A 72,089-nucleotide genomic window follows, 5' to 3' on the forward strand; every position below is an offset into this window, starting at 1 on the left:
AGAGATACTACTTGTGCTTCCAAACATCCCTTAAACCAGTATTGCCATGAGATTCCACCATACCTACCTATGGGATTGATTAAGATCCTTCAAGTAAGTTGTCATCGGTGCATGCAATAAAAATTGCTCTCTAAATATGTATGATATTTTAGTGTGGAGAAAATAAGCTTTATACGATCTTGTGATATGGAAGCAATAAAAGCGACGGGCTGCATAATAAAGGTCCCTATCACAAGTGGCAATATAAAGTGACGTTCCCTCGCATTAAGATTTTGTGCATCCAACTATAAAAGCGCATGGCAACCTCTGCTTCCCTCTGCGAAGGGCCTATCTTTTATTCTTGTCTTTTACCTTATGCAAGAGTCATGGTGATCTTCACCTTTTCCTTTTTACATTTATCCTTTGGCAAGCACATTGTGTTGGAAAGATTCTGATATATATATATATATATCCAATTGGATGTAAGGCATCATGAGCTATTATTGTTGACATTAACCTTGAGGTAAAAGGTTGGGAGGCGAATCTATAAGCCCCTATCTTTCTCTGTGTCTGATTAAAACTTTGAACCCATAAATATCGCGTGAGTGTTAGCAATTGTGAAAGACTAAATGATAGTTGAATATATGGAGTTTGCTAAATCAAAGCTCTGACATAGACTCTTCCTGAAAAATAAGATGAATTGTAATTGTTTGATGACCAATAACACGGTTTGTTAGTTTTCAAGAAAGTTTATGATCTATACTTTAACATGTGAATATCTTGTTACTTGATCATGAGAAGCTTTATGAGATGAGCTACTGTTATGATATATAATGATGCTAGAAAAGGTGATTGAAATTATCATTGATCAAACTTGTGCACCTGCTAGCATTCACACTTCATAAATTATTTCTTTTATCATTTACCTACTCGAGGGCGAGCAGGAATTAAGCTTGGGGATGCTGATACGTCTCCAACGTATCTATAATTTATGAAGTATTCATGCTATTATATTATCTGTTTTGGATGTTTATGGGCTTTACTAAACACTTCTATATTATTTTTGGGACTAACCTATTAACCGGAGGCCCAGCCCAAATTGTCGTTTTTGCCTATTTCAGTGTTTCGCAGAAAAGGAATATCAAATGGAGTCCAAACGGAAGGAAACCTTCAGGAGAGTTATTTTTGGAACGGAAGCAATCCAGGAGACTTAGAGTATACGTCAGGGAAGCAACGAGGAAGCCACGAGGCAGGGAGGCGCGCCCTACCCCCCTGGGCGCGCCCCCCACCCTCGTGGGCCCCTGACTGACTTCTTTCGCCTATATATATCCATATACCCTAAAAACATCGAGGAACAGAATAGATAGGGAGTTCCGCCGCCGCAAGCCTATGTAGCCATGAAAAACCAATCGGGACCCTGTTCCGGCACCCTGCCGGAGGGAGAATCCCTCACCAGTGGCCATCTTCATCCTCCCGGCGCTCTCCATGACGAGGAGGGAGTAGTTCACCCTCGGTGCTGAGGGTATGTACCAGTAGCTATGTGTTTGATCTCTCTATCTTGTGTTCTTGAGATGGTACAATCTTGATGTATCGCGAGCTTTGCTATTATAGTTGGATCTTATGATGTTTCTCCCCATCTACTCTCTTGTAATGGATTGAGTTTTCCCTTTGAAGTTATCTTATCGGATTGAGTCTTTAAGGATTTGAGAACACTTCATGTATGTCTTGCATGTGCTTATCTGTGGTGACAATGGGATATCATGCGATCTACTTGATGTATGTTTTGGTGATCAACTTGAGGGTTCCGTTTCTGAACTTATGCATAGGGGTTGGCACACATTTTCGTCTTGACTCTCCGGTAGAAACTTTGGGGCACTCTTTGATGTACTTTGTGTTGGTGTGAATAGATGAATATGAGATTGTGTGATGCATATCGTATAATCATACCCATGGATACTTGTGGTGACATTGGAGTATCTAGGTGACATTAGGGTTTTGGTTGATATGTGTCTTAAGGTGTTATTCTAGTACGAACTCTATGATAGATTGAACGGAAAGAATAGCTTCGTGTTATTTTACTACGGACTCTTGAATAGATCGATCCGAAAGAATAACTTTGATGTGGTTTCGTACCCTACAATAATCTCTTTGTTTGTTCTCCGCTATTAGTGACTTTGGAGTGACTCTTTGTTGCATGTTGAGGGATTGTTATATGATCCAATTATGCTATTATTGTTGAGAGAACTTGCACTAGTGAAAGTATGAACCCTAGGCCTTGTTTCCTAGCATTGCAATTCCGTTTACGCTCACTTTTACCACTTGTTACCTTGCTGTTTTTATATTTTCATATTACAACAACCTATATCTACCATCCATATTGCACTTGTATCACCATCTCTTCGCCGAACTAGTGCACCTATACAATTTACCATTGTATTGGGTGTGTTGGGGACACAAGAGACTCTTCGTTATTTGGTTGCAGGGTTGTTTGAGAGAGACCATCTTCATCCTACGCCTCCCACGGATTGATAAACCTTAGGTCATCCACTTGAGGGAAACTTGCTACTGTCCTACAAACCTCTGCACTTCGAGGCCCAACAACGTCTACAAGAAGAAGGTTGTGTAGTAGACATCACCCCGCATGATGGACCTGTAGTACACACCGGGAGAAAGCCCCAGCTCGTTCCCCGAACCAGGATGGGTAGGCAGAACGCCCGAGGCTGGGGTTTTCCACGAGCTGTCCAGAGGCTTCGCCGACCCCTTCAGCGATGACGACAGCAGGGTACATCAGATATCTCAGGAGCACGCTTACGCTTACCATGGGCTGCAGGTAAACCAGGCCGCAGTAGAGGCCGGAGACCCCAGGACGTTAGCTCCGCTCCTTGCGGGAGTGGTGCACTGGGGGCTGCGCGGGAGGGGCACGGAGCAGGGCCTCCCCCGCGCCGCACGGAGGTAGGTCCTCTGCCGAGGGAGGTGCCGGCGAGTGTCGGTGTCAAAACCGGCAGATCTCGGGCAGGTGGTCCCGAACTGTGCGTCTAAGGATCGATGGTAACAGGAGACAGGGGACACGATGTTTACCCAGGTTCGGGCCCTCTTGATGGAGGTAAAACGTACTTCCTGCTTGATTGACTTTGATGAGTATAGGGGTTACAAGAGTTGATGTACCTCGAGATCGTAATGGCTAAACCCTAGCTGTCTAGCCTGTATGATTTGTGTTAGACTCTACGGACTAACCCCTCCGGTTTATATAGACACCGGAGGGATCTAGGGTTGTACATAGTCGGTTTACAGAAGAAGGAATCTACAGATCCGGACGCCAATCTTGCCATCCACGGAAAGGAGAGTCCCATCCGGACATGGGGGAAGGCCGTCTATCATATATCTTCACGGCCCATCAGTCCGGCCCATATCACCTAGCCCGGACACCCAAGGACCCCATAATCAAGGACTCCCTCAGTAGCCCCTGAACCAGTCTTTCGATGACGATGTGTTCGGTACGCAGATTGTCTTCGGCATTGCAAGGTAGGTTCCTCCTCCGAATACTCCAAAGCAGTCTTCTGAATAAGAGAATCGTATCCGGCTCTGTATAACAGGTTCACCCTTCAACCATAAAGGCATAATACTTAAGATATACCCACTGACAGCTTTTCCGGCGAAACATTATGTTTAGCCTCTTTATCATTTCGAACCGTTTTTTCCGCCTCCCGCTTCGCATTTTGAGATGCAACTTCCATTGACAAGTCTTGTCAAAGAATAGATCGTGTCCCCTTATCACCGGATTCTCATCAATACGGGTTTGGGTAATCCAACCGTGCCATTCGCACAACCCCTCGGTAAGAGGCGAGTTTTAGGTTTGAGGGGGGGGGAGGGGGCGCTTGATATTCACAGCCTACATAAGTGGATAAAGATCCATCTTTCCATCCCATGCCTTCTTCTCTCCTCTGCCTCCCATCCTCGAGCTCCAGCGCCCAATTTCCAATCTTTCCCTCCGCCCCCAACTCCTCTGGCCATGGCTGGATCCGGCTCTTAAGGAAAGTGGATGGCCTCCTCCGTCACGGAGAAGGACATCAAGGAGCTACGAGAGGCGAGGTACTTGACGGCGGAGATTATCAGTGCCAAAACCGGCGGATCTCGGGTAGGGGGTCCCGAGCTGTGCGTCTAAGGATCGAAGGTAACAGGCGGTAGGGACACGATGTTTTACCCAGGTTCGGGCCCTCTTAATGGAGGTAATACCCTACTTCCTGCTCGATTGGCTTTGATGATTATAGGGGTTAGAAGAGTTGATCTACCTCGAGATCGTAATGGTTAAACCCTAGATGTCTAGCCTGTATGATTATGATTGCCTCTACGGACTAAACCCTCCGGTTTATATAGACACCGGAGGAGGCTAGGGTTGTGCAGAGTCGGTTTATAGAGAAAGGAATCTTCATATCCAGTTGCCAGGCTTGCCTTCCACGCCAAGGGGAGTCCCATCCGGACACGAGAGAAAGTCTTCTATCTTGTATCTTCGCGGCCCATTAGTCCAGCCCATGTTGCATAGCCCGGACGCCCGAGGACCCCCTAATCCAGGACTCCCTCAGTAGCCCCTGAACCAGGCTTCAATGACGATGTGTCCGGCGCACAGATGGTCTTCGGCATTGCAGGGCGGGTTCCTCCTCTGAATACTCCAAAGTAGTTGATCAATGAGAACTATATACGACTCTGTTTAACAATTACAACCCACTACCACAAGGGCATAATACTTTAAAAACATAATATGTCTTTACTGACAGTTTCGCTGGCAAGTCGTTACCTCTGGCCTCTTTATTATTTCGAATCGCTTTTCAATCCCCTGTTTCGCTTTTCGAAACGCGGCTTCCGGTGACACGTCTTGTCAAAACAGAGACCGTGTCCTCTTATCACGGGATTCTCATCAATGCGCGTTTGGATAATCCAACCATGCTATTCGCACGACCCCTTGGGAATAGGAAAGTTTTAACGCTCGTGGGGGGACGTTCCATATTCACCGCCTTTGTAAGGAGATAAGAACCCACATTTTTACCCCACGCCTTCTTCTTCCTCAGCCCATCCTCGAGCTCCAGCGCCCAATTTTCAAAGTTTTCTCCCCTCCGCAACTCTTCCAACCATGGCCGGTTCTCAAGGCAAGTGGACGGCCTCTTCCGTCACGGAGGAGAACATCAAGGAGCTGCGTGAGGCGTGGTATCTAACCGCGGAAATCAAACATAGGCTCCCCGATCCGGCACAGGTTATCCCCACTCCGGGGCCCGGCGAGAGGGTGGTGTTTATCCCCCACTTCCTCCATGGGCTCAGATTCACCCTCCACCCCTTTGTGAGGGGTCTCATGTCCTACTACGGGCTGGATTTTCACGATCTAGCCCCAAATCCGTTCCATCACATCTCGGCGTTCATGGTCGTGTGTGAGGCCTTCCTCCGCGTCCCTCCACACTTCGGCTTATGGCTCAAGATTTTCAACGTGAACCCAAAGGTGGTTGATGGGAAACACGCGGAATGCGGTGGCGCCATGGTGACCAAGCTCCCCAAAGTCAACTGGCCAAAGGGAGTGTTTGTGGACACCGTCAAGATATGGAAACAGGAATGGTTCTATATCACAGAACCCCGCGGCCCTAAGTGGGCAGCCGCTCTGGCCTTCAGATCCGGACGCCCGCTGAGGCTCACATCCTGGATCGACAAGGGTCCAGATTGGGGGTCGGTCAATGAGGTCCCATTGCTGCAGAAGCGCGTTCAAGGCATGATAGCGAAGGATATTACCCTTGCTGACGTGATCCAACTGATGCTAATCCGCCGAACACTTCCTGCCAGCGGTGGCCCCTCAAGATGTGGGAGTTCAATCCGGAAGGGCCGCGGACCCTACAACGGTTCTATGGCACAACGCATAAGGGGATCTGGAAGCTGCTTTTTAAGAAGCAGAAGTCGTGGCCAAAGTCATCATATGACACCGGCCTCGTGCAACCATCCGGCCTCCGAGGTAAATTCTAAAACCTCCAAACATCAATTGATTCATCCATCCAGAGTAGACGTATTTGAGTAGTCCATCCTCAAACAGGTCTGGATCAAGAAGGCGGAGCAGATCCGGTGTCCGGCTCCGCTCGCCGAAAACCCAGCCGATCCTCTACTAATGAGGATGTTGGTCCCGGCGCCATACCAGGCGCCAGTAAAGAAGGGCAAGAAGAAGAAGAGAGAGGAGGGCACTTCGGACGCAGTGTCCGGAGAAGCTGATGCCCAGTCCTCTCACGAGGGAGATGACGACGAGGAGTAGGAGGAAGAAGAAGATCCTCCCCGCAAGGGCAAGAAGAGGGCGGCCTCCGAAGACCTAGAGGTCGAAGCAACCAAGAGGGACAAGATTACCCTCTCCGACGACTCGGAGTTACATGTCGGAGCCGTCTTGAAGCGCCGTCGCCAGACCAAGCCCCAAGCCGACTCGTAAGCAGTCCGGGATCTTTCATATAAACACAATTCTATGAACTGTGATGATAACTCTAAGTTTATTTTGTAGTCCGGCCCACGAGCTCCCCCAGCTATCATCATCCTCAGGGGATCTGCCGCCGGAGATAATGGAGAGTGAGTCGCCTCCACTAGCTTCCCCGCCACCTAGGGCAGATGACGCTGAGGTGTCATCCCATAGGCCCTCCCCGGGCCTTGAAGAGGCACGGGGGGGGACTCAACAGCGCCGGAGGGCAATACCTCGGCTGGCATAGGACTGGGGGGCACGATTCCCTTGGAGACTGGCGACGGGAGCCCCAGTCAATCCTTCCCCCAGCCGCATACTACTCCGGAGACCCACGTGGCTCTGAAGTCTAGTGAGCTACCCCCTGCAGGAGAGAGAAGAGCGGCGACCTCCGCTAATCTGGAGGCGCAGAATTCCACGGCGGACGCACTGCAAAGCGCATCCATTCGGGATGAGCACCGCATCTTGATGGGCACGGTGGCTGAGAAGATCCAGTCTGCCAAGAGCAGGCTAGACGAAGCCTTGATAACCCACAAGTATAGGGGATCGCAACCGTTTTCGAGGGTAGAGTATTCAACCCAAATTTATTGATTCGACACAAGGGGAGCCAAAGAATAATCTCAAGTATTAGCAGTTGAGTTGTCAATTCAACCACACCTGAAAGACTTAATATTTGCAGCAAAGTATTTAGTAGCAAAGTAGTATGGAAGTAATGGTAACGGTGGCAAAAGTAAAAAGAGCAGTTTTTGTAGCAATAATAACAGTGGCAACGAAAAAGTAACTAAGCAAAGATCAATATGTGAAAAGCTCGTAGGCATGGATCAATGATGGATAATTATGTGAAAAGCTCGTAGGGTGACACAGAACTAGCTCCAGTTCATCAATGTAATGTAGGCATGTATTCCGAATATAGTCATAAGTGCTTATGGAAAAGAACTAGCATGACATCTTTTGTCCTACCCTCCCGTGGCAGTGGGGTCCTATTGTAAACTAAGGGATATTAAGGCCTCCTTTTAATAGAGTACCGGACCAAAGCATTAACACTTAGTGAATACATGAACTCCTCAAACTACGGTCATCACCGGGAGTGGTCCCGATTATTGTCACTTCGGGGTTGCTAGATCATAACACATAGTAGGTGACTATTGACTTGCAAGATAGGATCAAGAACTCACATATATTCATGAAAACATAATAGGTTCAGATCTGAAATCATGGCACTCGGGCCCTAGTGACAAGCATTAAGCATAGCAAAGTCATAGCAAGATAAATCTTAGAACATAATGGATACTAGTGATCAAACCCTAACAAAACTAACTCGATTACATGGTAAATCTCAACCAACCCATCACCGTCCAGAAAGCCTATGATGGGATTACTCATGCACGGCGGTGAGCATCATGAAATTGGTGATGGAGGATGGTTGATGATGACGATGTCGACGGATTCCCCTTTCCGGAGACCCGAACGGACTCCAGATCAGCCCTCCCGAGGAAGATTAGGGCTTGGCGGCGGCTCCGTATCGTAAAACGTGATGAATCCTTCTCTCTGAGTGTGGGCCCCCTGATGCTGATTCTTTCGTCAATATTTTTCATTAATTCCAAAACATATCTCCGTGGATTTTCAGGTCATTCCGACAACTTTTATTTCTGCACAAAAATAACACCATGGCAGTTCTGCTGAAAACATCATCAGTCCGGGTTAGTTCCATTCAAATCATGCAAGTTAGAGTCCAAAACAAGGGCAAAAGTGTTTGGAAAAGTAGATACATTGGAGACGTATCAACTCCCCCAAGCTTAAACCTTTGCTTGTCCTCAAGCAATTCAGTTGACAAACTCAAAGTGATAAAGAAAAACTTTTACAAACTCTGTTTGATTTTGTTGTTGCAAATATGTAAAGCCAGCATTCATGTTTTCAGCAAAGATTATGAACTAACCATATTCACAATAACATTTAGGTCTCATGTTTACTCGTATCAATGGCATAATCAACTAGCGAGCAATAATAATAAATCTCGGATGACAACACTTTCTCAAAACAATCATAACATGATATAACAAGATGGTATCTCTCTAGCCCTTTCTGAGACCGCAAAACATAAATGCAGAGCACCCCTGAAGATCAAGGACTTACTATACATTGTAATTCATGGTAAAAGAGATCTAGTCACAGTCATACTCAATGTAAATTAATAGCAATGCATGCGAATGACAGCGGTGCTCTCCAACTGGTGCTTTTTAATAAGAGGATGATGACTCAACATAAAAGTAAATAGATAGGCCCTTCGCAGAGGGAAGCAAGGATTTGCAGAGGTGCCAGAGCTCGAGTTTTGAAACAGAGATAAATAATATTTTGAGTGGCATACTTTCATTGTCAACATAACAACTAAGAGATCTCGATATCTTCCATGCTACACACATTATAGGCGTTTTCCCAAACAGAATGGTAAAGTTTATACTCCCCCACCACCAACAAACATCAATCCATGGCTTTTCCGAAACAACGGGTGCCGTCCAACTAACAACAATCCTGGGGGAGTTTTGTTTGCAATTATTTCGATTTGATTTGAGCATGGGACTGGGCATCCCGGTTACCGGCCATTTTCTCGTGGATGATGAGTGGAGTCCACTCATCGTGAGAATAACGCACCTAGCATGGAATATATAGACAGCCCTAGTTGATATATGAGCTATTCGAGCATACAAAACAGAATTTCATTTGAAGGTTTAGAGTTTGGCACATACAAATTTACTTGGAACGACAGGTAAATACCGCATATAGGAAGGTATGGTGGACTCATATGGAATAACTCTGGGGTTTATGGAAGTGGATGCACAAGGAGTATCCCCGCTTAGTACAAGTGAAGGCTAGAAAGAGACTGGAAGGCGACCAACTAGAGAGCGACAACAGTCATGAACATGCATTAAGATTAATCAACAATGAGTGCAAGCATGAGTAGGATATAAATCATCGTGAACATAAATATCATGGAGGCTATGTTGATTTTGTTTCAACTACATGCGTGAACATGTGCCAAGTCAAGCCAGTCAGCTCGTTCAAAGGAGGATACCACCCTATCATACCACATCACAACCATTTTAATAGCATGTTGGCACGCAAGGTAAACCATTATAAACTCCTAGCTAATTAAGCATGGCATGAGTAACTATAATCTCTAATTGTCATTGCAAACACGTTTCATTCATAATAGGCTGAATCAGGAACGATGAACTAATCATATTTACAAAACCAAGATAGGTCGAGTTCATACCAGCTTCTCTCATCTCACTCAGTCCATCATATATAGTCATTATTGCCTTTCACTCGCACGACCGAATGGTGTGGATAATAATAATAGTGCACGTGCATTGGACTAATCTGGAATCTGCAAGCATTTAATACAAGGGAGAAGACAAGATAATATGGTCTCTTGGTTAAATCAACAGTAATGCATATGGGAGCCACTCAACATTTTCATCATGGTCTTCTCTCGACCCCCAAAGAAAAGAAAAGAAATAAAACTATTTACACGGGAAAGCTCCCAACAAGCAAAAGAAGAACGAGAAATCTTTTTGGGTTTTCTTTTAATTACTACTACTACAGGCATGGAAGTAAACTAGCTAAAAGCTACAACTAAATTTTTTTGGTTTTTCTTAAGGTTTTTCAAACACACAAGAAGAAGGCTTAGAAAAGAAAATAAACTAGCATGGATAGTACAATGAAAAAGTATGAGCACCAAAAACTGGCATGAGTGTGTGAACATGAATGTAATGTCGGTGAGAAATACGTACTCCCCCAAGCTTAGGCTTTTGGCCTAAGTTGGTCTATGCCCACGGATCGAAGGTACTCTCTCCGGTGTACTGAGGAGGGTCCTCAGCGTTCCACTGGTTACCGATCTCCTCCGGATCCCACTGATAAACAGACTGTCGATAAGGGTCAAGTGGTGGCTAAGGCTCAGGCTCTGGGACTTGTGTCAGCCTCCAGTATGCATAAATGGCCTCGGGCAAGATGAGGTACGTGCCTGAAAGTATGTTAAACAAAGAGGGTGCAGGCAGGTAATAGTCTCACAGTGAGTTTTATCAAATATCAAATTATACTTAAGCATCTTCTTCTTATTTTTAACAAAAAATTCATGTGCTACCATACTCTTATAATCTAGAAAAATAGGGGGCAGCAACTTTTCCTCTTTCTCATAATGCCTAATAGGTATCTCTAAGTGTTTAGCAAGGCGTGAAGCAAAGATGCCTCCGAAGATGGGGCCCTTTGTACGGTTCAGACTTCATCGTTTAGCAACAATAGCGCCTAAGCTGAAAGTTGTATCACGAAACAAAGCATGGCGCAAAATGACAAGATCAGGAGCACTAAGATTTCCACTATTCCCGCGACCAATTAAGCATCTACTAGCAAATATCGCAAAGTAACATAGAACAGGAAAATGTATACTAGTAATTCTTGCATCGGAAACTTTCCTCGGTCCCCTACAGCAATTCTATCAATAAATCCATCCACATCACTACGATGTGGTTCCTCGATGCTGCCCACAAAGGGTATCTTTCAGACCCGACAAAAATCATGGAGTGACATCTCCTTAACCTCATCATATAAGTGAAACTCCATTGAAGGTGGTGATTTCTTAGCATGGAAATAAAAAATTTCACGAAAAAATTAGTGAGTAGGAGATACTGTTCGCATTGGTCGCGGAGGAAGTCGGTGCGGCCTGCATTCTCAGCCAAGTAATAAAAGTCCGTAAATTCCGGCGGCTCTCAAGAATGCATCACAAGGCCATTCGCACGGCCGAACCTCCGTAGTGCGAGGAAGATTTTATTTGGGCTTTTTATTCTCCTCATTCTGCTTATCCTTCGAGCTTCGGCTCGAAGATCTCCTCAACAATCTCTTCATCATTTCCTTTCTCTGAAAAATTTCTGAAATTTTTTAGTGACTCAAAATAAAAGTGAACCAAACTCAAGAAGATTGATAGCAACTACTCCCACAAGTGCCTAGAGGCTATATCATGCATTAAAACTACTTTGGACCATATAAATTTGACATGCAAGCTCAAGAACAGGGTCACCTTAGCAGCAAAAACTTGCAATAAATAAAGCACTAGAACAAAAACTAATCGGACCATTGGAGGAGTCACAAACCAAAGAACAATCCCCCAAAACAGTTTTGTGAATGGCGCTTTGAGCAAAGAGATTGAAAATGGCAGCAAGATGAGCTACAACACGGGTTTGAGCTATGGGTGGATTTTTTCTGGAGGAAGACGAAGTGAGTGGGTGCTGGAATAAGTGGAGGGGGTCCACATGGGGCCCACGAGGCAGGGGGCGCGCCCCAGGGTGGTGGGCGCGCCCTGTGCCCTCGTGGCCAAATGGTGGGCCCCCCTGGTGTGTTCTTAGTGCCAGAAATTCTTAAATATTCTACAAAAAAACATATTTCATCTTCAGGACGTTTGGAGAACTTTTATTTTCGGGGTATTTTTATTGCAAGGATAATTCAGAAAACAGACAGAAAATACTATTTTTGCTTTATTTAATCTAAATAACAGATTGTAAAAGGAGGGTACAGAGAGTTGTGCTTTCTAACTTCATCCATCTCGCGCTCCTCAAAAGGAATCCACTAACAAGGTTGATCAAGTCTTGTTAACAAACTCTTCCCGAATAACATGAAACTGGAGAATTTTTGAATAACACTAGGTTACCTCAATGGGGATATGCATGTCCCCAACAATAAGAATATCATATTTCTTCTTGACAGTAGGAAGAGGGAATTCAAAACCTCCAATAGTAATCGTTGAAATTTTTCTAATAGAATTGATACTGTGGACTTGAGGTTGTTTCCTCGGAAAGTCTACCATATGCGCATTACCATTAGCATGAAAAGTGACATTGCCTTTGTTGCAATCAATAACAGCCCCTGCAGTATTGAAAAAGGGCCTACCAAGGATAATCGACATACTATCGTCCTCGGGAATATCAAGAATAACAAAGTCCGTTAAAATAGTAACGTTTGCAACCACAACAGGCACATCCTCACAAATACCGACAGGTATAGCAGTTGATTTATCGTCCATTTGCAAAGATATTTCAGTAGGTGTCAACTTATTCAAATCAAGTCTACGATATAAAGAGAGAGGCATAACACTAACACCGGCTCCAAGATCAGATAAAGCAGTTTTAACATAGTTTCTTTTAATGGAGCATGGTATAGTTGGTACTCCTGGATCTCCTAGTTTCTTTGGTATTCCACATTTAAAAGTATAATTGGCAAGCATGGTGGAAATTTCAGCTTCCGGTATCTTTCTTTTATTTGTAACAATATCTTTCATATACTTAGCATAAGGATTCATTTTAGGCATATCAGTCAAACTCATACGCAAAAAGATAGGTCTAATCATTTCAGCAAAGCGCTCAAAATCCTCATCATCCTTTTTCTTGGATGGTTTAGGAGGAAAAGGCATGGGTTTCTGAACCCATGGTTCTCTTTCTTTACCGTGCTTCCTAGCAACAAAGTCTCTCTTATCATAACGTTTATTCTTTGATTGTGGGTTATCAAGATCAACAACAGGTTCAATCTCTACATCATTGTTATTGCTAGGTTGAGCATCAACATGAACATCATAATTATCAGTAGGTTCATGTTCATTACCAGATTGTGTTTCAGCATCAGAAATAGAAATATCATTGGGATTCTCAGGTGTGTCAACAACAGGTTCACTAGAAGCATGCAAAGTCCAATCATCTTTCTTTTTCTTCTTCTTAGAAGGACTAGGTGCATCAAGATTAGTTCTCTGAGAATCTTGCTCAACTCTCTTAGGGTGGCCCTCAGGATACAAAGGTTCCTGTGTCATTCTACCCCCTCTAGTCATAACTCTAGCAGCATTATCATTTTTCTTATTATGTAATTCATTGAGCAAATCATCTTGTGCTTTAAGCACTTGTTCTACCTGACTGGTAACCATAGAAGCATGTTTACTAATAAGTTTAAGGTCACCTTTAACTCTAGACATATAATCAATCAAGTGTTCAACCATATAAGCATCACGGTTCAATTGTCTACCAACATGAGCATTGAAGTTTCCTTGTTTAACAATAAAATTATCAAACTCATCCAAGCATTGGCTAGCAGACTTATTACGAGACACCTTCATCAAATCTATAGAGAGAATTTACCTTTACTACCTGTGTCGGGTTATTAAGACCATGTATTTCTTCAATAGGTGGTAAATTCTTAACATCTTCAGCTTTAATACCCTTTTCTTTCATAGATTTATTTGCCTCTTGCATATCTTCAGGGCTGAGAAATAGAATACCCCTTTTCTTCGGAGTTGGCTTAGGAGTTGGTTCAGGAAGTGTCCAATCATTATCATAACTCAATATATTATTCAATAGCAGCTTGCTCAACAGTTCTTTCCCTGAAAACACAACCAGCACAACTATCCAGGTGGTCTCTAGAAGCATCGGTTAGTCCATTATAAAAGATATCAAGTATTTCATTTTTCTTGAGAGGATGATCAGGCAAAGCATTAAGTAATTGGAGAAGCCTCCCCAAGCTTGTGGGAGACTATCTTCTTCAATTTGCACAAAATTATATATTTCCCTTAAGGCAGCTTGTTTCTTATGAGCGGGGAAATATTTAGCAGAGAAGTAATAAATCATATCCTAGGGACTACGCACACAACCAGGAGCAAGAGAATTAACCATGTTTTAGCATCACCCTTTAATGAGAACGGAAATAACTTAAGGATATAGTAGTAACGAATTTTTTCCTCACTAGTGAATAGGGTGGCTATATAATTCAATTTAGTAAGATGTGCCACAAAGTTTCAGATTCATAGCCATAAAAAGGATCAGATTCAACCAAAGTAATTAACTCAGGATCGACAGAGAAATCATAATCCTTATCAGAAATACTGATAGGTGAAGTAGCAAAACCAGGGTCATATTTCATTCTAGCATTCAAAGACTTTTCTTTCAGCTTAGCTAACAGTTTCTTAAGATAATATCTATATTTGCAAGCAAAAAGGTCTCTAGCAGTTTCTTCATCCATAACATAACCCTCAGGCACATCAGGCAATTCATATATAGGGTGAGTGTCGGTGTACAAAAGAAGGGGCGCACCTATGTACCCCTTTACCTGTGCACGGGCAGTCGGAGCCACGCCCACGGTCACACCAAGCAGAACAGGGAGGTGAAACAAGGTAAAACCGAAGCCCAAGACAGCTAGAGCAACGCCAAGACCAAGGACGCATAGAAGCAGAGGGGCGGAGTAGTTTCCCCCGGCAAGACCCTTGCCGGGGCAGCACGCCCAAAGCACCAACAGAGCGAGCCACCCTTGAGCCCAGGTCCCCAAACACCATCAAACACGTTGGGCCAGGGCTCGGGAGGCACCTGTGTTGTGGCATGCAGATCTTTGTGAAGACAAGGAATATTCAAGATCAGATGAGGATTAGAAGACAGCGATCCTCGGCAAGATCCTTGCTGAGGGGGACCACAAGACCCCCGGCAAGATCCTTGCCGGGGACGACAGCGCGCCACGGCGAGACCCTTGCCAGGCCACCCGGCAAGGCCCTCACCGAGGACGCCTGCGGGGCCACCGTCAGGCCCGCACCAACTAAGTTTCCACCGCCGTTCGCATGCAGCTGCCAACACAACCAGCTGGGCAGGCACCTGCGTAGCCACATGCAGCTCCCAGGCCAACTCATCAAGCGCCTGCGTGGCGGCATGTAGAACTTCGTGAAGACCCTACCACCGCGCCACCTCAGCTGCCTGCCTGCCTACATGGCGCCGCACGCATCGCTGGCCAGGGCACGTGTCGAAGCGAGGAGGAGCGGCGACGGACGGGACGGGCCTCGCCCCCTCCCCGATAAAGCTAGGGGACACCTCAGCGGCGCATTAAATGCGACTTGTCCTGTAATAAGAGCGATAAGCTCATAGCACTGTGCGCCTTTCCATCTCCTGTATGCCACTGTGGCAGCCCCTTTCGCCTATAAAAGGAGGCCCATGGCATACTGGAGAAGGATTCGGCTCTTTCGAACCACACACTCATCACAGCTAGTTCGAGAGCTCAAGAACTCTCTAAAATACACCCACCAAAGCAGGACTAGGGTTTACGCATCCTCGCGGCCCGAACCTGGGTAAACGATCCTTGTGCTGACTACTGATCCTGCTCTTCTTGCAACCCTGCGCCCCGGCAACCGTAGTAGGGATTCTTGCGATCTGATACGTCTCCAACAAATCTATAATTTTTGATTGCTCCATGCTATATTATATTCTGTTTTTGACATTATTGGGCTTTATTATACACTTTTATATTATTTTTGGGACTAACCTATTAACCGGAGGCCCAGCCCAGAATTGTTATTTTTGCCTACTTCAGAGTTTCGCAGAAAAAAATATCAAACGGAGTCCAAATGGAATGAAACCTTCGGGAACGTGATTTTCGGAACGAACGTGATCCAGAGGACTTGGACCCTACGTCAAGACATCAACCAGGAAGCCACGAGGTAGGGGGGCGCGCCTACCCCCCTGGGCGCGCCCTCCACCCTCGTGGGCCCCCTGTTGCTCCACCGACGTACCCCTTCCTCCTATATATACCTACATACCCCCAAACTACCAGATACGGAGCCAAAAACCTAATTCCACCGCCGCAACCTTCTATACCCGTGTGATCTCATCTTGGGGCCTATTCCGGAGCTCCGCCGGAGGGGGCATCGATCACGAAGGGCTTCTACATCAACACCATAGCCTCTCCGATGATGTGTGAGTAGTTTACCTCAGACCTTCGGGTCCATAGTTATTAGCTAGATGGCTTCTTCTCTCTTTTTGGATCTCAATACGATGTTCTCCCCCTCTCTCGTGGAGATCTATTCAATGTAATCTTCTTTTGCGGTGTGTTTGTTGAGACCGATGAATTGTGGGTTTATGATCAAGTTTATCTATGAACAATATTTGAATCTTCTCTGAATTCTTTTATGTATGATTGGTTATCTTTGCAAGTCTCTTCGAATTATCAGTTTGGTTTGGCCTACTAGATTGATCTTTCTTGCAATGGGAGAAGTGCTTAGCTTTGGGTTCAATCTTGCGGTGTCCTTTCCCAGTGACAGTAGGGCAGCAAGGCACGTATTGTATTGTTGCCATCGAGGATAACAAGATGGGGTTTATATCATATTGCATGAATTTATCCCTCTACATCATGTCATCTTGCTTAAAGCATTACTCTGTTCTTATGAACTTAATACTCTAGATGCATGCTGGATAGCGGTCGATGTGTGGAGTAATAGTAGTAGATGCAGGCAAGAGTCGGTCTACTTGTCTCGGACGTGATGCCTATATACATGATCATACCTAGATATTCTCATAACTATGCTCAATTCTGTCAATTGCTCAACAGTAATTCGTTCACCCACCGTAAATACTTATGCTCTTGAGAGAAGCCCCTAGTGAAACCTATGGCCCCGGGTCTATTTTCCATCATATTAATCTCCCGTCAACAAGTTATTTCTAGCACCGTTTTTCTTTTTACTTTGTTTAATTTGCATCTTTATCATAAAAATACCAAAAATATTATCTTATCATATCTATCAGATCTCACTCTCGTAAGTGACCGTGAAGGGATTGACAACCCCTTTATTGTGTTGGTTGCGAGGATTTATTTGTTTGTGTAGGTGCGAGGGACTCGTGCGTGGCCTCCTACTGGATTGATACCTTGGTTCTCAAAAACTAAGGGAAATACTTACGCTAGTTTGTTGCATCACCCTTTCCTCTTCAAGGGAAAACCAACGCAGTGCTCAAGAGGTAGCAAGATCCCATAGGTGTCGTTCCACACCGACATCTTTGGCGCGCCAGGTAGGGGGCGCAATTGTGAGAATCTGGTCTAGTAGTTAGCCTAGCAGCTCTTCGTCGCCATGGCTCCCAAGAAGAAGATGGCCACGGCGATCGGCTCGTTGGGAGCCGAACGGCCCGTGCCAGGGCGGACAAGCAGTGGACTGATCGCAGACAGGACCCGGGCCGCGGTCCGCGAGCACCAGCATCGCCCTGGCAGTCAGAGCCTGGCGAGCGGCATTGTTAGCGCGCCTGACGACCGGCCGCACGTCGCCAGATCCAAAGACGGAGCTGGGCCCCCCGCAGGCGGCGCGGGGCCCTCCAGGGGTGTCGTTGTGCCACCTCCGGGCGGCGCAGCGACCTCCAAGACGCAGCGTCACCACGCTGGTGACCCTGGACACCGGCGACCACTGCGCACTCTTCCCATGGTGTGAGTGCCGAGCAGCGTCACCACGCTGGTGACCCTGGGCACCGCCGTGGGAAGAGCCATGTGCGTCATCCGCGGGATGAAGGGGTTCAGCATGCCCGCCGAAGTGCTAGCGAAAATGGCACGCAGCCGCTGGGTCGTAACGGAGCTCCTTCTAACGCAGTTAGAAGTCAAAGCGCGCCGCGATCCACGCAGCTATCGCCGTCGCCCACGCCAGCAGAAGCTTTGGCGCGCGCGCAGTTGCTCCTCGACTTCCCTCCTGCTGCAGAGAAGCTCAACGAGTGGAGGGCCACCATCTGAAGCATTGTCGCTGTCGCCAACAAAGACGATCCGCGACCGGCGGGGCCCTCGGGTCGGCACTTCACCGAGCCGCCACGTGCTGGCGCTGGGAGGACCAGGGGAGTTGCGGCCACGGTGCACTCTTCTCCCCCTCGCCAGCCGCCGCGGGCGTCGGCCCGTCGTGACACGCTTGTGATAACATCTCCATAGCGTCGTCCGACCCGCGGACCCTCCGCGACCAGCGCCAAGTTCTTTGAGAACGAGCTCACGAAGATGCTCGGACCACCATCGCGCGCCGGCTTGATACACGCCACCAGTCGGACAAGCGGGCGAGACCAGCTATGGACCGCCCAACACCGGGGGGCTCCGGCGGCCTACCTTACGAGGTGGGCTACCCGGCCTTTACCCGTGAGCTGCGGCAGTCCCAGTGGCCGTCCCACCGCATGTTCAAGCCTGACATCGGCGAGAAGTACACTGGCAAGACCCATCCGTCCGAGTTCCTCAGCATTTACACCATCGCGATGCAGGCTGCTGGAGCCCGCGACGACAAGGTGCTTGCCAACTATTTCCCACTGGCACTGAAGCCCAATGTTAGTCTTGGTTGATGCACTTGCCGGCGGATTCCATTTCTTCTTGGTCGGATCTGTGCCATGAGTTCGTTGGCGCCTTCACAGGAGGCCACCAAGCTCATGGCCAGGCCAGTGATCTGCATACCATTCCCCAGAAGGAAGGGGAAACCCTGCGCAAGTACATCCAGAGATTCAGCCGGGTACAGTACAACATCCCCGACGTTCATCCCGCCGCTGTGATCAGCGCGTTCCATCAGAACGTGCGCAACCCAAAGATGCGCGAAGAGCTGGCGATGACCAAGGTTAAGGATGTGGCCGAGCTCTACATTCTGGCCGATAGATGCGCCCGGGCTGAAGAGGGAAGGAAGTACCCCGGCAAAGATGCCAGTGCGGAAACCGACTCTACCGACGAAGACGCCGCCACCCCGACAAAGAAGGGCCGGCGTCGCAACAGGAAACGCAAGAGCAAGGCCGTACTTGCCGTCGAGGGGTCTGATGACACCGGCGCTACCAAAAAGGTCAAGGCAGACGGCCCCAGAAAGGACATTGCCGGGTGCGCCGCTTGCCGGGCCTTAGCAGCTACCGACAAGCCAGGGGGCTCTGGCAAGCAGTACTGCAAGATCCACCGCACCAAGGGCCACGACCTCCATAACTGCCGACAAGTCGAGCTACTTGCTGAGAAGCAAAAAGCTGAGTACGAGAGGTGGGACAAGGAGAAGGACCAAGATGGTGCCAATGGATCCGGCAAGAAGCGTAGCGGCTAAGGAGGCCGCCGTGGCAAGGACAACCAGCAAGAGAGGCCCGCCCGGGGCCGTGACAAGAAACAAGAAGACGATGATCACGACGAGGACGACGAGTCCGGTGAGCAAGAGTTCCAGAAAGCTACGGAGGCCATGTGCGTCCATGGCGGCGCCTCGCTGCATACTTCTCACCGCTAGCTCAAGCAGCGGGCGCGTGAGATTACAGCAGCAGAACCGTCGTTCGACGCTTAGAAGCCGCTGAAGTGGTCTAGCACGCCCCTCATCTTTAACGCCGAGGACCACCCTGACCGCACAACCGCGGTCGGGTGTTTGCCATTGTTGGTCTCACCAACGATACGCAACCTCATGGTGAACAAGATGTTGGTTGACGGCGGGGCCGGCCTGAACTTGATCTCGCCTGTCGTGATCAAAAGACTGCAAATTCTTGATGGAGACCTCGAGGAAACGGGTATTTCAAGGGGTCAATCCGGGGATGAGCCAGCCGAAGGGGAAGGTCACACTGCCCGTGACGTTTGGACGGGAGTTGAACTACAGAACAAAGAGGATCATCTTCGACGTGGCCGAGATCCCCTTGCCCTACAACGGGATCCTCGGCCGCCCGGCACTAGCCAAGTTCATGGAAGCGTCACACTACGCCTACAACATGCTAAAGATGCCCGGGCCGTTGACCATCATCTCCGTCCCCTCCGACAAGAAGGACGCGCTGATCTGCGCCGACCAACTCTACCGGGAAGCAGTTGCAGCAGCTGCCGTTAAGGCACCTGCTCCTGCCGCTGAAGGCCCGGAGGGGAAGAGAAAGCCTGGCAAGACCTCTCGCACCCACTCCGGCAAGCACGCCTCTTCGGAGTGCTACGCTACTGTCGAGGACATGCCAGAGAGCTCTACCGGCAAGAGCAAGAAATCCATAGCCGAGCCACCGCAGACCAAGAAGGTGTCCGCCGGGGAGGATGGCACGGGAGGGGCCTTCACCATAGGCTCCACCCTCGACAACAAAGAGGAAGGCACGCTCGTCACCTTCCTGCGGGCGAATGTCGACGTGTTTACGTGGCAAGCATCCGACATCCCCGGTGTTCTCAGGGAGGTGATTGAGCACCACCTAGCTCTCTGTCCTCATGCGCGGCTCGTCAAGCAGAAGGTCAGAAAGCAGGCTCTGGAGAGGCAGGAGTTTATCACAGAGGAGATCAGGAAGTTGGAAGCGGCGGGTTTGGTGAGAGGAGTGCTCCACCCGACGTGGTTGGCCAATCCGGTAGTGGTGCGCAAGGCAAATGGGAAGTGGAGACTGTGTATTGACTACACAGATATCCATAAGGCTTGTCCTAAGGACCCCTTCCCATTGCCGCGCATCGACCAGATTGTCGACTCCATGGCCGAGTGTGATCTGTTGTCATCCCAATGAGCCGCCTCTGCTGGTGCAGCCTTCTCGTCGTAGATTGGATTGGGCTGGTGAAAGAAACTCTACTCCGCCGCGCCCAGCATCCAGCCTTGGCCTGACACGATCCTGAGATCGCTCAGGAGCAACAAGACAAGCTAGATGGGGGATCGGCATCAGGGACGGCCAAAACGCTCAAGGGCGGCGGATCGCCCCCAGGAGAACCAAAACACTAACGTGAGGGCAGGGGGAAAGATTGATAGACAGATACGTAGTAGAGAGAGATGGATCCCTATTTGATGCTCGTTGTGTTAAACTCTCAACCAAACGCATAAGGGCATCTAGCGCACTGGCCAGCCTAGTTAGGTGATCTCGTTCGTACGGTTCTCAGAACATTTTCCTTCTGATCCGGATTTACCGGCTCTAGGAGTTTTGTAGAAGGTTCTCTAAGCCAATTTTGCCATGTTTCTTGTTTCTTTTTTTAGTTGTTTTTTTGTTCATTTTCTTTCTTTTTATATTTATCTTTCTTTTTTCCTTTTTCCCTTTTGTTTCTTTTTCAAAATAATATAAATTTAAAACTTATTTTAAAAAATTATTTAAAATTATCAAAATAGGTTCTTGTTTTCCAAATAATGTTGCAAAATTTCCAATTCTCTTTGCATTTTCAAAAAATCTTTGTTTTTTCCAAAAAAAAATCTGTATTCCAAAAACTCTTCCCGTTCTCACATTTTTGTTCATTTTTTCCTTTACCTTTTTATTTATCAAAAAATCTTTGGTAATTCAATGTTTTCTTTGAAATTTTGAGAAATGTTTGGGTTTTCGATAATTGTTTCCGTTTTCAAAATTTCGTTCATAAAATTCAAAAAAAATCATGTTTACGGTTAATCTTCGGCAATTTTCAACAAGGTTTAAGATTTGTTCGTAAATTCAAAAATTGTTGGCATTTTTTAAAAATGTTCGGGACTTTGAAAAATGTTCTTGTTTTTCAAAATTTGCTTGAATATTAAAAAATTCCCTTTCTAATAAAACATAGGTTCAAGATTTGTTAGAGTTTTTTAAAAAATCAGGTTTTTTTTGAAAAAAAAATCAGAATTTTCAAAATTGTAATCATTAAAAAAACAGAATTTGAAAAACTGTAATCGTTTTGAAAAAAGAGAATTCTAAAAATGTTTGTTTTTTCGGAAAATGGTTAGAAATATCAGAAAATGTTTGTGCTTTCCAAAAAATCATTTTTTTATAAATGTCCCCTTTTTCAAATTCTGTTAAAATTTTAAAAAATGTTTGCACAATTAAAAAAAGATCAAAATTTTGTTACCGTTGTTTACAAAATGTTTTAATTTTTAAACATTTTCTTTTCTTAAATAATATGTTCTCAATTTTATAAGGAATGTTTTAAAGTTTTCTACAGTGTTCGGATCTGCCAAGGAATTTGGTTCTTAAAAGTTCCCGTAGATCACTTACACTCGTCCGGGCAAAGTTGCTAGCAACGGCCGTAAACATACCTGTGCTCAGGAGTTCTATTCTGTTGGATGCAGCCCATTTTTTGAAAGTTCGCACTTAAATCTGGACTCGGCATTGAGTTTTTAAACAGTTCGTGCTTCTCATTGTCTGCAGGAGCCATTAGTTCAGTGGTAAGCAGCGCGAGGTACTTCAGCCCCAAGAAAAGTTAAGGTTTCTCTGCCTCACGCCGACGCCGCCGTCAATCCGCCTCGTCTCCGGTGGCCTTAAGCCATGAGGCGTGGTGGATCCCGGCCTTTGTCGGTGGGAGGACTTCGCTTTTTTTTTTGTATCTTTGAGTTTTCTTTAGGGTCTGTGTCCTACTCAGAAAGACGAGACAGCAGCAGCTCGCCGAAGTTGGAATAAGGTTCTCCCCGCCTAGCCACCGTTCCGGTGGTGCGTCTAGTATCGTCGGTAAGCGTGTGAATGTATGCCTCCGGTGGATTTGTCTTTGGTGGATCTGCTCGGATTTGGTCGTTGTTCGTCTACGTTCGTGCGTCTTTCGATTGGATCCTTTCGATTTTAGCTACTCTTCATTGGCGATGGTTGCTGTTCTAGTGTGCTGGTCGTATGAAGCCTTAGCACGGCAACTTCACAACTGTATACTACAATAAGGTTTGCTCGGCTCCGGCGAGGAGAGATGATAACGGCGGCGCGCCTTCGGCTCGCTTCAGTGCTGCTAGTCGTCGTTGTATGGTCTACGGATCTGGATGTCATTTTTTTTTTCTAGTTTTAGTTGTCATATTTTTTTTTATTTCTAGTTTTAGTTGTACTACGATGATCAGAAGTTTTGTGGGAAAAAAAAGCAGCGCGAGGTGGTGGGTTTGATTCCTCTCACGGTCGCTCCTTTTTTGGGAGTCTCACGTCGCGCGTCAGGGCAAGGATCTAAGCTGCAAACAGGCGTCCGGTGGGCTGGCGAAGCTGCAAACAGGAAATACCTCAGCGGATTCTCAAAAAAATACTTTATTTAGCGCTGAACAGGAGGACTCCTCCGCCGGGATCGGTGTTCATGCATGTTTGTTGCAGCGTACGCGAGTTCCCAGCAATCCAGAATTCGAGGCGTGGTTTCTGCTGGATTCAGATCTATTTGCTGCTTCACCCTCGGCTGCTGATCCACAAGCCTGCCTGCAATCTCCGTGCCGTTCGCCGTCAATCAAAGCTTTACTAGCTGTTCGTACGTCTCAGTCCCCATGGAGACGGAGGACGGTGGGATCCAGACGACGCCGGATCTGCCGCAGGACATCCTGATGGCCATCTTCGCCGCGTTCCAAATCCCAGACCTGGTGCGTGCCGGCTCCGTATGCTCCTCCTGGCGCTCCGCCTACGAAACCCTGCGCAACCTCGGGCTGTACAACCAGTCCCAGACGCCATGCCTGCTCTACACCTCCGAGTCCGACGGCGAGAGCACCGCGCGTCTCTACAGCCTCGTGGAGAAGAAGGCCTACAGGCTGACCCTCCCGGACCCGCCCATCCGCACCAGGTCTCTGATCGGGTCCTCCCCTGAAGGTTTGCTGGTTACAGCCGATGACAGGTCCGAGATGCATCTTCTCAACCCCATCACCGGTCAACAGATCGCCCTCCCGTCGGTGATCACCATCCGGCAGGTGAGCCCCATCTACGACGACTCCGGCGTCCTCCGCATGTACAGATACTCGGCCCGCACTAGGCATACCGTTCTCGCGCTGCCAGCAAACCTTGCTCTTAGCGAGCTGCGCCACCAACTCCATCACAAGGCCTTTGTGTTTCCTCTTTCTCATGACGATGCATCCTTAGAAGAAGCAGGAGGACACGTTGTGGTGCTGATCCACAACCCGTCTTGCCAGCTCTCCTTTGCAAGGGCAGGGGCCGAGAGCTGGACCTGGCTGCCACCACACACCTCCTACGACGACTGCATGTACAAGGATGGCCTCATGCATGCGGTGACTTCATGGGGAGAAATCCATGGCTTCGATCTTGCCAGCCCTGCCCCTGTGGCCACCATGAAGATCGTTATGGAGGGGCCAATGACTTATAGATATCTTAGTATGTACATCATACAAGCCCCATGGGGTGATCTTCTCCAGGTTTGGAGAAAATTTGGGGATTGTGATTTAGGAGATACACCCCAGTCATCTGTGTTTTGGACTACGGGCAAAATTAGAGTATATAAAGTTGATGCCGCGGCGAACGAACTCGAGAGAACCAGTTCCTTGCGCGGCCATGCGTTGTTCCTTGGGCATAATCAGTCGCTTTGTCTTCGTACCGAAGAATACCCGTCTCTTAAGGCGAACCATGCCTACTTCACCGACGATTGCAAGTATTGGACAATGGGACTCCAGAATAATCGCCGTGATATGGGAGTTCTCAACTTGGATGATAACAGCAGCGAGGAACTTGTGTCTCCTCGCCTTTGGTCCAACCGTCCGGCCCCCATATGGATTACACCAAATCTCAGAGAGATAAACTTTAATTTGGATAATTAGTTTGGAGTTATTCCTTTTGTAAGAAAAAATAAATCATCTAGTTCGTTAGTAATGGTGATGGTTCCTCATCTTGGTTTTACTATATGTACACTCCCGAAATTTCAAAGAGAATGCTGCAAGTTTATTCTACTTCTTGTGTAATTATCTGTTTTTCTTCTTGTAGTTCTCTGTTTCTCTTTTTGGCAATTCCTTTTGTTTCAAACACAAGCCGATTCAATTGTCCGCGAGGTCTTGGTCTTGGGCCTTAGGTATATATTTCATTATTAGTACTCTTGTATGGAGATAATCCCCGTGTTTGATCGTTTTATGCCAGTCTTTCTTCTTTGCCAACATCCCAACACTCATAATAGGCCAGAGAAGTATAATGCAAACATGTCGTGCGAAAAATCTGATGATTAAACTTAGGAGGTGATTTGTGCGGCTTGACCTCTAATTTAACTTTACAATTGTGGTCCTTGTACTCTAATTTAACTTACTAAATCTTCTTACGCACAATGACACGTGGCGTCCTGACCACCTCTAGTTAGGGCTGCAAACGAGTCGAGCTCGAGCGAGTTGGAGTTGGCTCAGCTCAACTCATATGAAAATTCGAGCGAGTTCAAACTAAGTGAAGCTCATGATCGAGCTGTAGAACATGACTCGTGCTCAGTTTGTAACGATCTCGAGTCGATCTCGAGCTAGTTTCGAGCTAAATGAGATGGTAAAAATTATAAATCTGTGGATGAAAAAAAAATTAAGGTGAATATGCTGGAAACCTTTGCCAAAAATATAAGATATTTAACACATAGTCGACCACGTGACATAATTAGGCCTAAATCTTCTCTGCACTTAATTAAGTTTCCATGTTCGTTGGTAAACAAAATGGAAAAAAATTATGGACAACATATATGGTAATAAATTATCTTATTTTCATTTAATATATGGCATGATCATTTAACATAATGATATTCTGTCGAGCTATCGAGCTAAAATCGAGCGAGCCAACATTAGCTCAAGATCGGCTCGTTTCTTGGTCAAGCTACATAAAGTGTTCAAACTCAGCTTGTTTCTTTTCGAGTCGATCTCGAGTCGAGTCAAAAAAAGACACGATCTCGAACGGCTCACGAGCCTCGAGCTTTTCTTGCAGCCCTACCTCTAGTACTAGAGCAATCGGAGGTCATTGACACTGCTGTCATTGTTGCTAGGGCTGGACGGAACGAGCGGGCTTTTGGGCCCGCTCGTGGCCCGTTCAGGACCGGACCGGACGGGCCAGGACCGGTAGGAAAGCTGGACGGTCCGGGCTGCAATATTCAGCCCGAAAAAATGTCGGTCCGGTCCGGTCTTTCACCGAGCCGCTCGGTCGGACCGAGAAACTGCAGTCACCGTCGCCGCCATTCTTCGTCGTCGCGGCCACCGGCAACCTCCGGGTGAACCACGATGTCTCGGAGCTTCCCCTCTCCTTCCTTCCTCTCCTCCCCGTGCGCCGTATCCTCTTGCCACCGAACGCCATCGCTGTCGTGCGTGCACTGCTGCCGATCTGGAGTTCTCAAACATGGCATCGACCGCAACCGTGGCACCAATTCCTGCGGGTATTGCGGCTGCAAGAGCTGAAATCGTGCCATGACACGAGCTGCGGGTCAAGACGTTTTTCTTGCAACAGAATGGAACGAAAGAATAGCCAGGAACGAGTATTGCGGCCGTGCCATCCAACGTCCACCCGTACGCAGCTATATTGCCGCTGCATGAGCTCAAATTGTGCCATGCCACGATCTCCCACAACTGCCTGATCTAACTAACCTGAAACTAATCGAGGAGGTGGACATGCACACGTTGCATGGCGAGTGATTTCTGCACTAAAGGAAAATTAAGCAGTAAACATGCACACCCGGCACCAGCTCTAAAGGACATACTCCGAACGCTCTACGCCTCGCCGGCACCACCAGGAAGTACTGGGGCACGATCCCGAACACTCTGAAGGTGAAGCAGCAGCTGTTGTTCGAGGCGTTTCTGCGCTTCTTCTGGACGAGGGCGAAGATTGTCAGTTAAATACGTGCTGTCAAACTTTGTGAAAATTCAGTTTAGTCAGTTTCAGAAAATTCAGTTCGTCAGTTTCACTCGCGCGCGTCGTCCAGTTCGTCCCATCACTCGCGCACGTCGCCCAACTCGCGCACGTCGTCCCATCACTCGCGCATGTCGCCCAGCTCACCGCTGCACCCGCACACATCAACCCCGCCCATTCGGTCCCTTCGGTCCATTCGGTCTAGCCCGGGCTTCGTTGCCGCCGGTCCGGTCCCTGGGATCAGGACCGCCATGCTGCTCGGTCCGGTCCGGCCTGGACCGCCGGCGGCCGGTCCAAACGACGGCTCGGACCGGGACCGGACCGGCCCGGACCGTGTCCACCCTGAATTGTTGCCATCACTGATGTTGTCGTCGTGGCTGTCGACGAGGGAATTAATGGTCCAGCGACCGCCTCCGGAGCTTCGCCCTAGTCTGCTGCCGGACGGCCTGCTCGACGGCTGGATCGCCACCGCCGCCTCCTCCGGCGCCGAGGAGATCGACCTCGCGCTGCAGTACCGGCACTACTCCCGCCGCAGGCTCTGCCCCTTCGGCTGCTTCGGGAAGGCCGACTTCCGGGAAGACGTCAGGGGCAGCTACACCAGGACGCCGCGCCAGCTCTTCCGGTGCGCCACACTGCGCCGCCTGCGCCTGGCTAACTGGACGCTCGACCTGCCCTGGGGCGTCGTCGTCGCCACGTCGCTCCAGACGCTCTGCCTGAAGCGGATCATGGCGCCGCCGCGGTGCTGCAGCAGCTGGTCTCGAGCTGCCCGCACCTCGCCGGCCTGACGCTCGAGGAGTGCCCCCACCGCCACCACTATCACCGTGTCCAGCGACCGCCTCGGGAGCTTCGCCATGGTCGGCGGGTCGTGCTGCGGACACAGTGCCTGCGGTCCCTACGCTACAAGGGCGGCCTCCCTTCGGACACGTTCCTAGACGTCCCCAACTATGGCCAAGTGGCGGCGCTGACGATCGATATCTGCGAGGACCTCACAAGCAAAGCACCAATGGAGGTTGCTCCAGTCTTGGAGCTCATCAGCCGGTGCAAGAAAGCTGACGTACCTTCACCTCGCGCTGCAACTTGACGACACAAAATATGTACGAGTGTCTTATTTTTTCGTGGGGACACAGTAATTCTATATGAATTGCAGTGGGCACTCCCAGAACTATCTATTACTCCCTCTGTAAGCTAATATAAGAGCTTTTATATTAGCTTACAGAGGGAGTACTAAGCAGAGTTGGAAAAACAAACATGGGGACAAGTCAGACTTATAAATCATCTGACACTTGATGAATATTACTACATAGACAGGACATTTAAGGTTCAGAGGAGAACTCACCGGAAGAGCATCTTCCCATCCAGCCGGAAGCTTCCCTGATATTATGCTATTTAGCTCGACAGCCTCCTGGTGGTATTTCTTTTCATATTCTGCAAACTTTGCATTCCATTCAGCTTCAAGAGAAGCACCCTTGTCAAGATGGTGAGCCCAATGCCTGTATGGGATGATTATTTAATCAAACTTCAGTACAAAACAAACCAAGTTCAATACCGTATTACTGTGCGATAATTAGAAAACTGAAATGTAGAGCCTCTCCATTCCAAACAAAAGTTAAGTCTCCACTGCAGAATAATTATCAACACGGTTCAGAACTGAGAATTTGCATCGGCATCCGCCAACAGTAGTATGCTATCTTGTCAAGACCGTTTCCTCAAACCAGACACCACTATACCATAAAAAATGTAGGGACTATTTTCAATATATGTACAATGGAAATAAAGAAACCATGTGCAAGATTGAATGAAGCATGCAACATCCAGAGGAACTGCCTAAAGAACTGCTACATGTTTGATTTTCTTCACAATGGAATAATTTATTTGTGATTACTTTGAAGTTCTGCAGCTTGAGTTCTACAGGAACTACACTGTACCTTTTCACCTCATCAGGCACATGGAAAGGCTCATGAGCCCAGGAAAGATTTTTTCTGGTTGCCTCTACTTCTTTGGAACCTAAAGCGCTCCCATGGACACTGTGTGTGCTTGCCTTGTTTGGAGATCCATAACCAATTGTAGTAGTCACCTACATATACAAGACCAGTTCCAGTTGTCACTTGTCTGATAAAACTGTATCAAGCTGACAAACAAAAGAAATATTACTGTGAGCTGATGATCACCTTGATAAGAGTTGGCTTATCTTTGACTTCCTTTGCTTCTTTTATTGTTCTGAGCTAATAATAATCATCATAGTCACCACCAACACTAGCTATTTAATCATCATAGTCATAGTGTAGCACATCATCATCTTCAAACTTGTTCTAGGTTGCTAATCACTCCTGCTGCTCTCTCTCAGGTAAAATAGCATAGAACATGTGTAGTAATCCTGCTTCATCATGTTGGAGCATGCAGATGAACCTGTCTCCTAATCGTGGGCTACGCTTCTAATTACTGCCCCCTAGTACTTCTCTGCGATCATTCACAATTCTGCTCCGGTCTTTCACTATTAAGCATTCCTCAGTTTTAGAAATCCTGAATGCACTCATGTGCAATGTAGGATGTCTTGATCGTAAGCTAATCATTGACATGCGACCTTTAGTCTCGATCCACTGAGGCACAACTGTCATCGAGATTCTCTGTTGAAGAACATCGTATAGTAACATACTTAGCAATGAAGTTTAGCTTAAAAAATAATGTATGCAAAAGATGCACTGAGAGGACTAATAGTAAAAATATTACCATCGTTCCAAAATAGACGTGACCATAGTTCAATACAAACACTATTGGTCGCACGTTTTGAGTACTAAGATTTCTAAGTCCAGGAAAATAATTTGTCTTGATAGCATCAAGATCCTGAAGCCATGAAACATAAAGACTTATCTCCTCGCAATTTAGTTCAGCCCCGGGACAGTGGACGGTCATGTCTACCAAGCGCCAGACATGTTTGCTTGAATGGAAATAAGCTGTCAACAGAAAATAGTTGTCAACTAATTTTGAATAAACAATATCCAAGACATAAATATGGTTGAGAAACTCACATAATGGTAGAACTGTAGGCGTCTGCACATCAACCCAGATGTCGATATTACCTTCAATATCATCTTCTGGACGAATATCAAAGGTGATAACCATATCAGGCTCAAATGCATAAGTCTTACATAGTGCTTGCCAAGTTTTGCATTCAAAATACGTGTAGGTGTCTGCGTTGTATAATTTTGCGTGGAAAGTATAACCATGCTAGGTCTTCAAGTAAACTCTCTTTACCTCCATAGTTTTCATAGGACTGAAACCTATCATATCCAAGACAAAAAACTCTTGCATGGCAGGGGATACCCTAGTAGAATAGTAAACAATTAAATTTATAAGTTGAAGGAAATGAAGCAGATGTCATGCTTAATTACGAAAAAGACTCGTCGTTTTGACTTACTGTATCCACTTTGAAGTTCTCGTCCAGCTTGATGCTGAAGCGCCTATCATCATCTAGGAAGATTCTGTCACACAGGCCGCGCTCTCCTTCGTAGTATTCGCAAATACCGAAATCCTTTTCGTCGTCAGACATTTCCTATGTTCATAGTTGAAACATTAATTGAAAATCGATCGAAGGAAACTACCAGGATACTCAACACACAAATACGGGGCACTCGATATTTCCTACATATTCTAGCACAAGTCGTGCTTAAATTCACGAAAAAATCCGGCATGACCTTTGCTAAAATAGGACATATCGAGCACCTAAAATTTGCCGGAATGGAAATGAATCAACACTCCGGCAAAACATAGGCCACTCGGATTTTCCCAGCGATACAAAGATGTTCATGCTTAAACTTGCAATTCCATCCGGATCAATTATCATAAGCATTCGCACATGAGTTCATCGACTAAATACCCTAGTTCTACTCTATTCAACACACCGAGGAGTGGATAAAGAGGAGGTGGACTTTTAGCTCACTGACTCGGGTGTAGAGGAAGTAGAGGTAGCTCGGATGACGATCACTCCAAGGAGACACGACTCTACAAAGCCTGCATATTCCACCGAGTAAAATTTTAGATCGTCAAATCTCATATAGCATTCTTTGATGACAAAGTGATAATGACATAAATTCAACTAGTTATATTAATTCAACTAGTTCAACTAAGCACTTACTAAAAATAAACTAGTTCTATTAATTTTCTTACTAAAAATAAACTAGTTCTATAGTAAAATTTTAATTAGAACATCAAATCTCATATACCTAAATTTTCTTACTAAAAATAAAATAGTTCTATTAATTCAACTAGTTCAACTAAGCACTTACTATAAATAAAAATAATTAATTTTCTTACTAAAAACAGTAAAAAAACTACATTATACAAGAAAAGTACAAAAAAGTTTAGGGTTTAGGAGAGATGGAGGGAGGAGGGAGGAGGAGGAGGGAGGAGGAGGGGGTAGAGAGGAGGAGGAGGGATGAGGAGGGAGGAGGGGCGGCCGGAGGAGGAGTGGGGAGGGGGCGACCGGAGGAGGAGTGGACGGGAGGTGGAGGAGGGAGGAGGGGGCGGCCGGAGGAGGGAGGGGAGGAGGGGGTGGCCGGAGAAGGGGGGAGGAGGGAGAAGGGGCGGCCGGAGGAGGAGGGACGAGGGATGAGGGGACGGCCGGAGGTGGAGGGAGGGGCGCGGTAGGGAGGAGGAACTACCTCAGTGGAGGAGGAGCAGGAGCGTCGGCGGCGGCGGGCGACGAGAGCTTGTCGGGGAACGGCGGCGGCGGCGGACGACGGGGGTGCGGGGGAGTGAGAGTGGAGAGGGAGAGTGGAGGCGGCCGGTTGGGGGCGCGTATATGATATGTCCATTTTGCATCATGCTTTTATATCAATAGTTATTGCATTATGGGTTGTTATTACACATTATGTCACAATACTTATGCCTATTCTCTCTTATTTTACAAGGTTTACATAAGGAGGCAGAATGCCGGCAGCTGGAATTCTGGGCTGGAAAAGGAGCAAATATTAGAGACCTCTTCTGCACAACTCCAAAAGTCCTGAAACTCCACGGAAGTTATTTTTGGAAATAATGAAAAATACTGAGCGAAAGAAATACCGGAGGGGGCCCACACCCTGGCCACGAGGGTGGGGGCGCGCCCCCTGCCTCATGGGCCCCCTGTTGGCCCTCCGGTGCCCATCTTCTGCTATATGAAGTCTTTCGTCCGAAGAAAAATAAGCAGCAAGCTTTCGGGACGAGACTCCGCCGCCACGAGGCGGAACCTTGGCGGAACCAATCTGGGGCTCTGGCGGAGCTGTTCTGCCGGGGACACTTCCCTCCGGGAGGGGGAAATCATCGCCATCGTCATCACCAACGCTCCTCTCATCGGGAGGGGGCCAATCTCCATCAACATCTTCACCAGCACCATCTCCTCTCAAACCCTAGTTCATCTCTTGTATCCAATTCTTGTCTCTAAGTCTAGGATTGGTACTTATAGGTTGCTAGTACTGTTGATTACTCCTTGTAGTTGATGCTAGTTGGTTTATTTGGTGGAAGATCATATGTTCAGATCCTTTATGCATATTAATACTCCTCTGATTATGAACATGAATATGCCTTGTGAGTAGTTACGTTTGTTCCTGAGGACATGGGAGAAGTCTTGCTATTAGTAGTCATGTGAATTTGGTATTCGTTCGATATTTTGATTAGATGTATGTTGTCTCTCCTCTAGTGGTGTTATGTGAACGTCAACTACATGACACTTCACCATTGTTTGGGCCTAGAGGAAGGCATTGGGAAGTAATAAGTAGATGATGGGTTGCTAGAGTGACAGAAGCTTAAACCCTAGTTTATGCGTTGCTTCGTAAGGGGCTGATTTGGAACCATATGTTTCATGCTATGGTTAGGTTTACCTTAATACTTCTTTTGTAGTTGTGGATGCTTGCAATAGGAGTTAATCATAAGTGGGATGTTTGTCCAAGTAAGGGCAGCACCCAAGCACCGGTCCACCCACATATCAAATTATCAAAGTACCGAACGCGAATCATATGAACGTGATGAAAACTAGCTTGACGATAATTCCCATGTGTCCTCGGGAGCGCTTTTCTCTATATAAGAGAGTTTGTCCAGGCTTGTCCTTTGCTACAAAAAGTATTGGGCCACCTTGCTGCACTTTATTTACTTTTGTTACTTGTTGCTCGTTACAAATTATCTTATCACAAAACTATCTGTTACCTATAATTTCAGTGCTTGCAGAGAATACCTTGCTGAAAACCGCTTATCATTTCCTTCTGCTCCTCGTTGGGTTCGACACTCTTACTTATCGAAAGGACTATGATAGATCCCCTATACTTGTGGGTCATCAAGACTCTTTTCTGGCGCCGTTGCCGGGGAGTGAAGCGCCTTTGGTAGGTGGAATTTGGTAAGGAAAAATTTATATAGTGTGCTAATATTTATTGTCACTTGTTACTATGGAAAGTAATCCTCTGAGGGGCTTGTTCGGGGTATCTTCACCCCGACCAGTAGAGCAAAGAGTTGCTCCTCAACCTACTGAACCTACTGAAAATGAAAATTTCTACTTTGAAATTCCTTCGGGTATGATAGAAAAACTTCTAGCTAATCCTTTTACAGGAGATGGAACATTACATCCTGATGAGCACCTAATATATGTGGATGAAGTTTGTGGATTATTTAAGCTTGCAGGTATGCCCGATGATGTTATCAAGAAGGAGGTCTTCCCTTTTTATGACACCTAAGTTTGATTGTGTTAAATCTTTCATGGATACCGATGTTTTTCGTAAATTTAGCACTAAATATGGACTTGACTCAGAGATAGTAGCTTCTTTCTGTGAATCTTTTGCTACTCATGTTGATCTCGCTAAGGAGAAGTGGTTTAAATATCATCCTCCCATAGAAGTAAAAGTAGCTGCACCTACTAAAGTTGAAGAAAAGACTATCACTTATAATGATCCTATTGTTCCTACCGCCTATGTTGAGAAACCACTTTTCCCTGTTAGAATAAAGGATCATGCTAAAGCTTCAACTGTGGTACGTAAAAGCAATATTAGAACTTACACCTCCTGAGCAAGTTAAAGTTGAAACTAATATTGCTATTGTTAAAGATCTCTTGGCTGATAATATTGATGGGCATGTTATTTATTTCTGTGATGAGACTGCTAGAATTGCTAAACCTTGTGCTAAAGATAAACATAGACCTGTGGTAGGCATGCCTGTTATTTCTGTTAAAATAGGAGATCATTGTTATCATGGCTTGTGTGATATGGGTGCTAGTGCTAGTGCAATACATATTGACTTATACAAAGAAATTATGCATGATATTGCACCTACTGAGTTAGAAGAAATTGATGTCACAATTAAACTTGCCAATAGAGATACTATATCACCAATTGGAATTGTTAGAGATGTTGAAGTCTTATGTGGGAAAACTAAATATCCGACTGATTTTCTCGTTCTTTGTTCCCCACAAGATAGCTTTTGTCCCATTATATTTGGTAGACCCTTCTTAAACACTGTTAATGCTAGGATAGACTGCGAGAAGGGTGTTGTTACTATTGGTTTAGGTGATATGTCTCATGAGTTCAACTTCTCTAAATTTCATAGACAACACCGTGAAGAGGAACTTCCTAGTAAAGATGAAATTATTGGTCTTGTTTCTATTGCCGTACCTCCTAGTGATCCTTTAGAACAATATTTGCTAGACCATGAAAAATGATATGTTTATGAATGAAAGAAGGGAAATAGATGAAGTGTTCTTTAAACAGGGACCTATTCTGAAACACAACTTGCCTGTTGAAATCCTAGGGGATCCTCCTCCACCCAAGGGTGATCCCGTGTTTGAGCTTAAACCATTGCCTGATACCCTTAAATATGCTTATCTTGATGAAAAGAAGATATACCCTGTTATTATTAGTGCTAACCTTTCAGAGAAGGAGGAAGAAAAATTATTGAAAACTCTGAAGAAGCACCGTGGTGCTATTGGATATACTCTTGATGATTTTAAGGGCATTAGTCCCAATCTATGCCAACACAAAATAAATTTGGAGAAAGATGCCAAACCAGTTATTGGTCATCAACGACGGCTGAATCCTAAAATGAAAGAAGTGGTAAGAAAGGAAATACTAAAGCTCCTTGAGGCAGGTATAATCTATCCCATTGCTGATAGTCAGTGGGTAAGTCCTGTCCATTGTGTCCCTAACAAGGGACGTATTACTGTCGTTCCTAATGATAAAGATGAATTGATTCCGCAAAGAATAATTACAGGTTATAGGATGGTAATTGATTTCCACAAATTAAATAAAGCTACTAAAAAAGATCATGACCCCTTGCCATTCATTGATCAAATGCTAGAAAGATTATCCAAACATACACATTTTTGCTTTCTAGATGGTTATTCTGGTTTCTCTCAAATACCTGTGTCAGCTGATGATCAAGTTAAGACCACTTTTACTTGCCCTTTCGGTACTTTTGCTTATAGACGTATGCCTTTTGGTTTATGTAATGCACCTGCTACCTTTCAAAGATGCATGATGGCTATATTCTCTGATTTTTGTGAAAAGATTTGTGAGGTTTTCATGGACGACTTCTCCGTCTATGGATCCTCTTTTGATGATTGCTTGAGCAACCTTGATCGAGTTTTGTAGAGATGTGAAGAAACCAATCTTGTCTTATACTGGGAAAAGTGCCACTTTATGGTTAATGAAGGCATTGTCTTGGGGCATAAAAATTCTGAAAGAGGTATTGAAGTTGATAAAGCTAAAGTTGATGCTATTGAAAAGATGCCATGTCCCAAGGACATCAAAGGTATAAGAAGTTTTCTTGGTCACACTGGATTTTATAGGAGGTGTTGGAAATATGCCCTAGAGGCAATAATAAATTGGTTATTATTATATTTCCTTGTTCATGATAATCGTTTATTATCCATGCTAGAATTGTATTGATAGGAAACTCAGATACATGTGTGGATACATAGACAACACCATGTCCCTAGTAAGCCTCTAGTTGACTAGCTCGTTGATCAATAGATGGTTATCGTTTCCTGACCATGGACATTGGATGTCGTTGATAACGGGATCACATCATTAGGAGAATGATGTGATGGACAAGACCCAATCCTAAGCATAGCATAAAAGATCGTGTAGTTCATTTGCTAGAGCTTTTCCAATGTCAAGTATCATTTCCTTAGACCATGAGATCGTGCAACTCCCGGATACCGTAGGAGTGCTTTGGGTGTACCAAACGTCACAACGTAACTGGGTGACTATAAAGGTGCACTACGGGTATCTCCGAAAGTGTCTGTTGGGTTGGCACGGATCGAGACTGGGATTTGTCACTCCGTATGACGGAGAGGTATCTCTGGGCCCACTCGGTAATGCATCATCATAATGAGCTCAATGTGACTAAGGAGTTAGCCACGGGATCATGCATTACGGTACGAGTAAAGTGACTTGCCGGTAACGAGATTGAACAAGGTATTGGGATACCGACGGTCGAATCTCGGGCAAGTAACGTACCGATTGACAAAGGGAATTGTATACGGGATTGATTGAATCCTCGACATCGTGGTTCATCCGATGAGATCATCATGGAACATGTGGGAGCCAACATGGGTATCCAGATCCCGCTGTTGGTTATTGACCGGAGAGGCGTCTCGGTCATGTCTGCATGTCTCCCGAACCCGTAGGGTCTACACACTTAAGGTTCGGTGACGCTAGGGTTGTAGAGATATTAGTATGCGGAAACCCGAAAGTTGTTCGGAGTCCCGTATGAGATCCCGGACGTCATGAGGAGTTCCGGAATGGTCCGGAGGTGAAGAATTATATATAGGAAGTCCAGTTTCGGCCACCGGGAAAGTTTCGGGGGTTATCGGTATTGTACCGGGACCACCGGAAGGGTCCCGGGGGTCCACCGGGTGGGGCCACCTATCCCGGAGGGCCCCATGGGCTGAAGTGGGAAGGGAACCAGCCCTTAGTGGGCTGGGGCGCCCCCTTGGGCCTCCCCCTGCGCCTAGGGTTGGAAACCCTAGGGGTGGGGGGTGCCCCACTTGCCTTGGGGGGCAAGTTTCCCCCCTGGCCGCCCCCCCCCCCCTTGTAGATGGGATCCAGGGCAGGCCCCCCCCCCAGGGGGCCTATATATAATGGGGGGGAGGGAGGGCAGCAGCACCACAGCCCCTGGCGCCTCCCTCTCCCTCTGCAGCACCTCTCCCTCTCGCAGAAGCTTGGCGAAGCCCTGCCGAGATCCCCGCTACTTCCACCACCACGCCGTCGTGCTGCTGGATCTCCATCAACCTCTCCTTTCCCATTGCTGGATCCAGAAGGAGGAGACGTCGCTGCTCTGTACGTGTGTTGAACGCGGAGGTGCCGTCCGTTCGGCACTCGGTCATCAGTGATTTGGATCACGACGAGTACGACTCCATCAACCCCGTTCACTTGAACGCTTCTGCTCGCGATCTACAAGGGTATGTAGATGCACTCCTTTCCCCTCGTTGCTAGTATACTCCATAGATGGATCTCGGTGATGCGTAGGAAATTTTAAAATTCTGCTACGATCCGCAACAGTGGCATCATGAGCCAGGTTTATGCGTAGTTACTATGCACGAGTAGAACACAAAGCAGTTGTGGGCGTAGATGTCGCCAATTCTTCTTGCCGCTACTAGTCTTATCTTGTTTTGGCGGTATTGTGGGATGAAGCGGCCCGGACCGACCTTACACGTACACTTACGTGAGACAGGTTCCACCGACTGACATGCACTAGTTGCATAAGGTGGCTAGCGGGTGTCTGTCTCTCCGACTTTAGTCGGATCGGATTCGATGAAAAGGGTCCTTATGAAGGGTAAATAGAAATTGGCATATCACGTTGTGGCTTTTGCGTAGGTAAGAAACGTTCTTGCTAGAAACCCATAGCAGCCACGTAAAACATGCAACAACAATTAGAGGACGTCTAACTTGTTTTTGCAGGGTATGCTATGTGATGTGATATGGCCGAAAGGATGTGATGAATGATATATGTGATGTATGAGATTGATCATGTTCTTGTAATGGGAATCACGACTTGCATGTCGATGAGTATGACAACCGGCAGGAGCCATAGGAGTTGTCTTAATTTATTGTATGACCTGCGTGTCAATGAAAACGCCATGTATTTACTTTACTTTATTGCTAACCGTTAGCCATAGTAGTAGAAGTAATAGTTGGCTAGACAACTTCATGAAGACACAATGATGGAGATCATGATGATGGACATCATGGTGTCATGCCGGTGACGAAGGTGATCATGCCGCGCCTCGAAGATGGAGATCAAAGGCGCAGGATGATATTGGCCATATCACGTCACTTTATGATTTGTATGTGATGTTTATCATGTTTACATCTTATTTGCTTAGAACGACGGTAGCATAAATAAGATGATCCCTCACTAAAATTTCAAGAGACGTGTTCCCCCTAACTGTGCACCGTTGCGAAGGTTCGTTGTTTCGAAGCACCACGTGATGATCGGGTGTGATAGATTCTAACGTTCGAATACAACGGGTGTTGACGAGCCTAGCATGTACAGACATGGCCTCGGAACACATGCGAAATACTTAGGTTGACTTGACGAGCCTAGCATGTACAGACATGGCCTCGGAACACAAGAGACCGAAAGGTCGAACATGAGTCGTATAGCAGATACGATCAACATGGAGATGTTCACCGATGATCACTAGTCCGTCTCACGTGATGATCGGACACGGCCTAGTTTGACTCGGATCATGTATCACTTAGATGACTAGAGGGATGTCTATCTGAGTGGGAGTTCATTAATCAGATGAACTTCATTATCATGAACATAGTCAAAAGGTCTTTGCAAATTATGTCATAGCTTACGCTTTAGCTCTACTGTTATGAGATATGTTCCTAGAGTTAGTTGAAAGTTGATAGTAGCAATTATGCGGACTGGGTCCGTAAACTGAGGATTGTCCTCATTGCTGCACAGAAGGCTTATGTCCTTAATGCACCGCTCGGTGTGCTGAACCTCAGCGTCGTTTGTAGATGTTGCGGAACATCTGACATACACGTTTTGATGACTACGTGATAGTTCAGTGCGTAATACTAACGGTTTAGAATTGTGGCACCAAAGACGGTTTTGAAACGTCGCAGAACATATGAGATGTTCCGAAGACTGAAATTGGGATTTCAGACTAGTGCCCACGTCAAGAGGTATGAGACCTCTGACAAGTTTCTTAAGCCTACAAACTAAGGGAGAAAAGCTCAATCGTTGAGCATGTGCTCAGATTGTCTGAGTACTACAATCGCTTGAATCGAGTGGGAGTTAATCTTCCAGATAAGATAGTGATGGTTCTCCATAGTCACTGCCACCAAGCTATTAGAGCTTCATGATGAACTATAACATATCAGGGATAGATATGATGATCCTTGAGCAACTCGCGATGTTTGACACCGCGAAAGTAGAAATCAAGAAGGAGCATCAATTGTTGATGGTTAGTAAAACCACTAGTTTCTAGAAGGGCAAGGGCAAAAGGGATACTTCATGAAACAGCAAATCATTTGCTGCTCTAGTGAAGAATCCCAAGGTTGAACCCAAACCCGAGACTAAGTGCTTCTGTAATGAGGGGAACGGGCACTGAAGCAGAACTACCCTAGATACTTGGTAGATGAGAAGGCAGGCAAGGTCGACAGAAGTATATTGGATATACATTATATGAATGTGTACTTTACTAGCACCAGGGTATTAGATACCGGTTCGGTTGCTAAGTGTTAGTAACTCGAAATAAAAGCTGCCGAATAAACGGAGACTAGCTAAAGGTGAGATGACGATATGTGTTGGAAGTGTTTCCAAGGTTGATGTGATCAAGCATCGCATGCTCCCTCTACCATTGAGATTTGGTGTTTGCGTTGAGCCTGACTGGATTATGTTTATCGCAATACGGTTATTCATTTAAGGAGAATAATGGTTACTCTGTTTATTTGAATAATACCTTCAATGGTCTTGCACCTAAAATGAATCTCGATCGCAGTGATACACATGTTCGTGCCAAAAGATATAAAATAGTAATGATAGTACCACATACTTGTGGCACTGCCATTTGAGTCATATTGGTATAGAACGCATGAAGAAGCTCCATGTAGATGGATCTTTGGACTCACTCGTTTTGAAAAGATTGAGACATGCGAACCATGTCTATTGGTATATATGCATGAAGAAACTCCATGCAGATGGATCGTTTGGACTCACTTGATTTTGAATCACTTGAGACATGCAAATCATACCACATGGGCAAGATGACTGAAAGGCCTCGTTTTCAGTAAGATGGAACAAGAGAGCAACTTGTTGGAAGTAATACATTTTGATGTATGCAGTCCAATGAGTGCTGAGGCATGCAGTGGATATTGTTATGTTCTTACTTCACAGATGATTTGAGTAGATGCTGAGTGTATTTACTTGATGAAACACAAGTCTGAATTATTGAAATGTTCAAGTAATTTCAGAGTGAAGTTGAAGATCGTCGTGACAAGAGGATAAATGTCTATGATATGATCATAGAGATATCTGAGTTACGAGTTTGGCACACAATTAAGAAATTGTGGAAATTGTTTCACGACTAATACCGCTTGGAACACCACAGTGTGATGGTGTGTCCACTACTAGGAAAAGGGCTATAGATGGAATGGCCACTAATGGCGCACTGTACATGTGGTGCGCCATTAGTAAATACTAATGGCGCACCATGTGTCGGTGCGCCATTAGTGTGAAAATACTAATGGCGCACCACATCCACGGTGCGCCATTAGTAAAAAAAAATTAATTTTTTCAAAACTACTAATGGCGCACCGTGGGATGGTGCGCCATTAGTAGTTCAACTAGTAATGGCGCACCATCCCACGGTGCGCCATTAGTAGTTATGTTTCAAATTTTTTTTTCAAATTTTTTTTATTTTTATTTTTTAAACTACTAATGGTGCACCGTGGGACGGTGCGCCATTACTAGTTCAACTACTAATGGCGCACCACTCCCACGGTGCGCCATTACTAGTTGAACTACTAATGGCGCACCACTCACAGGTGCGCCATTAGTAATTTTGTTTCAAAATTATTATTTTTTTGAAAAACTACTAATGGCGCACGGTTGGGGTGGTGCGCCATTACTAGTTGAACTACTAATGGCGCAGCACCCCAACGGTGCGCCATTAGTAACTTGGCCCATTCCACCGAATGCAACCCCCCCCCCCCCCCCCCCCCGTGAACCGCCTTTTCAGTTTTAAAAAAAATAAAAGAAAATGATGGAAATGTCAAAAAAATAAAATAAAATAAGTTTCCCATGTGATATGTGGTCTAGTTGTTGGGAAAATTAACAAATATGAATTTCGACTTTATTTGCAAAATCTCTCTGGAATTTCTTAAAATGGGCATAACTTTTGCATACGAACTCTGATGAAAAAGTTTTTTATATGAAAAATCATCTACTCGAAAAGTTACATCCGAATTTAACCGGGGAAACCCCGTTAAACATTTTCAAAATCCTCAAAAACCTAACAGAAAAAAAGATACGAGGCTTTCAAGATCTGGAGGCAAAAAAATTCAAAAAATTTCAAACTTACTAGTGGCGCACCGGTTGCTAGGTGCGCCACTAGTAACAGAAAAAAAATATTGGTTTTGAATTTTTTTTGATTTTTTTTCAAAAAATGATTCGTAATATGACAGGGAAGTTTGAAATATTTTTCAAAATTTCATCATACTCATGAATATGAACAAAGTCCTAGACATCAACAAGGTTTAATAGGATTGATATGATAGATATATCAACAAGTGGCTGTTAAGTGAGGTGGTGCTGGAGTTGGATAGAACCACGAAGTTAAGCGTGCTCGGGCTGGAGTAGTGTGAGGATGGGTGACCTTTCGGGAAGTTTGACCACTTAGTGCGATTTGACTTGAAATTAAGCATATTGACTTGAGATTAAGCCATAGTGACCAGAGATTAAGGAAAAATTGGAAAAAAAAATTGAACATTTTTTTGAAATTTTTTTGAAAAAAATATTTCTGATATGGTGCATACCATGATGCCTTTTCTAGTAGTGGTCCGAACATCATAACTGCACCCTATTGGATATGGTGCATACCATGATGTCTCTTATCGAATTACCACTATCGTTTATGGGCTAGGCATTAGAGACAACCGCATTCACTTTAAAAGGGGCACCACGCAATTCCGTTGAGACGACACCATTTAGAGAAACCTAAGTTGTCGTTTCTTAAAAGTTTGGGGCTGCGACGCTTATGTGAAAAGGTTTCAGGCTGATAAGCTCGAACCCAAAGCAGATAAATGCATCTTCATAGAATACCCAAAACAGTTGGGTATACCTCCTATTTCAGATCCGGAAGCAAGGTGATTGTTTCTAGAAACAGGTCCTTTCTCGAGGAAAAGTTTCTCTCGAAAGAATTGAGTGGGAGGATGGTGGAGACTTGATAAGGTTATTGAACCGTCACTTCAACTAGTGTGTAGCAGGGCACAGGAAGTTGTTCCTGTGGCACCTACACCAATTGAAGTGGAAGCTTATGATAGTGATCATGAAACTTCGGATCAAGTCACTACCAAACCTCGTAGGTCGACAAGGATATGTACTACTCCTGAGTGGTACGGTAATCCTGTCTTAGATATCATGTTGTTAGACAATACTGAACCTACGAGCTATGGAGAAGCGATGGTGGGCCCATATTCCGACAAATGGTTAGAAGCCATGAAATCCGAGATAGGATCCATGTATCAGAACAAAGCATGGACTTTGGTGAACTTGCCCGATGATCAGCAAGCCATTGAGATAAATGGATCTTTAAGAAGAAAACGGACATGGACGGTAATGTTACCGTCTATGAAGCTCGACTTGTGGCAAAGAGTATTTTCACAAGTTCAAGGAGTTGACTACGACGAGATTTTCTCATCCGTAGCGATGCTTAAGTCCGTCGGAATCATGTTAGCATTAGCTGCATTTATGAAATCTGGCAGATGGATGTCAAAACAAGTTTCCTTACCAGTTTTCGTAAGGAAAGGTTGTATGTCATACAATCAGAAAGGTTTTGTCGATCCTAAGGATGCTAAAAGGTATGCTAGCTCCAGCGATCCTTCCATGGACTAGAGCAAGCATCTCGGAGTCAGAATATACGCTTTGATGGAGTGATCAAAGTTTTTGGGTTTATACAGAGTTTGTTAAAAACTTGTATTTACAATAAAGTGAGTGGGAGCGCTATATGTGAATGACATATTGTTGATCCGAAATGATGTAAAATTTCTGGAAAGCATAAAGGGTTGTTTGAAAGAAGTTTTTCAAAGGAAGACCTGGATAAAGCTGCTTACATATTAGGCATCAAGATCTATAGAGATAGATCAAGACGCCTGATGATACTTTCAAAGAACGCACACCTTGACATGATTTTGAAAGAGTTCAAAATAGATCAGCAAAGAAGGAGTTCTTGGCTGTGTTACAAGGTGTGAGTATTGAGTAAGACTCAAGACCTGACCACGGCAGAAGAGAGAGAAAGGACGAAGGTCGTCCCCTATGCTTTAGACGTAGGCTCTACAGTATGCTATGTTGTGTACCGCACATGAAGTGTGCCTTGCCATGAGTTGGTCAAGGGGTACAATAGTGATCCGGGAATGGATCACATGACTGTTGGGGAACGTAGCAGAAATTCAAAATTTTCTACGCATCACCAAGATCAATCTATGGAGTAATCTAGCAACGAAGGGAAGGGGAATGCATCTACATACCCTTGTAGATCGCGAGCGGAAGCGTTCAAGAGAACGGGGTTGATGGAGTCCTACTCGTCGTTATCAAAATCACCGATGATCCTAGCGCCGAACGGACGGCACCTCCGCGTTCAACACACGTACGGAGCAGCGACGTCTCCTCCTTCTTGATCCAGCAAGGCGGGAGGAGAGGTTGATGGAGATCCAGCAGCACGACGGCGTGGTGGTGGAAGTAGCGGGGATCCCGGTAGGGCTTCGCCAAGCACTAACGGGAGGGAGAGGTGTCACGGGAGGGAGAGGGAGGCGCCAGGGGCTTGTGTATTGCTGCCCTCCCTTCCCCCCACTATATATAGGGCCAAGGGAGAGGGGGGGCGCAGCCTTGGCCCTTCCTCCAAGGAAGGGTGCGGCCAGGGAGGAGTCCTTCCCCCCCAAGGCACCTCGGAGGTGCCTTCCCCCTTTAGGACTCTCCCTTTTCTTTATTTCTTGGCGCATGGGCCTCTTGGGGCTGGTGCCCTTGGCCCATATAGGCCAAGGCGCACCCCCTACAGCCCATGTGCCCCCCCCGGGGCTGGTGGACCCCCTTGGTGGACCCCCGGACCCCTTTCGGCACTCCCGGTACAATACCGATAAAGTGCGAAACTTTTCAAGCGACCAAAACAAGACTTCCCATATATAAATCTTTACCTCCGGACCATTCCGGAACTCCTCGTGACGTCCGGGATCTCATCCGGGACTCCGAACAACTTTCGGGTTACCGCATACTAATATCTCTATAACCCTAGCGTCATCGAACCTTAAGTGTGTAGACCCTACGGGTTCGGGAGACATGCAGACATGACCGAGACGTTCTCCAGCCAATAACCAACAGCGGGATCTGGATACCCATGTTGGCTCCCACATCTTCCACGATGATCTCATCGGATGAACCACGATGTCGGGGATTCAATCAATCCCGTATTCAATTCCCTTTGTCAATCGGTATGTTACTTGCCCGAGATTCGATCGTCGGTATCCCGATACCTTGTTCAATCTCGTTACCGGCAAGTCTCTATACTCGTTCCGTAACTCACATCATCCCGTGATCAACTCCATGGTCACATTGTGCACATTATGATGATTTCCTACCGAGTGGGCCCAGAGATACCTCTCCGTTTACACGGAGTGACAAATCCCAGTCTCGATTCGTGCCAACCCAACAGACACTTTCGGAGATACCTGTAGTGCACCTTTATAGCCACCCAGTTACGTTGTGACGTTTGGTACACCCAAAGCATTCCTACGGTATCCGGGAGTTGCACAATCTCATGGTCTAAGGAACTGATACTTGACATTAGAAAAGCTCTGAGCAAACGAACTACACGATCTTGTGCTAGGCTTAGGATTGGGTCTTGTCCATCACATCATTCTCCTAATGATGTGATCCCGTTATCAACGACATCCAATGTCCATGGTCAGGAAACCGTAACCATCTATTGATCAACGAGCTAGTCAACTAGAGGCTTACTAGGGACATGGTGTTGTCTATGTATCCACACATGTATCTGAGTTTCCTATCAATACAATTCTAGCATGGATAATAAACGATTATCATGAACAAGGAAATATAATAATAACCTATTTATTATTGCCTCTAGGGCATATTTCCAACAGTTTCCCACTTGCACTAGAGTCAATAATCTAGTCCACATCACCATGTGATTAACACTCATAGGTCACATCACCATGTGACCAACATCCAAAGAGTTTACTAGAGTCACCAATCTAGTTCACATCACTATGTGATTAACACTCAATGAGTTCTGGTTTGATCATGTTATGCTTGTGAGAGAGGTTATTAGTCGACGGGTCTGAACCTTTCAGATCCGTGTGTGCTTTACGAATATCTATGTCATCTTGTGGATGCTACCACGCGCTATTTGGAGCCATTTCAAATAACTGCTCTACTATACGAATCCGGTTTACTACTCAGAGTTATCCGGATTAGTGTCAAAGTTCGCATCGACGTAACCCTTTACGACGAACTCCTTTTCACCTCCATAATCGAGAAAATTCCTTAGTCCACTAGATACTAAGGATAAGTTCGACCGCTGTCATGTGATCCATTCCCGGATCACTATTGTACCCCTTGACCAACTCATGGCAAGGCAAACTTCATGTGCGGTACACAGCATAGCATACAATAGATCCTACGTCTAAAGCATAGGGGACGACCTTCGTCCTTTCTCTATCTTCTGCTGTGGTCAGGTCTTGAGTCTTACTCAATACTCACACCTTGTAACACAGCCAAGAACTCCTTCTTTGCTGATCTATTTTGAACTCTTTCAAAATCATGTCAAGGTGTGCGTTCTTTGAAAGTATCATCGGGCGTCTTGATCTATCTCTATAGATCTTGATGCCCAATATGTAAGCAGCTTTTATCCAGGTCTTCCTTTGAAAAACTCCTTTCAAACAACCCTTTATGCTTTCTAGAAATATTACATCATTTTGGATCAACAATATGTCATTCACATATACTTATCAGAAATGTTGTAGCGCTCCCACTCACTTTATTGTAAATACAAGTTTCTAACAAACTTTGTATAAACCCAAAAACTTTGATCACTCTATCAAAGCGTATATTCTGACTCCGAGATGCTTGCTCTTGTCCATGGAAGGATTGCTAGAGCTAGCATACCTATTAGCATCCTTAGGATCGACAAAACCTTTCTGATTGTATCACATACAACCTTTCCTTACGAAAACTGGTAAGGAAACTTGTTTTGACATCCATCTGCCAGATTTCATAAATGCAGCTAATGCTAACGTGATTCCGACAGACTTAAGCATCGCTACGGATGAGAAAATTTCATCGTAGTCAACTCCTTGAACTTGTGGAAATACTCTTTGCCACAAGTTGAGCTTCATAGACGGTAACATTACCGTCCACGTCCGTCTTCTTCTCGAAGATCCATTTATCTCAGATTTCATGGTTTCTAACCATTTGTCAGAATATGGGCCCACCATCGCTTCTCCATAGCTCGTAGGTTCAGTATTGTCCAACAACATGATATCTCAGACAGGATCACGTACCACTCTGAAGTAGCACGCATCCTCTTCGTCCTACGAGGTTTGGTAGTGACTTGATCCGAAGTTTCATGATCACTATCATAAGCTTCCACTTCAATTGGTGTAGGTGCCACAGGAACAACTTCCTGTGCCCTGCTACACACTAGTTGAAGTGACGGTTCAATAACCTTATCAAGTCTCCACCATCCTCCCACTCAATTCTTTCGAGAGAAATTTTTCCTCGAGAAAGGACTCGTTTCTAGAAGCAATTACTTTTGCTTCCAGATCTGAAATAGGAGGTATACCCAACTGTTTTGGGTATTCTATGAAGATGCATTTATCCGCTTTGGGTTCGAGCTTATCAGCCTGAAACCTTTTCACATAAGCTTCGCAGCCCCAAACTTTTAAGAAACGACAACTTAGGTTTCTCTAAATGGTGTCGTCTCAACGGAATTGCGTGGTGCCCCTTTTAAAGTGAATGCGGTTATCTCCAATGCCTAACCCATAAACGATAGTGGTAAAGATACATCATGGTATGCACCATATCCAATAGGGTGCAGTTATGATGTTCGGACACACCATCACACTGTGGTGTTCCAGGCGGTATTAATTGTGAAACACTTTCCACAATGTCTTAATTGTGTGCCAAAATCGTAACTCAGATACTCATCTTTATGATCATATCACACACATTTTATCCTCTTGCCACGACGATCTTCAACTTCACTCTGAAATTACTTGAACCTTTCAATAATTCAGACTTGTGTTTCATCAAGTAAATACACTCAGCATCTACTCAAATCATCTGTGAAGTAAGAACATAACGATATCCACTGCATGCCTCAGCACTCATTGGACTGCATACATCAAAATGTATTACTTCCAATAAGTTGCTCTCTTGTTTCATCTTACTGAAAACGAGGCCTTTCAGTCATCTTGCCCATGTGGTATGATTTGCATGTCTCAAGTGATTCAAAATCAAGTGAGTCCAAACGATCCATCTGCATGGAGTTTCTTCATGCATATATACCAATAGACATGGTTCGCATGTCTCATTCTTTTCAAAAATGAGTGAGTCCAAAGATTCATCTACATGGAGCTTCTTCATGCGTTCTATACCAATATGACTCAAGTGGCAGTGCCACAAGTATGTGGTACTATCATTACTATCTTATATCTTTTGGCATGAACATGTGTATCACTACGATCGAGATTCATTTTAGGTGCAAGACCATTGAAGGTATTATTCAAATAAACAGAGTAACCATTATTCTCCTTAAATGAATAACCGTATTGCGATAAACATAATCCAATCATGCTCAACGCAAACACCAAATCTCGATGGTAGAGGGAGCATGCGATGCTTGATCACATCAACCTTGGAAACACTTCCAACACATATCGTCATCTCACCTTTAGCTAGTCTCCGTTTATTCCGCAGCTTTTATTTCGAGTTACTAACACTTAGCAACCGAACCGGTATCTAATACCCTGGTGCTGCTAGGAGTACTAGTAAAGTACACATTCATACAATGTATATCCAATATACTTCTGTCGACCTTGCCTGCCTTCTCATCTACCAAGCATCTAGGGTAGTTCCGCTTCAGTGACCGTTCCCCTCATTACAGAAGCACTTAGTCTCGGGTTTGGGTTCAACCTTGGGATTCTTCACTAGAGCAATAAATGATTTGCTGTTTCACGAAGTATCCCTTTTGCCCTTGCCCTTCTAGAAACTAGTGGTTTTACTAACCATCAACAATTGATGCACCTTCTTGATTTCTACTTTCGCGGTGTCAAACATCGCGAGTTGCTCAAGGATCATCATAACTGTCCCTGATATGTTATAGTTCATCATGAAGCTCTACTAGCTTGGTGGCAGTGACTATGGAGAACCATCACTATCTCATCTGGGAGATTAACTCCCACTCAATTCAAGTGATTGTAGTACTCAGACAATCTGAGCACATGCTCAACGATTGAGCTTTTCTCCCTTAGTTTGTAGGCTTAAGAAACTTGTCAGAGGTCTCATACCTCTTGACGTGGGCACTAGTCTGAAATCCCAATTTCAGTCTTCGGAACATCTCATATGTTCTGCGACGTTTCAAAAACGTCTTCGGTGCCACAATTCTAAACTGTTAGCATTATGCACTGAACTATCACGTAGTCATCAAAACGTGTATGTCAGATGTTTCGCAACACCTACAGACGATGCTGAGGTTCAGCACACAGGGCGGTGCATTAAGGACATAAGCCTTCTGTGCAGCAATGAGGACAATCCTCAGTTTACGGACCCAGTCCGCATAATTGCTACTACCAACTTTCAACTAAATTTTCTCTAGGAACATATCTTAAACAGTAGAACTAAAGCGCAAGCTATGACATAATTTGCAAAGACCTTTTGACTATGTTCATGATAAGGAAGTTCATCTGATTACAGAACTCCCACTCAGATAGACATCCCTCTAGTCATCTAAGTGATACATGATCCGAGTCAAACTAGGCCGTGTCCGATCATCACGTGAGATGGACTAGTCATCATCGGTGAACATCTCCATGTTGATCGTATCTTCTATACGACTCATGCTCGACCTTTCGGTCTCTTGTGTTCCGAGGCCATGTCTGTACATGCTAGGCTCGTCAAGTCAACCTAAGTGTTTTGCATGTGTTCCGAGGCCATGTCTGTACATGCTAGGCTCATCAACACCCGTTGTATTCGAACGTTAGAATCTATCACACCCGATCATCATGTGGTGCTTCGAAACAACGAACCTTCGCAACGGTGCACAGTTAGGGGGAACACGTCTCTTGAAATTTTAGTGAGGGATCATCTTATTTATGCTACCGTCGTTCTAAGCAAATAAGATGTAAACATGACAAACATCACATGCAAATCATAAAGTGACATGATATGGCCAATATCATCTTGCACCTTTTGATCTCCATCTTCGAGGCGCGGCATGATCACCTTTGTCACCGGCATGACACCATGATCTCCATCATTGTGTCTTCATGAAGTTGTCTCGCCAACTATTACTTCTACTACTATGGCTAACGGTTAGCAATAAAGTAAAGTAATTACATGGCGTTTTCTTTGACACACAGGTCATACAATAAATTAAGACAACTCCTATGGCTCCCGCCGGTTGTCATACTCATCAACATGCAAGTCGTGATTCCTATTACATGAACATGATCAAGCTCATACATCACATATATCATTCATCACATCCTTTTGGCCATATCACATCACATAGCATACCCTGCAAAAACAAGTTAGACATCCTCTAACTGTTGTTGCATGTTTTACGTGGCTGCTATGGGATTCTAGCAAGAACGTTTATTACCTACGCAAAAGCCACAACGTGATATGCCAATTTCTATTTACCCTTCATAAGGACCCTTTTCATCGAATCCGATCCGACTAAAGTGGGAGAGACAGACACCCGCTAGCCACCTTATGCAACTAGTGCATGTCAGTCGGTGGAACCTGTCTCACGTAAGTGTACGTGTAAGGTCGGTCCGGGCCGCTTCATCCCACGATGCCGCCGAATCAAGATAAGACTAGTAACGGCAAGTAAATTGACAAAATCGACGCCCACAACTACTTTGTGTTCTACTCGTGCATAGAAACTACGCATAGACCTAGCTCATGATGCCACTGTTGGGGAACGTAGCAGAAATTCAAAATTTTCTACGCATCACCAAGATCAATCTATGGAGTAATCTAGCAATGAAGGGAAGGGGAGTGCATCTACATACCCTTGTAGATCGCGAGCGGAAGCGTTCAAGAGAACGGGGTTGATGGAGTCGTACTCGTCGTGATCCAAATCACCGATGATCCTAGCGCCGAACGGAAAGCACCTCCGCGTTCAACACACGTACGGAGCAGCGATGTCTCCTCCTTCTTGATCCAGCAAGGGGGGAGGAGTGGTTGATGGAGATCCAGCAGCACGACGGCGTGGTGGTGGAAGTAGCGGGGATCCCGGTAGGGCTTCGCCAAGCACTAACGGGAGGGAGAGGTGTCACGGGAGGGAGAGGGAGGCGCCAGGGGCTTGTGTATTGCTGCCCTCCCTTCCCCCCACTATATATAGGGCCAAGGGAGAGGGGGGCACAGCCTTGGCCCTTCCTCCAAGGAAGGGTGCAGCCAGGGAGGAGTCCTTCCCCCCCCCCCCCCAAGGCACCTCGGAGGTGCCTTCCCCCTTTAGGACTCTCCCTTTTCTTTATTTCTTGGCGCATGGGCCTCTTGGGGCTGGTGCCCTTGGCCGATATAGGCCAAGGTGCACCCCCTACAGCCCATGTGGCCCCCCCGGGGCTGGTGGACCCCCTTGGTGGACCCCCGGACCCCTTTCGGCACTCCCGGTACAATACCGATAAAGTGCGAAACTTTTCCAGCGACCAAAACAAGACTTCCCATATATAAATCTTTACCTCCGGACCATTCCGGAACTCCTCGTGACGTCCGGGATCTCATCCGGGACTCCGAACAACTTTCGGGTTACCGCATACTAATATCTCTATAACCCTAGCGTCATCGAACCTTAAGTGTGTAGACCCTACGGGTTCGGGAGACATGCAGACATGACCGAGACGTTCTCCAGCCAATAACCAACAGCGGGATCTGGATACCCATGTTGGCTCCCACATGTTCCACGATGATCTCATCGGATGAACCACGATGTCGGGGATTCAATCAATCCCGTATTCAATTCCCTTTGTCAATCGGTATGTTACTTGCCCGAGATTCGATCGTCGGTATCCCGATACCTTGTTCAATCTCGTTACCGGCAAGTCTCTATACTCGTTCCGTAACTCACATCATCCCGTGATCAACTCCATGGTCACATTGTGCACATTATGATGATTTCCTACCGAGTGGGCCCAGAGATACCTCTCCGTTTACACGGAGTGACAAATCCCAGTCTCGATTCGTGCCAACCCAACAGACACTTTCGGAGATACCTGTAGTGCACCTTTATAGCCACCCAGTTACGTTGTGACGTTTGGTACACCCAAAGCATTCCTACGGTATCCGGGAGTTGCACAATCTCATGGTCTAAGGAACTGATACTTGACATTAGAAAAGCTCTGAGCAAACGAACTACACGATCTTGTGCTAGGCTTAGGATTGGGTCTTGTCCATCACATCATTCTCCTAATGATGTGATCCCGTTATCAACGACATCCAATGTCCATGGTCAGGAAACCGTAACCATCTATTGATCAACGAGCTAGTCAACTAGAGGCTTACTAGGGACATGGTGTTGTCTATGTATCCACACATGTATCTGAGTTTCCTATCAATACAATTCTAGCATGGATAATAAACGATTATCATGAACAAGGAAATATAATAATAACCTATTTATTATTGCCTCTAGGGCATATTTCCAACAATGACAGCGGTCGAACTTATCCTTAGTATATAGTGGACTAAGGAATTTTCTCGATTATGGAGGTGAAAAGGAGTTCGTCGTAAAGGGTTACGTCGATGCGAACTTTGACACTAATCCGGATGACTCTGAGTAGTAAACCGGATTCGTATAGTAGAGCAATTATTTGAAATGGCTCCAAGTAGCGCGTGGTAGCATCCACAAGATGAACGGTTCAGACCCGTTGACTAATAACCTCTCTCACAAGCATAACATGATCAAACCAGAACTCATTGAGTGTTAATCACATAGTGATGTGAACTAGATTGTTGACTCTAGTAAACTCTTTGGATGTTGGTCACATGGTGATGTGACCTGTGAGTGTTAATCACATGGTGATGTGAACTAGATTATTGACTCTAGTGCAAGTGGGAGACTGTTGGAAATATGCCCTAGAGGCAATAATAAATTGGTTATTATTATATTTCCTTGTTCATGATAATCGTTTATTATCCATGCTAGAATTGTATTGATAGGAAACTCAGATACATGTGTGGATACATAGACAACACCATGTCCCTAGTAAGCCTCTAGTTGACTAGCTCGTTGATCAATAGATGGTTATCGTTTCCTGACCATGGACATTGGATGTCGTTGATAACGGGATCACATCATTAGGAGAATGATGTGATGGACAAGACCCAATCCTAAGCATAGCATAAAAGATCGTGTAGTTCGTTTGCTAGAGCTTTTCCAATGTCAAGTATCATTTCCTTAGACCATGAGATCGTGCAACTCCCGGATACCGTAGGAGTGCTTTGGGTGTACCAAACGTCACAACGTAACTGGGTGACTATAAAGGTGCACTACGGGTATCTCCGAAAGTGTCTGTTGTGTTGGCACGGATCGAGACTGGGATTTGTCACTCCGTATGACGGAGAGGTATCTCTGGGCCCACTCGGTAATGCATCATCATAATGAGCTCAATGTGACTAAGGAGTTAGCCACGGGATCATGCATTACGGTACGAGTAAAGTGACTTGCCGGTAACGAGATTGAACAAGGTATTGGGATACCGACGATCGAATCTCGGGCAAGTAACGTACCGATTGACAAAGGGAATTGTATACGGGATTGATTGAATCCTCGACATCGTGGGTCATCCGATGAGATCATCGTGGAACATGTGGGAGCCAACATGGGTATCCAGATCCCGCTGTTGGTTATTGACCGGAGAGGCGTCTCGGTCATGTCTGCATGTCTCCCGAACCCGTAGGGTCTACACACTTAAGGTTCGGTGACGCTAGGGTTGTAGAGATATTAGTATGCGGACACCCGAAAGTTGTTCAGAGTCCCGAATGAGATCCCAGACGTCACGACGAGTTCCAGAATGTTCCGGAGGTGAAGAATTATATATAGGAAGTCCAGTTTTGGCCACCGGGAAAGTTTCGGGGGTTATCTGTATTGTACCGGGACCACCGGAAGGGTCCCGGGGGTCCACTGGGTGGGGCCACCTATCCCGGAGGGCCCCATGGGCCGAAGTGGGAAGGGAACCAGCCCTTAGTGGGCTGGGGCGCCCCCCTTGGGCCTCCACCTGCGCCTAGGGTTGGAAACCCTAGGGGTGGGGGGCGCCCCACTTGCCTTGGGGGGCAAGTTTCCCCCCTGCCCGCCCCCACCCCCTTGTAGATGGGATCCAGGGCCGGCGCCCCCCCAGGGGGCCTATATATAGTGGGGGGGATGGAGGGCAGCAGCACCACAGCCCCTGGCGCCTCCCTCTCCCCCTGCAGCACCTCTCCCTCTCGTAGAAGCTTGGCGAAGCCCTGCCCAGATCCCCGCTACTTCCACCACCACGTCGTCGTGCTGCTGGATCTCCATCAACCTCTCCTTTCCCCTTGCTGGATCAAGAAGGAGGAGACGTCGCTGCTCCGTACGTGTGTTGAACGCGGAGGTGCCGTCCGTTCGGCACTCGGTCATCGGTGATTTGGATCACGACGAGTACGACTCCACCAACCCCGTTCACTTGAACGCTTCCGCTCGCGATCTACAAGGGTATGTAGATGCACTACTTTCCCCTCGTTGCTAGTATACTCCATAGATGGATCTCGGTGATGCGTAGGAAATTTTAAAATTCTGCTACGATCCGCAACAGGAGGTTCATTAAGGACTTTTCCAGAATTTCTCGTCCTCTGACTAATCTATTGCAAAAAGATATACCATTTGTCTTCGATGATGACTGTGTAGAAGCATTTGAAATACTTAAGAAAGCATTGATTTCTGCACCTATTGTTCAGCCACCTGATTGGAATTTACCCTTTGAAATTATGTGTGATGCTAGCGATTATGCTGTAGGTGCGGTTCTAGGGCAAAGAGTTGATAAGAAATTAAATGTTATTCAATATGCTAGTAAAACTTTAGACAATGCCGACAGAAATTATGCTACTACTGAAAAAGAATGCTTAGCAGTTGTATTTGCTTGTGATAAGTTTAGACCTTATATTGTTGATTCTAAAGTAACTATTCACACTGATCACGCTGCTATTAAATATCTTATGGAAAAGAAAGATGCTAAACCTAGACTTATTAGATGGGTCCTCTTGCTACAAGAATTTGATTTGCATATTATTGATAGAAAGGGAGCTGAGAACCCCGTTCAGACAACTTGTCTAGGTTAGAAAATGTTCTTGATGACCCAGTACCTATTGATGATAGCTTTCCTGATGAACAATTAAATGTCATAGATGCTTCTCGTAATTCTCCATGGTATGCTGATTATGCTAATTACATTGTTGCTAAATTCATACCACCTAGTTTCACATACCAGCAAAAGAAAAAGTTTTTCTATGATTTGAGACATTACTTCTGGGATGACCCGCATCTTTATAAAGAAGGAGTAGATGGTGTTATTAGACGTTGTGTGCCTGCGCATGAACAGGAACAGATCCTACGCAAGTGTCACTCCGAGGCTTATGGAGGACAGCATGCTGGAGATAGAACTGCACATAAGGTATTGCAATCCGGTTTTTATTGGCCTACTCTCTTTAAGGATGCCCGTAAGTTTGTCTTATCTTGTGATGAATGTCAAAGAATTGGTAATATTAGTAGACGTCAAGAAATGCCTATGAATTATTCACTTCTTATTGAACCATTTGATGTTTGGGGCTTTGATTATATGGGACCGTTTCCTGCCTCTAATGGGTATACACATATTTTAGTTGCTGTTGATTACGTTACTAAGTGGGTAGAAGCTATTCCAACTAGTAGTGCTAATCATATCACTTCTATTAAGATGCTTAAAGAAGTTATTTTTCCGAGGTTTGGAGTCCCTAGATATTTAATGACTGATGGTGGTTCACATTTTATTCATGGTGCCTTTCGTAAAATGCTTGCTAAGTATGATGTTAATCATAGAATTGCATCTCCTTATCACCCGCAGTCTAGTGGACAAGTAGAATTGAGCAATAGAGAGCTCAAATTAATTTTGCAAAAGACTGTTAATAGATCTAGAAAGAATTGGTCCAAGAAACTGGATGATGCATTATGGGCCTATAGAACTGCATATAAAAATCCTATGGGTATGTCTCCGTATAAAATGGTTTATGGAAAAGCATGTCACTTACCTCTCGAACTAGAACATTAGGCATATTGGGCCATTAAAGAGCTCAACTATGATTTCAAACTTGCCGGTGAGAAGAAGTTATTTGACATTAGCTCACTTGATGAATGGAGAACCCAAGCCTATGAGAATGCCAAGTTGTTTAAAGAAAAAGTTAAAAGATGGCATGACAAAAGAATACAAAAGCGTGAGTTTAATGTAGGTGATTATGTATTGCTATACAACTCTTGTTTAAGATTTTTTGCAGGAAAACTTCTCTCTAAATGGGAAGGTCCTTACGTTATCGAGGAGGTCTATCGTTCCGGTGCCATAAAAATTAACAACTACGAAGGCACAAATCCGAAGGTGGTGAACGCTCAAAGAATCAAACACTATATCTCAGGTAATCCTATAAATGTTGAAACCAATGTTATTAAAACCGCAACCCCGGAGGAATACATAAGAGACACTTTCCAGAATGTTTCAGACTCCGAAAAGGAATAGGTATGTGGTACGGTAAGTAAACCGACTCCAAAACAGTTCTAATGGCAATTTTTCTCCATTTTGGAATATTTAGAAAAATAGAAAAATAGGAAGCAATCCGGGAAGGACACGAGGGCTCCACGAGGGTGGAGGATGCGCCCTATCCCCCTGGGCGCGCCCCCCTGCCTCGTGGGCACCTCGTGCGCTCTCCGGACTCCGTTTTCTTGCACGATACGTATTTTGGTCGGTAAAAATTCATTATATAATCTCCCGAAGGTTTTGACTCCTGTATCACGCAAATATCCTCTGTTCTTGTTTCGAGCTGTTTTCTGTCAGGGTTCGTCCCCCTCCTCCAACAATGGTGACAACAATGCTTGGCTAATGAAGATAGAGCTGAAGAGGGAAGAACCCATGGAGATCAACAAGGATGAAGGGATCAAGAAGGCCACGGAGGATCAAGCTCCGGCAGCAGAAGACATCCTTCAACTTGATCACAATCTTCTTACCCCAACTGAGATCGAAGCTTTCAAGATGATTGAGTTAGCTCGAATACAAAACAAGTATCTCACACCTGAAAATATTTTGTTGAAGGAGCATATCACCGCACTCAAAGGCATTATCCGCAAGTTGGAGGACCTCTTACGCTCGATGTGCGACTATCCATCATCACCTCCGTCTTCTTCACCGGCAAAGGAGATATAATCATATGGGTATGGGCACTGCCCTTGGCAACTACCAAGCTTGGGGGAGGTGCCCCGGCATCGTATCACCACCACATCTCCTATCTTTACCCTTTTTCTTAGTTCGATCCTTTTTAGCATTATCTTGATCTAGTAGAATAAAAGTTTTAGTATGATCTAGTTTTGAGTTTTGCTTTACGATCCCTCTATGTAATCGAGTCCGTGAGCCATATAATAAAGATTAGTGTTGAGTCAAGGGCTTGATTATCTTGCTATGATCTTGAGTGAATAAAAGAAAAGAGAAAAGAATAAAAAGAAATAAAGAGATTATATTGATCTTATGGAGAGTAATGACTTCACATAGAAAGAGTATGATGATTAAAAGTTGTTGAGAGTTGACAAACATAGATTTGGTCATCGTTGCAATTAATAGGAAGTAATAAAGAAAGAGAGGTTTCACATATAAATATACTATCTTGGACATCTTTTATGATTGTGAGCACTCATTAAAATATGGCATGCTAAAGAGTTGATGTTGGACAAGGAAGACAACGTAATGGGTTATGTTTTCTTATATCCTAAATAAAGTATATTGTTATGGATCATCCAACATGTTGAGCTTGCCTTTCCCCCTCATGCTAGTCAAATTCTTTGCACCAAGTAGAGATACTACTTGTGCTTCCAAAAACCCTTAAACCCAGTTTAGCTATGAGAGTCCACCATATCTACCTATGGATTGAGTAAGATCCTTCAAGTAAGTTGTCATTGGTGCAAGCAATAAAAATTGCTCTCTAAATATGTATGATTGATTAGTGTGGAGGAAATAAGCTTTATACGATCTTGTGATGTGGAAGAAATAAAAGCGACGGACTGCATAATAAAGGTCCATATCACAAGTGGCAATATAAAGTGACGTTCTTTCGCATTAAGATTTTGTGCATCCAACCCTGAAAGCACATGGCAACCTCTGCTTCCCTCTGCGAAGGGACTATCTTTTACTTCTATCTTCTACCTTATGCAAGAGTCATGGTGATCTTCACCTTTCCTTTTTATATTTTATCCTTTGGCAAGCACAGTGTGTTGGAAAGATCCAGACATATATATCTAATTGGATGTAAGTTAGCATGAACTATTATTGTTGACATTACCCTTGAGGTAAAAGGTTGGGAGGCGAAACTATAAGCCCCTATCTTTCTCTATGTCCGATTAAAATTCCGTAACCACAAGTATTGCGTGAGTGTTAGCAATTGTGAAAGACTAAATGATAGTTGAGTATGTGGACTTGCTGAAAAGCTCAGACATAGACTCTTTCTGATGTTATGATAAATTGCAATTGCTTCAATGACTGAGATTATAGTTTGTTAGTACTCAATAAAGTTTCTGATTCATACTTTGCATTGTGAATAGATTATTACTTGAGCATAAGAAATCATATGACATTATCCATATATGTTGCTGTTATGAGAATAATCAAGATGCCCTCATGTCCGTATTTTATTTTATCGACACCTCTACCTCTAAACATGTGGACATATTTATCGTTATCGGCTTCCGCTTGAGGACAAGCGAGGTCTAAGCTTGGGGGAGTTGATACGTCCATTTTGCATCATGCTTTTATATCGATATTTATTGCATTATGGGCTGTTATTACACATTATGTCACAATACTTATGCCTATTCTCTCTTATTTTACAAGGTTTACATAAGGAGGGAGAATGCCGGCAGCTGGAATTCTGGGCTGGAAAAGGAGCAAATATTAGAGACCTATTATGCACAACTCCAAAAGTCCTGAAACTCCACGGAAGTTATTTTTGGAAATAATGAAAAATATTGAGCGGAAGGAATACCAGAGGGGGCCCACACCCTGGACACGAGGGTGGGGGCGCGCCCTACCCCCCTGGGCGCGCCCCCTGCCTTGTGGGCCCCCTGTTGGCCCTGCGGTGCCCATCTTCTTCTATATGAAGTCTTTCGTCCGAAGAAAAATAAGGAGCAAGCTTTCGGGACAAGACTCCGCCGCCACAAGGCGGAACCTTGGCGAAACCAATCCAGGGCTCTGGGGGAGCTGTTCTGCCGGGGACACTTCCCTCCGAGAGGGGGAAATCATCGCCATCGTCATCACCAACGCTCCTCTCATCGGGAGGGGGCCAATCTCCATCAACATCTTCACCAGCACCATCTCCTCTCAAACCCTAGTTCATCTCTTGTATCCAATTCTTGTCTCTAAGTCTGGGATTGGTACTTGTGGGTTGCTAGTAGTGTTGATTACTCCTTGTAGTTGATGCTAGTTGGTTTATTTGGTGGAAGATCATATGTTCAGATCCTTTATGCATATTAATACTCCTCTGATTATGAGCATGAATATGCTTTGTGAGTAGTTACGTTTGTTCCTGAGGACATTGGAGAAGTCTTGCTATTAGTAGTCATGTGAATTTGGTATTTGTTCGATATTTTGATGAGATGTATGTTGTCTCTCCTCTAGTGGTGTTATGTGAACGTCGACTACATGACACTTCACCATTGTTTGGGCCTAGAGGAAGGCATTGGGAAGTAATAAGTAGATGATGGGTTGCTAGAGTGACAGAAGCTTAAACCCTTGTTTATGCGTTGCTTCGTAAGGGGCTGATTTGGATCCATATGTTTCATGCTATGGTTAGGTTTACCTTAATACTTCTTTTGTAGTTGCGGATGCTTGCAATAGGAGTTAATCATAAGTGGGATGTTTGTCCAAGTAAGGGCAGCACCCAAGCACCGGTCCACCCACATATCAAATTATCAAAGTACCGATTGCGAATCATATGAACGTGATGAAAACTAGCTTGACGATAATTCCCATGTGTCCTCGGGAGCGCTTTTCTCTATATAAGAGTTTGTCCAGGTTTGTCCTTTGCTACAAAAAGGATTGGGCCACCTTTCTGCACTTTATTTACTTTTGTTACTTGTTGCTCGTTACAAATTATCTTATCACAAAACTATCTGTTACCTATAATTTCAGTGCTTGCAGAGAATACCTTGCTGAAAACCGCTTATCATTTCCTTCTGCTCCTCGTTGGGTTCGACACTCTTACTTACAGAAAGGACTACGATAGATCCCCTATACTTGTGGGTCATCAAGACTCTTTTCTGGCGCTGTTGCCGGGGAGTGAAGCGCCTTTGGTATGTGGAATTTGGTAAGGAAAAATTTATATAGTGTGCTGAAATTTATTGTCACTTGTTACTATGGAAAGTAATCCTGTGAGGGGCTTGTTCGGGGTATCTTCACCCCGACCAGTAGAGCAAAGAGTTGCTCCTCAACCTACTGAACCTACTGAAAATGAAAATGTCTACTTTGAAATTCCTTCGGGTATGATAGAAAAATTGCTAGCTAATCCTTTTGCAGGAGATGGAACATTACATCCTGATGAGCACATAATATATGTGGATGAAGTTTGTGGATTATTTAAGCTTGCAGGTATGCCCGATGATGTTATCAAGAAGAAGGTCTTCCCTTTATCTTTGAAGGGAGATGCATTGACATGGTATAGGCTATGTGATGATATGGGATCATGGAACTACAAACGATTGAAATTGGAATTTCATCAGAAGTTTTATCCTATGCATCTTGTTCATCGTGATCGCAACTACATATATAATTTTTGGCCTCGCGAAGGAGAAAGCATCGCTCAAGCTTGGGGGAGGCTTAAGTCAATGTTATATTCATTCCCCAATCATGAGCTCTCAAGAGAAATGATTATTCAAAATTTTTATGCTCGGCTTTCTGATAACAATCGCACCATGCTCGATACTTCTTGTGCTGGCTCTTTTATGATGAAGACTATGGAATTCAAATGGGATTTATTGGAAAGAATTAAACGCAACTCTGAAGATTGGAATCTCGACGAAGGTAAGGAGTCAGGTATGACACCTAAGTTTGATTGTGTTAAATCTTTTATGGATACCGATGTTTTCCATAAATTTAGCACTAAATATGGACTTGACTCAGAGATAGTAGCTTCTTTCTGTGAATCTTTTGCTACTCATGTTGATCTCCCTAAGGAGAAGTGGTTTAAATATCATCCTCCCATATAAGTAAAAGTAGTTGCACCTATTAAAGTTGAAGAAAAGACTATCACTTATAATGATCCTATTGTTCCTACTGCCTATGTTGAGAAACCACCTTTCCCTGTTAGAATATAGGATCATGCTAAAGCTTCAACTATGGTTCGTAAAAGCAATATTAGAACTTACACACCTCCTGAGCAAGTTAAAGTTGAACCTAATATTGCTATTGTTAAAGATCTCTTGGCTGATAATATTGATGGGCATGTTATTTATTTCTGTGATGAGACTGCTACAATTGCTAAACCTTGTGCTAAAGATAAACATAGACCTGTGGTAGGCATTCCTGTTATTTATGTTAAAATAGGAGATCATTGTTATCATGGCTTGTGTGATATGGGTGCTAGTGCTAGTGCAATACCTATTGACTTATACAAAGAAATTATGCATGATATTGCACCTACTGAGTTAGAAGAAAGTGATGTCACAATTAAACTTGCCAATAGAGATACTATATCACCAATTGGAATTGTTAGAGATGTTGAAGTCTTATGTGGGAAAACTAAATATCCGGCTGATTTTCTCGTTCTTGGTTCCCCACAAGATAGCTTTTGTCCCATTATATTTGGTAGACCCTTCTTAAACACTGTTAATGCTAGGATAGACTGCGAGAAGGATGTTGTTACTATTGGTTTAGGTGATATGTCTCATGAGTTCAACTTCTCTAAATTTCGTAGACAACACCGTGAAGAGGAACTGCCTAGTAAAGATGAAATTACTGGTCTTGCTTCTATTGTCGTACCTCCTAGTGATCCTTTAGAACAATATTTGCTAGACCATGAAAATGATATGTTTATGAATGAAAGAAGGGAAATAGATGAAGTGTTCTTTAAACAGGGACCTATTCTGAAACACAACTTGCCTGTTGAAATCCTAGGGGATCCTCCTCCACCCAAGGGTGATCCCGTGTTTGAGCTTAAACCATTGCCTGATACCCTTAAATATGCTTATCTTGATGAAAAGAAGATATACCCTGTTATTATTAGAGCTAACCTTTCAGAGAAGGAGGAAGAAAAATTATTGAAAACTCTGAAGAAGCACCATGCTGCTATTGGATATACTCTTGATGATCTTAAGGGCATTAGTCCCACTCTATGCCAACACAAAATAAATTTGGAGAAAGATGCCAAACCAGTTATTGATCATCAACGACGGCTGAATCCTAAAATGAAAGAAGTGGTAAGAAAGGAAATACTAAAGCTCCTTGAGGCAGGTATAATCTATCCCGTTGCTGATAGTCAGTGGGTAAGTCCTGTCCATTGTGTCCCTAACAAGGGATGTATTACTGTCGTTCCTAATGATAAAAATGAATTGATTCCGCAAAGAATAATTACAGGTTATAGGATGGTAATTGATTTCCACAAATTAAATAAAGCTACTAAAAAAGATCATTACCCCTTAACATTCATTGATCAAATGCTAGAAAGATTATCCAAACATACACATTTTTGCTTTCTAGATGGTTATTCTGGCTTCTCTCAAATACCTGTGTCAGCTGATGATCAAGCTAAGACCACTTTTACTTGCCCTTTCGGTACTTTTGCTTATAGATGTATGCGTTTTGGTTTATGTAATGCACCTGCTACCTTTCAAAGATGCATGATGGCTATATTCTCTGATTTTTGTGAAAAGATTTGCGAGGTTTTCATGGACGACTTCTCCGTCTATGGATCCTCTTTTGATGATTGCTTGAGCAACCTTGATCGAGTTTTGCAGAGATGTGAAGAAACTAATCTTGTCTTGAACTGGGAAAAGTGCCACTTTATGTGTAATGAATGCATTGTCTTGGGGCATAAATTTCTGAAAGAGGTATTGAAGTTGATAAAGCTAAAGTTGATGCTATTGAAAAGATGTCATGTCCCAAGGACATCAAAGGTATAAGAAGTTTTCTTTGACACGCTGGGTTTTACAGGTGGTTCATTAAGGACTTCTCAAAAATTTCTCGTCCTCTGACTAATCTATTGCAAAAAGATATACCATTTGTCTTCGATGATGACTGTGTAGAAGCATTTGAAATACTTAAGAAAGCATTGATTTCTGCACCTATTGTTCAGCCACCTGATTGGAATTTACCCTTTGAAATTATGTGTGATGCTAGCGATTATGCTGTAGGTGCGGTTCTAGGGCAAAGAGTTGATAAGATATTAAATGTTATTCAATATGCTAGTAAAACTCTAGACAATGCCTAGAGAAATTATGCTACTACTGAAAAAGAATGCTTAGCAGTTGTATTTGCTTGTGATAAGTTTAGACCTTATATTGTTGATTCTAAAGTAACTATTCACACTGATCAAGCTGCTATTAAATATCTTATGAAAAAGAAAGATGCTAAACCTAGACTTATTAGATGGGTCCTCTTGCTACAAGAATTTGATTTGCATATTATTGATAGAAAGGGAGCTGAGAACCCCGTTGCAGACAACTTGTCTAGGTTAGAAAATGTTCTTGATGACCCACTACCTACTGATGATAGCTTTCCTGATGAACAATTAAACGTCATAAATGCTTCTCGTACTGCTCCATGGTATGCTGATTATGCTAATTACATTGTTGCTAAATTCATACCACCTAGTTTCACATACCAGCAAAAGAAAAAGTTTTTCTATGATTTGAGACATTACTTCTGGGATGACCCGCATCTTGATAAAGAAGGATTAGATGGTGTTATTAGACGTTGTGTGCCTGAGCATGAACGGGAACAGATCCTACGCAAGTGTCACTCCGAGGCTTATGGAGGACAGCATGCTGGAGATAGAACTGCACATAAGGTATTGCAATCCGGTTTTTATTGGCCTACTCTCTTTAAGGATGCCCGTAAGTTTGTCTTATCTTGTGATGAATGTCAAAGAATTGGTAATATTAGTAGACGTCAAGAAATGCCTATGAATTATTCACTTCTTATTGAACCATTTGATGTTTGGGGCTTTGATTATATGGGACCGTTTCCTGCCTCTGATGGGTATACACATATTTTAGTTGCTGTTGATTACGTTACTAAGTGGGTAGAAGCTATTCCAACTAGTAGTGCTGATCATATCACTTCTATTAAGATGCTTAAAGAAGTTATTTTTCTGAGGTTTGGAGTCCCTAGATATTTAATGACTGATGGTGGTTCACATTTTATTCATGGTGCCTTTCGTAAAATGCTTGCTAAGTATGATGTTAATCATAGAATTGCATCTCCTTATCACCCGCAGTCTAGTGGACAAGTAGAATTGAGCAATAGAGAGCTCAAATTAATTTTGCAAAAGACTGTTAATAGATCTAGAAAGAATTGGTCCAAGAAACTAGATGATGCATTATGGGCCTATAGAACTGCATATAAAAATCCTATGGGTATGTCTCCGTATAAAATGGTTTATGGAAAAGCATGTCACTTACCTCTCGAACTTGAACATTAGGCATATTAGGCCATTAAAGAGCTCAACTATGATTTCAAACTTGCCGGTGAGAAGAAGTTATTTGACATTAGCTCACTTGATGAATGGAGAACCCAAGCCTATGAGAATGCCAAGTTGTTTAAAGAAAAAGTTAAAAGATGGCATGACAAAAGAATACAAAAGCGTGAGTTTAATGTAGGTGATTATGTATTGCTATACAACTCTTGTTTAAGATTTTTTGCAGGAAAACTTCTCTCTAAATGGGAAGGTCCTTACGTTATCGAGGAGGTCTATCGTTCCGGTACCATAAAAATTAACAACTTCGAAGTCACAAATCCGAAGGTGGTGAACGGTCAAAGAATCAAACACTATATCTCAGGTAATCCTATAATGTTGAAACCAACGTTAATGAAACCGCAACCCCGGAGGAATACATGAGAGACACTTTCCAGAACATTTCAGACTCCGAAAAGGAATAGGTATGTGGTACGGTAAGTAAACCGACTCCAAAACAGTTCTAATGGCAATTTTTCTCCGTTTTGGAATATTTAGAAAAATAGAAAAATAGGAAGCAATCTGGGAAGGACACGAGGGTGGAGGACGCGCCCTACCCCCCTGGGCGCGCCCCCCTGCCTCGTGGGCACCTCGTGCGCTCTCCGGACTCCGTTTTCTTGCACGATACATATTTTGGTCGGTAAAAATTCATTATATAATCTCCCGAAGGTTTTGACTCCTGTATCACGCAAATATCCTTTGTTCTTATTTCGAGCTGTTTTCTGTGAGGGTTGTCAAGGCCGGGCATCATGTCGTCCCCCTCCTCCAACAATGTTGACAACGATGCTTGGCTAATGAAGATAGAGCTGAAGAGGGAAGAACCCATGGAGATCAACAAGGATGAAGGGATCAAGGAGGCCACGGAGGATCAAGCTCCGGCAGCAGAAGACATCGTTCAACTTGATCACAATCTTCTTACCCCAACTGATATCGAAGCTTTCAAGATGATTGAGTTAGCTCGTATACAAAACAAGTATCTCACACCTGAAAATATTTTGTTGAAGGAGCATATCACCGCACTCAAAGGCATTATCCGCAAGTTGGAGGACCTCTTACGCTCGATGTGCGACTATCCATCATCACCTCCGTCTTCTTCACCGGCAAAGAAGATATAGTCATATGGGTATGGGCACTCCCCTTGGCAACTACCAAGCTTGGGGGAGGTGCCCCGGTATCGTATCACCACCACATCTCCTATCTTTATCGTTTTTCTTAGTTCGATCCTTTTTAGCATTATCTTGATCTAGTAGAATAAAAGTTTTAGTATGATCTAGTTTTGAGTTTTGCTTTACGATCCCTCTATGTAATCGAGTCCGTGAGCCATATAATAAAGATTAGTGTTGAGTCAAGGGCTTGATTATCTTGCTATGATCTTGAGTGAATAAAAGAAAAGAGAAAAGAATAAAAAGAAATAAAGAGATCATATTGATCTTATGGAGAGTAATGACTTCACATAGAAAGAGTATGATGATTAAAAGTTGTTGAGAGTTGACAAACATAGATTTGGTCATTGTTGCAATTAATAGGAAGTAATAAAGAAAGAGAGGTTTCACATATAAATATACTATCTTGGACATCTTTTATGATTGTGAGCACTCATTAAAATATGACATGCTAAAGAGTTTATGTTCGACAAGGAAGACAACGTAATGGGAGTCCACCATATCTACCTATGGATTGAGTAAGATCCTTCAAGTAAGTTGTCATCGGTGCAAGGAATAAAAATTGCTCTCTAAATATGTATGATTGATTAGTGTGGAGGAAATAAGCTTTATACGATCTTGTGATGTGGAAGAAATAAAAGCGACGGACTGCATAATAAAGGTCCATATCACAAGTGGCAATATAAAGTGATGTTCTTTCGCATTAAGATTTTGTGCATCCAACCCTGAAAGCACATGGCAACCTCTGCTCCCCTCTGCGAAGGGACTATCTTTTACTTCTATCTTCTACCTTATGCAAGAGTCATGGTGATCTTCACCTTTCCTTTTTATATTTTATCCTTTGGCAAGCACAGTGTGTTGGAAAGATCCAGACATATATATCTAATTGGATGTAAGTTAGCATGAACTATTATTGTTGACATTACCCTTGAGGTAAAAGGTTGGGAGGCGAAACTATAAGCCCCTATCTTTCTCTGTGTCCGATTAAAATTCCGTAACCACAAGTATTGCGTGAGTGTTAGCAATTGTGAAAGACTAAATGATAGTTGAGTATGTGGACTTGCTGAAAAGCTCAGACATAGACTCTTTCTGATGTTATGATAAATTGCAATTGCTTCAATGACTGAGATTATAGTTTGTTAGTTCTCAATAAAGTTTCTGATACATACTTTGCATTGTGAATAGATTATTACTTGAGCATAAGAAATCATATGACATAATCCATATATGTTGTTGTTATGAGAATAATCATGATGCCCTCATGTCCGTATTTTATTTTATCGACACCTCTACCTCTAAACATGTGGACATATTTATCGTTATCGGCTTCCGCTTGAGGACAAGCGAGGTCTAAGCTTGGGGGAGTTAATACGTCCATTTTGCATCATGCTTTTATATCGATATTTATTGCATTATGGGCTGTTATTACACATTATGTCACAATACTTATGCCTATTCTCTCTTATTTTACAAGGTTTACATAAGAAGGGAGAATGCCGGCAGCTGGAATTCTGGGCTGGAAAAGGAGCAAATATTAGAGACCTATTCTGCACAACTCCAAAAGTCCTGAAACTCCACGGAAGTTATTTTTGGAAATAATGAAAAATACTGAGCGGAAGAAATACCAGAGGGGGCCCACACCCTGGCCACGAGGGTGGGGGCGCGCCCTACCTCCCTGGGCGCGCCCCCTGCCTCGTGGGCCCCCTGTTGGCCCTGCGGTGCCCATCTTCTGCTACATGAAGTCTTTCGTTCGAAGAAAAATAAGGAGCAAGCTTTCGGGATGAGACTCCGCCGCCACGAGGCGGAACCAATCTAGGGCTCTGGCGGAGCTGTTCTTCCGGGGACACTTCCCTTCGGGAGGGGGAAATCATTGCCATCGTCATCACCAACGCTCCTCTCATCGGGAGGGGGCCAATCTCCACCAACATCTTCACCAGCAAAGCCCTAGTTCATCTCTTGTATCCAATTCTTGTCTCTAAGTCTGGGATTGGTACTTGTAGGTTGCTAGTAGTGTTGATTACTCCTTGTAGTTGATGCTAGTTGGTTTATTTGGTGGAAGATCATATGTTCAGATCCTTTATGCATATTAATACTCCTCCGATTATGAACATGAATATGCTTTGTGAGTTAGTTACATTTGTTCCTGAGGACATGGGAGAAGTCTTGCTATTAGTAGTCATGTGAATTTGGTATTCGTTCGATATTTTGATGAGATGTACGTTGTCTCTCCTCTAGTGGTGTTGTGTGAACGTCGACTACATGACACTTCAGCATTGTTTGGGCCTAGAGGAAGGCATTGGGAATTAATAAGTAGATGATGGGTTGCTAGAGTTACAGAAGCTTAAACCCTAGTTTATGCGTTGCTTCGTAAGGGGCTGATTTGGATCCATATGTTTCATGCTATGGTTAGGTTTACCTTAATACTTCTTTTGTAGTTGCGGATGCTTGTCCAAGTAAGGGCAGCACCCAAGCACCGGTCCACCCACATATCAAATTATCAAAGTACCGAACGCGAATCATATGAACGTGATGAAAACTAGCTTGACGATAATTCCCATGTGTCCTCGGGAGCGCTTTTCTCTATATAAGAGTTTGTCCAAGCTTGTCCTTTGCTACAAAAAGGATTTGGCCACCTTGCTGCACTTTATTTAATTTTGTTACTTGTTGTTCGTTACAAATTATCTTATCACAAAACTATCTGTTACCTATAATTTCAGTGCTTGCAGAGAATACCTTGCTGAAAACCGCTTATCATTTCCTTCTGCTCCTCGTTGGGTTCGACACTCTTACTTATCGAAAGGACTAGCGATAGATCCCCTATACTTATGGGTCATCAGTATACACATTGAACTTAGCAGTAGCGCGGCATCGTATAATGCGCTACTGCTAAAATCCATAGTAGTAGCGCGTTCTGAAAATGCGCTACTTCTAAGGCTAAGCATGTAAAAAAATCAAAAATACATTAGTCATCAATGATCTTTTTGTGTAGAATCTAAATTGTCAATAGGAATCTTCCCCGGTTTTTAAGAACCGGCGAAGATTCCTATTGCAGCCACAGATCCTACACATAGAGTTCAGTGAAGACCAAGTGCTTGTGATGGTTTGAGAAATAACGTATTTAAGGTGGTAAACACCCTGTTCGCTTAGCAGTATTGGACTAAACTTAGGGGATGAGACTTTAGTACTAGCGATTGTTGTAGAAAAGTGCTACTGCTAAGAACTTTAGCAGTAGCGCTTCTTTTGGAAAGGCGCTACTACAACACATGGTTTGGGTGCGACGACCTGGCAATTGTAGCAGTAGCGCACTTTTCCTCTAGCGCGCTACTGCTAAATGTGTATTAGTAGCTTGCTCTTTTGAAGCGCGCTATTGCTAAGTAGCAGTAGCGTCTGTTTTTATCTCGCGTTGTTGGTAAGATTCTGTGTATAAGGTTTTCCCTAGTAGTGTGAAGATGATCGCGGAGTCCGTTGCGACCTTTGCAAGGTGACCTAGCGGAACCAACTCGAGCGCAGAAAATGAGCAAGTAGCAACAGAAGGGAGAACGGCAGGTGTACCTGGCTCCAGATTCCGGGCCACGGCTCGGAGCTCCGCCCACTCGAGGATGGGCAGAGCCGGGCTACCGTCCGGGCGGGCAACGTCGAGCCGAGCGCTACGTCGAGAGGCTGTCACCGGGGAGGAGGCAGACTGGCCGCGGCGGGAGTAGGCGGCGAAGCATGGAGGGGGGAGGCTGGGAAGCCACCGGGGTGGTAACCCGGGTCTCCCCATCTGCGACGGGGTCCTGCACCGGGGCGAGCTGGATCGCCAGCCCGGAGCAGCCGAGGGGCAGGGTCGCTGGGGATGGAGCGGGTAGCGACGGGGCAGAGACGGGAGGCACCAGGGCCACCTCCGGCAGCGGAGAAGGAGGGGGGTCCGCTGCCTGAGGTGGGAGGTCATCCGCAGGGGCAGCCGAAGGAGAGCGCGAGTCCGGAGGAGGGACCGAAGCATCAGCGGGCAACCCAACAGGGAGGAGGGCCAGAGGGGAGACGTCCTCGACGGGTCCCGGCGAGTCCGAGGAGGGGACCAGATCAACACCCAGTCCAGGCCCAACGGTGGAGAGGTCGGCGGGGGAGCGTGGTGAGGACGCAGAGAAAACCACCAGACCGACGCTAGAGGCATCACTCCCCTCCGAGGGCTCGGGCGCCGGGTCCGCTCGGATGACCGATGGGAGCGGCGTGGCAGACAGGGGGGCGAGGGCAGCCTAGCGGCCGTGGGTCCCAGCGGCAAGAGGTGGGGGCCAAGGCGACGGAGAGCAGGAGCGCGAGTCATCCGAGCCCCCATCATCCTCACAGCGGTGGGAGCGGTGGTGGTGGCGGCCGTGGCAGTCCCCGTCAGTCCCTGGATTGCCACCGGGAGGGCCGTCGTCAGAGAAGCGAGGGCGGCCCACGTGGTTGGGAGGCTCAGGGGCAATCCGGAGGTCGAAGCCCTGGTCGTTGAAGAACACTCAGATGGTGGCGCGAAGCTTGGAGGAGTCCAGACACTTGACCTTGACTCGGACCTCCTCCTCTTTGCGGAGGGAAAGCTCGTCGACCACCACCAACTTGCCCAGGATCCGGGACATCTGGAGAATGACAGACTCATAACGAGCAATGTCTGGGAGTCCGGCCACAAGGATCTAGGAAGTGTCCAGGACGGCCACCGCCTTCGGGTCGAGGATGGGCTCGGTGATGTCGACGACGAGCTGGTTGAGGGCGAGGGTGATCTAACCACTGCGGGTGGCATAGCCGTAGCTGATGGCGTCGGGGAAGATCACGGTGAAGATGTTGCCAACGGAAGGTGTGACCACCCAGTCCCACTAGCGCCGGTAGGGGTGGTTGAGCTCAGCCTCGATCATCTCGGGTGAGGCAACCCCATCCACCACTTTGACAATCGCCTAAAGAGAGGGGGTGGGCGGTGGGACGTCGGGGACCTCAAGGTGGAAGAATCCGAGCACCTCAATGCCGTGGCCGTACATCATGAGCTCAGAGGTCACCGGCCACTCCGGGCACAGAAGGGTGGCCCAGGTCCTTGCAGATGTAGCAGCACTGAGGAGTGACGCAGTCGCAGTTGACTTGAGAGTGACCCGCCACCCCGCAGTTGAGGCACGGGGGACGGGGAAGCCCGGAGCCGGGCCCCGGAGCGGCAGAGGAGCCCGGAACAAGCGAGGGAGGGCCGGCCTGGGCCACTGTGTCAGCAACTTATTTAAGCAGTTGATTATTACTGTCCTAGTAATCTGATGAAATGACGTCTGAATTAGTTTCAGTTAATCTTTTGATCAATGATTAGAATTGGTAAATAACATCTCTTTTGTTCTCAAGTTGTTGACATTTCGATGCACAAAATTTCAGTCACACAGTTTTCCTTGTGATAGATTGCAGTCACACATGATAAAGACAAAGGGAAGAAGTAGAAGATCATAGTCTGTCAGGCTATTGAGCATCTACACATCAAGCTACAAGATATGGTGAATTGTGGCACATCACTATGTAACTAGTAGCAAAGCATACATCCTCGACAATGACAATGACAATAACAATAACATCTGCACTGACCTCACTCATGACTATCTCGGCCACGATTATTGTGCCCTCACTTTTAGTAACCTCTCCAAAGGATATGAGGACTATCGAGTTGTCTGAGCTCCTCATGGGCTTCTTCTACAATAATTCCATATGCAATGTACTACTTGTCCCTGCCGCTTCTACTGACACTGCAGATGATGTCGGTTTCATTCCTTCGACTTCCTCTTCAAAATCACCGGCTACGAGGCCACGACATTCCTGTCGTTTGTGACTCTAGCGCTATGACTGTGGGGATGTTTGAGTATAGTGTCTACCTTATCTCTACGAGACAACCTTAAAAAAACACTTGTATGTGGGGCCCGAGTCGACTTTCCATTGATATAAGGCAGGGAAAATGATCAAACCACGAAATAAAACGGGGCAAATTTAATTATCCTCCAAATTCTGCTATATTCACCTTCCCATACTTTGTCATGCCAACCTATTTAGCAGACAAGCTTATGATGTCATGGAAGAACAAAGGATTCTGCTACCCACCAACGATTCCATGTGTAGGCTGTGAGTCAGCTGCCCTCATAACCTTTTGTATTACATCCTTAGATTAGTTAATATTTGTGTTAATAATTAGGACATATTTAATAGTTTAGTATGTTTGAACCCGCAACATTTTCACACTGATGACGTCACTGCTGCTACCCGGGATGAATAAATTCATATCAGTAATTCCACCCGACGAGGGTGATGTGTTGATTGTGTACTAACTGAACTGGCCGTATATGAGGACTTTAATTCGGGTACATGAGAAATGCCACGTGCAGTCTAATAAAAAAAACCTTTCAGCATTTTAGTTTTGCAGTGCGCAATTCAGCAAAACTTGAATGCTGAAAGATCACGGAAACGAAACTGAAACTGAAAGGGCTGGATTCCGATGGTAATTCTCTCCGGTCTATATTGCGACTCGTAGCAGCTAGTGGCAGGTTGATGATAATTAATAAATGCAGCTTTGTCCAATCATTCCCACCTGCTTAATTAGCTAGTACTCCCCGACGACTAATTGATGAGTGGCTGCAGCTAACAATTTTTTACTCCCTTCTCCTCATAATATAAAAGCGTTTTTCACACTGTATTTTATTTGTTGTGATACGTACTTAATTTAGATGACAACGTTTATCTCGACCGGGCCTTTTGTCGTTACTATAGATGTGCTTTAATTTATAGCATCTGTGCATGGGATCCGATATTCCGATCCATGCAACAGCGATCTTCTAACAGAAACTGGGGCATCAAGCCCGCCGTGCTCCGAAACCAATCCACATTTTTGTCCGCATGGAA

At 45.0% G+C, this 72,089-nt stretch overlaps 1 protein-coding gene and 1 long non-coding RNA gene across 2 annotated transcripts; one reads left to right on the plus strand and one right to left on the minus strand.

Annotated features, from left to right (window-relative positions):
* Positions 1–22,688: 22,688 nt before the first annotated feature.
* On the plus strand, positions 22,689–24,662 carry LOC109746284 (putative F-box protein At5g55150). The gene has a single exon (XM_020305410.4). The coding sequence runs from the start codon at positions 23,358–23,360 to the stop codon at positions 24,627–24,629; it is 1,272 nt and encodes a 423-aa protein (XP_020160999.1). The 5' UTR covers positions 22,689–23,357; the 3' UTR covers positions 24,630–24,662.
* A 3,366-nt stretch (positions 24,663–28,028) lies between these two features.
* Positions 28,029–28,880, minus strand: LOC141041939 (uncharacterized). Its single transcript, XR_012203707.1, has 3 exons — positions 28,836–28,880; positions 28,593–28,741; positions 28,029–28,157 (listed from the first exon to the last, which is right to left on the minus strand). It is a non-coding gene; the product is annotated as an uncharacterized lncRNA (long non-coding RNA).
* Positions 28,881–72,089: the final 43,209 nt, after the last annotated feature.

Source organism: Aegilops tauschii, chromosome 2, assembly GCF_002575655.3.
Source record: "Aegilops tauschii subsp. strangulata cultivar AL8/78 chromosome 2, Aet v6.0, whole genome shotgun sequence".
NCBI classification, from domain to species: Eukaryota; Viridiplantae; Streptophyta; class Magnoliopsida; order Poales; family Poaceae; genus Aegilops; species Aegilops tauschii.

Excerpts from the sequence above, each read along its gene's own strand:
- LOC109746284 (XM_020305410.4), top strand. The coding sequence starts at position 23,358 with ATGGAGACGGAGGACGGTGGGATCCAGACGACGCCGGATCTGCCGCAG.